The sequence below is a fragment of the Camelus bactrianus genome, chromosome 20 (assembly GCF_048773025.1).
Source record: "Camelus bactrianus isolate YW-2024 breed Bactrian camel chromosome 20, ASM4877302v1, whole genome shotgun sequence".
Taxonomy (NCBI): domain Eukaryota; kingdom Metazoa; phylum Chordata; class Mammalia; order Artiodactyla; family Camelidae; genus Camelus; species Camelus bactrianus.
This window is the reverse complement of record NC_133558.1, coordinates 32,854,582-32,926,670: the sequence shown is the minus strand read 5'-3', so window position 1 is coordinate 32,926,670 and position 72,089 is coordinate 32,854,582. Positions and strand designations below refer to the sequence as shown.

Here is a 72,089-nt window from a genome sequence, read left to right as displayed (position 1 = left end):
ATTCAGGGTGAAGATTCGGGTCAGTTGCTCATTAATCCAATCTGGCTTTCGCTTCTAGGCTACTATTATTAACTCCCTGATTCAGATGTTATTCAAATGAGTCTCTCTATTAAAAGAAGCGAACTGATGCAGGCAAAACATATTGTTAGTAAATCTTCCCCAGTTTGGCAACACATTAATGATAGATCTGGCATCCTCAGTGTCAAAAACTCTATCGGCATCTGTTACAACAGAACCAAGATAAAATGAGCGAAATGAAAACAAATGGAGGCAGGCAGGGGAAAGTGTTATCACATGTTTGAAATGCTCTACAGATTCTTTGTCCCCAAAGACTCTCTCACTTTCCATCAAACTGATCCAAAATTTGGTACCTCATCCTGCAGGTAACTTTCCTGCAGAAACACTGGGTAAATGTGATTGTGTGGAAAGACTGGGGGCAGACAGGTGCTGCCAGTGCAAAGTATTTGGAGATGTCTTTGATGGATTCCTCCTTCTTCTGTGACTATCTTGCCTCTGTTTGTGTCTCTTCCACTAGACACACCACGTCCTCCTCTACCGCTCGACGTGCAGGGGGACGAGCACGGTGCCTGAGCCAGCACTAAAGAGGAGAGCATCTCTACTTCTCCCTACTAAAGTTCACCCGCCCGGGATCTCACTCTAGAGGAACCTTATTCTATAAGGCACTGCACTTATCAGGCATTCTGACCTGACTAAAGTCATTCTTCATCAACAGTTTCTCCCACAAGACACATTAACAGTAACATAGATTAGAGGTAAAGAGCACAGCCTCCGGAGCTAGGCTGTCTGGGTTCAAATCCCACCACCAGCTGTGGGACCTGGAGCGAGTTTCCTGACCTGCCTTTCCTCAGTTTTCTCATCTGTAAAATGGGTAATAAAAATAGTTATCTACCTCACAGGCTTTGAAGGGACTGAACAAATTAAAGTATGCAAGTTGTTTATGGCAGTGTCTAGTACATAGTGAGCACCATTTGATTATTAACTGTTAATCGTTATATTGATTAATAACATGTCAAGGAAATCTTATTTTAAATAGGATTCTTGGGAAAACCAACAATCTAAATCCAAAGAAAGACTTTCTGATTGGGAAAATAACTGTCTATGAGGCAGTTAGGGGTTTTTTTTAAATGCAGACAAACATTTTAAGAACTCTCAAAATATGTCCGTCCCCTAATGTATGATAAAGACTAGGTTCCAGATGATTGAGCCCAGTAAGGACACAGATTTAGTAAAGGATGGTGATAGAGGGTGTGGGTGAAGAGACAGCAGGTGCAGCACAAGGGGCCAGGTCACCGATCACAGAACATCTAGTGAGAGTACATGGCCCAAGGGCTCTTACTAACCAGACCTCTCTATCCTCAGATTCTCAAATCTATCTGTCTTTCTAGGTCTGTCTTCAGCCTCTGTGTAGTATATCCAGGTGCCTCCAAAACACCTCCACTTCTGTGTCCCAGTGGAAAATCATGCAACCTATGGCTAAAAGGATCCTTTCTCCTGAATCTCCAGCTCTGTGATGGGCACACCACCCAGTCAGCTACCCAAGCCAAAATCCTAGCAGCATCAGAATGCCTCTCTCTCCACCTGTGCTCTTGTCTAATCTTAGACCCACTACCTTAATTCAGAGCACCATTTCTCTCACTGAAATGGCAGCGGTCACATAACTGGTTATCTTCTGCTCGACAGCATCCTCATTACCCATTCTTACCACGTAGTCCTAACTCTCTCTGGAAGTGCAAACCATCATGCGAATCCCCCTCTTGGAACTCTTCAGTGGCTCCCAATGGCCCATGAGTTCAAGGTGAAATTTCAAAACATCGCTCCCAGGCTTCTGCCTGACTCTGCAAGGGCCCAACTCTTCCGTCTCCACTCCCTTGCGATCCCTTATTCACACAGGAGGCCTTGCAGCCTTCTCATCAACGTACCGCAGCCTCTCGGCTCTGTAAATTCACCTCTGCTGTTCCTTCTGCTCGAGAAACCTTCTTTTCTCCGGCAGCATTCCTGCATACTTGGATCAAGTAATTCAGGAAAATACTTCACCTTTTAAATACAATTTAATCATACAGATTTATATACATATAAAACGCCTTAGGGTTTGCACTGTTTCACGATTCTCACTCTTAAATTCAAATTAAAACTTCAAAGGGTCTCACAGAATGACGGAATTACAGTAACTTAAGTTCTGTTTCTTCATCTTTACAATGACTGTACTAACATTGTTTTTATTTTTTTAAAATCCGCTGCTTATGCCCAGAAACAGTTTGCACCACTGGAGTTGGAGACAATGACTGTGTTTGAAATCAAAGGGGTTTTTGCTTGGGGTAGCAAATGAGTGAAGAAGAGGCAACAAAGATTGTTGATACAGCTTTCCAGGCCTCCCTCACATTCCCTGTCTCTTGTGATAACAGATGCCCTCCCCCGTCCCTGAGTAGGGAGGATGCCTTCCCACAGGAGCTGTCTTCCTGATTCCAAGGGAACAAAGGTGGATCAGAGTGTTCCTGTACAGACAGTTTCTCAAGTAACTTTAAATCAAAACAATCAAATGCTACTACCTTGGCACATTTATCCCCAGTTTCACAGATGGGAAATGGAGTCTCAGAGTTACTAGGAACCTTGCTAATGTATAAAGCCAGCAGGTGGCAGAGCCAAGACTGAACCGAGCAGTCTATCATCAGAGCCTGTGTTCTTGACTGAATACAGCACTGAGAAACGCCCTCCCTCTTTTATACTGAATAACTTGGATTTAAGGACCTATGATTTGTTTACAAACTCTGTAAGTCAACTACATTTCAATTAAAACACACACACACACACACACACACACACACACACACACACACACACACACACACAAGTAAATTCCCATGGATCTGTCTCATAGTCTTTCCATGGTCCACCATGTACACATTCTCCATTGATCACTAGAGGGCAACCGTCAGGTTTTTAGGGTGGATTAATTCCAACCAGAAATGCTGACTGACTCTATGAAAAGTCAAGTCAGGCAACCACTTTCAGTGTAAAATCAATCTAATTCATCGTGAATTCAACAAATAACTTTTCTGTGTCACATTGGAGATTAAAACAGAGGTACTCTACCAGGAGTTTACAATATATTTGGGGAGAGCTATGCATGTGTAATCAGTCTAAATAGTGTAAAAAAGTATAAAAAACAAGATTTATAAGCTTCGAAGAAACTACTGTCAGCCAAAGAAATAATATTGCATGTTTACAGAGGGCACTTTTACAATTTCACGATCTTTGTTTCTCCTGGATTCTCACACCTTTATATGGGAGGTGTAATTCTCTCTGCCTTGTGGATGAGGGATCTGGTATTTGGAGGGGAAGTGACCTGCCCCAGTCACTGGGGGGCTGTTAGCACTGGCGAAATGTTCACTTACATCTGCACACCTCTTCCAAACCATCGGTCATCTTACCCTCACAGAAACTTAATGTGTAGCTGACATAAATTGACCATTCCCACCACCTCAGTGTTTTGGGTAATTTTTCTTTCCTCCAATTCTTTCTGTCTGTCTAGATTTAGTTGGTGTATTTTTGTTGCTGTTTGCAAACTCAATGCCTAAAATGGCTGAAGAAATCAAACGTGTGTATGTTTTTTTTTAATTTCATTTAAGGAAAAAAAAACGGAGTTCTATGCCTCAGACCTTGTTTGCCAAGTTTCAACAAGGAGAGAATTTTTATGGTCAAATTATAAAAGCCTGGAAATAGGACTTTGTAATGGAAATGCTGATACAACCCTAACGATAGTATTGCAATTGTATCACTGTAAGAAAATTGGTTTAGATAATATACCCTTCTGGAATGAATGCCACTCTAAATGATTGTGCATCTCCATAAATCTAAGCTAACTCAGTAATTCAAAATTACTAAGATTTAAGTTTAGTACCAATAAGCAATAAACTTATGGCTACTGCTGTAATAACTGTTGGTCGCTACACTCTTACTTCCCAGCAGGTGGTCTGCTCCACGCCGGCTGCAGGCTGAATGAAAGCCGGCAACACTTGGAAACTAATTCCTGGAGTTGATGGAAGAATCCAGAGCCATTTCAACTGGAGAAATAGGGTTGTGTTTTGTGCACTTTTTTTTTTTTTAAATGAAATGCTCTGAGATACTTGACCTTTCTGCCAAATGAAGGGCAAACACGGCTTTGCTCTCATTTCAGGTCACAATTATATGTTTCTAGGTATTTAAAACTCTCTTCAGCAGATTGTTTTTGGTTCATACACCGTTATTAACACAATACCCCTATGAAAAAGGGGAAACAATTTACTTGTCATTGAGTGGATTTCTTTGAGTCAAAACAATTGAGAGGGCTTCGCTTAGTCCATCAGGGTTTGAGTGGACAATTAGTCCAACAAATCATGCTCCCTTACTCCTAATCGCTTCATAAGACCATCCTATACTTTGTGTAAAATGTATGCTCCGGTCTCACCACTTACAATGTTCATTTGTAAATGATGAGCCAGACATTTGGAGAAGACTTCCTTTCCAGTTTCTTAAGTATGGGAAATAAGAAATCGTTTCATGCAACCATTGATGAAATTCGATCCTTCTGATTTCAGAATCTCACACTTTTTCTTGAATATTGATGAAGTGTTTTTCTGAATTGTTATAAAATATACTGACAAATCTTTGTTAACGTCAGCAGTTTAGGTAACTTACAGTTTGGCCTAGGTTTTTATGATCTGAATCTCAAAGCTCTACCCCCCCCCTTTTTTTAATACTTCTTTACTTTGAACAGAACCTTACATAGAATAGTCACTGAATAAATTATTTTCTCTTTTTCTTACTTTGAAGAAAATAGGGTATGCTGAAAGGAGAAAGTGGTATTAAAGATACAAGAAAGAGAGAGGAGATGACTGTTGAAGCCAGAATCTGATGGCAAATATTGAAGATAGTAAAAAACTTAGGTTAAGACACTCAAAAACAATAATATTGAATATGAAGTAAAAATAAATGATTTAAGCATCATGGATTCCCATCCAACAATAAGTATGATATGAAATGGTTTTACAAAAACCTGAGTTGAAAAAGATGTTTTCTTTAGCTTGGACTTTTCACTTCAAAAATAAACTATTATATATTTTAATCAATTTGAATATAAAAATATCCAATAAATTATATAATGCCTATATTATTAGACAGGGAAGCATATTTTATTTCATTTTAAAAAATTTATTGAAGTATCGTTGACTTATTTTTTTTTAATTTTATTTATTGGAATATGGTAGACTTTGCATATTTATCTTTTAATTTGTTACATGTGTTTTTAGTAAAATAATCATAGTGAAGTCTAACAAGTGGAAACTTACAGACTTTTGGGGCCGCATGTGGTTATAAACCACTTTTCAGAAAGTTTCCAAACTGCTGAGCTTTGAGAGTTCGATGATTTGCTTGTTATTGTCTTATGAAGTCACACATCCACTCACATTACCCTGAGATGTACAGAAATAATACTCTCCTTATATTTCACATCATAAATCTCATGACGGTCATTCCACTGGACGACAGGGAACCCCATTCGCTATCAATCCATTTGGGTCACTTGACCCCAGACAGTAATTTAGGATGTCCCTCTACATAAATGAGCAGTATTTCAGAGTAACACTCATCTCCCCTGCTCACTCCAAGATCGCATCCGAGTGTATGGATGACCTTGTGTGTTAGGGAAGGGTTGGTCTTGGGACTCACAGTCCTATCCTCCCATCCCTCTGGTCTCCAGAGCAATGTCCTCTGCCCACCTCGCCCATGTGCTGCCCTGGATTTTCCATCTTAATTTTACTACTGTTCAACTTGTGGTTTATTCTTTCTCAGCTCATCTGGGGTCCAGCAGTTCTCCCCACTTACCAGGACCCATCTGAGGTCTCACTGGCATTGCAGACCCTCTGAGAAATAATGGCCACTTCCATTCAGTCAGGCTCTGGCAAGTCCTTGATTTCAAAATCATTTTGCTCCTAGGAGTACCACCTTTTCTGGCCATATCAGTCAAGACTCTCAGCTAGCTTGTGTGTGTCCCTCCCTGCACTCCCAAGGGCAAATGGAAAAGTCTGAGTCTCAGCACAGCTGAGATGGGCATGGAAGCTGAGATGCTTAGGGAAAGCCATGTCAAGTTCCTCCTTCTCCTAACTAGTGTGTGTGGCTTTTTTTTTTTTTTTTTTTTTTTTTTTTTTTGCTCTGATTATGGTTACCTCCATGTTGGTACAAGAATAGCCTTAGTGGAATCTCCTCCTTAAGTGTTTCAGTGGGGGTAAAACTTCGACGCTGCTGATCATCTCATCGGTTTATCTTGCTTCCGTGTTGGAAGCTCTGAAGAGAAGTCTGTGCTACAGGCATTTCTCCTCTCACTTCCCTTTTGTTCAATTTCTTTCCACACTTCTCCAGAGCTAGAGGGAACTGGCCTGCCTCTTTTTCCTCCTTCCTTGATGGGACACTTCTGTATATGATCTTTTTCTCCTCCCTTAGGTGGAAGACACTGTACTCACTCCCAGGTGTTATAATGGTAAACCGATTGCAAGGAAGGAGAATATGGTTTATTCTTAAGGGAAGAGAATAAAAGTTATGTCCTTTATTTCTTTATTTTCAGCCTCTCTTCTGTAACTCCCTGCAGTGTCAAAGTGCCTAGTGCTTATATCCCACAGGCAGACGTAGATATGATCATAGTGATCATAGCTCAAGTACTGAAATGCTTTTTTGACTTCTTGGCAAATAGCCATGGTTCTAATTCTCCAAGTGCCCTCACTGCCACCTGGGCTACTCTCATCCTTCTCCTGGGGCATCCAGACTTCCCCGGGGGTCAGTCATATAAGGGGCAATGTCCGGCATATCAGGGAGCCTCCAGGACCCTCTCCAACATCACAGCCGATGTCCTGTCTGCCAGTCACTGCCTGTTCCATACATATTGTAAAATATGGGGACTGTTGCCCTCGAACGTTCTTGTGTGCAGTTATTTCACGGCTTCGGATCTACTGTGAGCGTAAGAGCCAGACAATCCGGACACTCCACACACTCACTGGAATCCACTTTTCCTACCAGGGCCTGATTAAGTGCAGTCTGAACTCCCCCTCCGTGTCGGGGAGATTCCGGAGCCCCTCTCCTGACGTATGAGGCTTTCTACAGTTGGCATTACCTGCTCCTCCCTGCCTTTGCTCTCCTTGGTCTGCACCTCTGCCTTTAATTGAGGGTGAAATCTGACTTCCTTCTTTGGTTACTCCAAAATCTCCATTTCAATTTAAATACTGCTTAGGTGCTGTAAATGAGAAATTACGGAGTCCTGGGGAGGGTTCACTCTGGGGCGTGTGCAGCCTCCTACATGTATCCTGGCTTCCCACACCTCAGTTCCCAGGGCAACAAATGATTTCTGCTTTCTTGTGCAGATGCTTCCATTTACATTTGTGCTTAGAAAATTCATTTCTGCCCAACATAAACTTTTCAAGAAGGTGTTCAATATAACAGGATGTTTTTCCGGAGAGTTATTATACCACCTGCTAATACAGTATTAGCATATTTTACACAACACATTGTAACGCAAATGTGTCAGAATTGTATACAAGTCATATATATTAGGTTTCTATAATTCACATATGTTTTTGGATGTCACCAGAGTTCATTCTCTTCATCTGTTAGCCATTTTGAATTATCACAATTTATTCATCCTTCCCCATGAAATGCATTTCCAATGATATGTGACTACAAGTGATATTGTTGTGATTATTCTTATATCTAACTCCTGAAAGATAAACTATATTTTAATATGTTATATCTAGCTAGACCTGAGAGGAAAGACTGCACCACTAGAGGATCCTGGGTTCTTAGACAGATGGTTTGTTGGAATGAGATTTTGAGTTTTCTCCTTTGGGGAGGGAGGGAGGTTGCTTGACATGTGGGAGAAACACTTGAATGGATATTTGGTGACCAGAAAAGTTAACTGTGCTTGAGACTGCTTAGCTGTTCCCAGACCCATCTTCTCTTCCTTCTGAGATCACAAGTCGCATTTTCCAGTCTACCTTAGAGTTAAGAGTGCTCACCTGACTGAGTTCTGGTAAAAGGAAGTAGTATGGACCAGTTTGAGAACTGGTTCACAAAACTACCCCGTACCAGAATCTATTTCTCTTCCCTTTCCTCAGTCACCTTGAAACCCACGTGTTGAAAGTGACAGAATCATAAGATGGAACAGGACCTGGATCCTTGATCAATGCTTTGAAGAGAGAACCCTACAGACCCATGTTACTTATTTTGACATTAAATGGGAAAGAATGAAACTTCTATCACGTTTGAGGCATTCTCCATGTCTGGGTTCCTCTGTTACAGCATTTGGCATAACTTATATGATGTGCCTTCTCTGAATCTGTTTCCCTTCTCTTTACATGAAAATAGCAGTAACTGCCTCACAAAGTCACGAGACACAGACCACATGGGAGGTGTCTGGTGTAATACTCAGCATGGTGAAGCACAGTAAACGCTTTTTCTTTTTCTTTTAGGAATTTTTTGAGCCTGGAAGAAGCATGAGACTTCTTTCTAGCTAATTCCTCCACTTTTGAGGAGAATGTTGAGATGTATAAAGGATTAATATATATTTTAATATCTTTGTGTTCTGGGGACCCCGTTTTTCAATAGGAATGTGAATGTTAATTTGTGCTACAACTAAAAAGGAAATATAATTTTCACTAAGGCTTTTCATTATCCCCCTGAAAGCACTCTATATTAAGTGAAAAAATATAAGGTTTGGATGAGCACCTGCCTTTCACAAGTATGGAAAAGTCATTTCTTGAACCCCAAGTGACACAATTAATGGAAGGAGAAAAGACTGTGGCCACGTTACAGCTCTTCTTCTCTGAACACTCTGGGGCGTCACACAGGTGGACAGCTCCACTGCACGTGCCTTTGTGACCAGGAGCTAAGAGGAGTTACATCAGTGATTGAAGGAACACAGAGGATTCTCAGATCAATACGAACTGCACACAAAAATGTTCCAACACTGCTCTGTTCTGCAGCCAATTTCTTTTCACACTTAGCATAAATATTAATGAATTTTGTAAGGCAGGAAATGTTTAATGACCAAGAGTTTCAAGCCAAGTCAAATTTTTTATCTTCCTCCACATTTTTGTGACTTGATTGCTTTGATTTTCCTTTTTGTCTCCCTTTATCTCACACAAACACAGAACTGTCACTATTCCCACTATGTAATAAAATTTTATCACTAATCTGATGACTGCCACTACTTAGAATATCAGCAGAGTGTCGGTCTGGATCAAAGGGAATGTGGCATTTCAGTGAACAGTTCATTGTGAAATGGCCATGTGGTTTGAGTTGAAATGTTACAGGTTGTTCAGTAAGAACTTTCCCTCCTTAGTTAATTTTGTTATCTGTGTTTACAGAGTGTTCCTGGGGGTTCAGACTTCGAGATTTCACCTTACAGTGGCATGAACATAGTTTCCAGTTTGGAGATCACAGAAAAGCATTATTACTTTAAGGTCCCCTAAATTATACCTCTATCTGCTACATCGATTCTAGGCAGTTTCCTTCACTTTGAATTTATTTCCCGTCTGGTTGTGTGGTTACTTTTCCCCTGACTTATCTTACTATTGCAAAATCTCCCTTTCTTTTCTCCAAATGACACTATATCTGTTCAAGCATTTATCCAAAAAATGAGTTTTTTCTCCTCCATTTGCAAGTTCTCTGAAATTATACAGAAGTCATGAGTATCTTCTTATCATCTGAAACCTATTCCTGCTATCACTGAATACACACATTGTATTCTTTATTTTCTATTTCCTTGAAAACACTCTTTTCTGTCCCAGTCTCAAAATCTGGGCCATATTTATTTTTCTACTTTTTTTCTGCCGTCAACCTAAGAGGCTAGCAGACCTTGGCTCTATCATCTGTTCCCTGAGAAGGTCTTTGAGAAAGGCATTCTTGGGTTGTCAAATTGGGAAGAGACTGGGAGAATATTTACTTCTCAAAGAGAAAGAATTTGTAATTGCAAGTTTTCTCAAGTAAATGCTTTAGAAAGGGGGAGGTCAGGAAGTAACCTATCTACAGTTTAGCCAAGATGAGGGAAACACTGTTATTCTGATCAAGTGTCTCTCTGTTCGCTGCGCCAAAAGTAAATCTGATACGGTATGTTTTTTTGTCTCTTGGGGGTCTAAATAATGTCCTCAGATAAGGAGTGTTTGTAGTCTCTGAACTGTCTGCCGAGTCACCAGCATAGAAAGGATCCTTATTCCATCGTGTCCTCTCTGCAGCCTGATGGTGCTCATTTGTGAAACTGTTCACTATGAAATCCTTTCCTAATTCATAAATGTCTTTGGTAAAAACAGATTTTTAAGGGGAACTGTAGAGGGGATGGTCCCCCAAAGGGCCTGTCATCTAGTAGCTTTCTTTCTTTCTTTTCTTTTTTGGTTGGGGAGGTGATTAGGTTTATTTATTTATCCTTGGAGGAGGTACTGGGGATTGAACTCAGGACCTCATACATGCTAAGCATGTGCTCTACCACTTGAGCTATACCTCCCCTAGTTCTCAAAATGAGTTTTCTGTAGGAGCCAAGATTATTTCAAAACTGTTTCCAGACCACTGCAGGGATGGGAAGATTTCAAGATCTATTTTTCCTTCTCCTCCTGAAGCCTGACTTTTAGAAATCAAGATTATATACACCATTCCATTTCAAAAAAAATCTATGATTTTCAATGAGTGCACTTTCTCTCTCTCTCACACACACACACACACACTCTCACACACTCTCTCACTCACTCACACATACTCTCACACTCAGGAGGCGCGTGAGCTTTCATCACGGTCTATAATGGTTCACATCTCTACCATTTCCTTTCATATTCTTTCATTCGTCTGTTTTACACTGGTTTGTTGAGAGTTATTATTTTGCAAATTCTTGATGCTCTGAGAAACACGGGGAAGCAGAGATTGGGTATTTGAAGTTTTCACACTCCAGAAAAAGATAAAAACAAGAATTAACATCACCAGAGTGTAGTTTAGTATGTAACAAAACAAGATTAAACTAACCGTATTTTGAACCTTTTAAGAAAAGAGCAATTATGATGTACAAATTGCTACCTTATAAGGATGAAGTGAAGTCTGTTTTCATTCTTTAAGGCAAAAAGATTGAAAAAATAATAGACTCAATATGTTCTGATCTTTACTTTGTTGTCTGTAAACACAGCTTCTTCGATCCTTGCCATCATTTTTTAACAAGCTTTTGAGCAAGTTGAACAAGTTTACTGAAATGTAAACTCAAAATCAGAAGTGGATACCAGACTCTTGGAATTGTGGGGGACTAAAAAAGAGTCACAGCTGACAGCTGCAAGGAAAAGGCTGTGAAAGGAAAGGTTGATGAGGACAGTTTACTCTTTTTATTTCTGCTACCAATTATAAATCCACGTGCAGTGGCCAGAAATACTTTTTCTTGGATGGCATCTCGATTTTGGATAGAGGTAATGGAGTAGGTTGGGCCCCAGAGTTCGACAAGACACAGTTTGTTGAAATTTGAGATCTTCCATGTCTCTCCTTATAGCTATCGTTTCAGAGTTGATTTCTCAGTTTGGATTTGCTATTCTCTTCTTTCCCATAAAATATTTGGAAAAATTGAAAATTCATTTTTATGGTGATTAAAAATGACAAAGCAGTTTAGGACTAAGGGCAACTCACTTGAGGGAGACTACTCCTGAAGAGGACATCCTCAGGGTCCAAAGGGAAGCTGTTCTCTTTGTTTCTTGACTAGTAGAGAGCAAACATATTTTGTGGCATTTTTATATCCAAGGTGGTATGGTTTTTGATAAATCTAAATATTGTGGACCCCAAGCCACTAATCGTAGTAATAATTTGCTTCTCTATAATTTAATAAGGAGAAATAGGAAGCGAAGAGAAAATGAAGCACAATAAAATAACTTTCTTAATGTGCTCAGTGTCCTAGTTTTTGCCTTAATTCCCACCATTTAGGCTTTTCTTATTAGATCCATAAAATCCCTGGTCCAGAAACACTGTGAAATGCAATCTTCAACGTTGACCTTTGTGCTCCAGGAGGGAAAATACACTCAGAAGACATGTAAGAACTATTTTCCTGTAACTGTTATGGCATTTTCCCTATTGCATTGATGTATATTTCTTTGCATATATTTTCTAAAATAACTTGAGTTTCTCACGGCAGTAACACGGTCTTTTCATCTGTTTCTTAAAATATCTGGAATGACTATGAGCTGATCATAGAATGGTGCCAATGAATCCAAACATTCCTAAAGTATCCAGTTGTCTAGGATTTAACATTCTTTACATTTGTAAAACAAACAAACAAAAAATTCAGTGATACATAGTCTCATATTCAAACAACAAATGTTGAAAGGGATAGTTTAATTCTGCAGATTCTACACAATGTGTTTAATGTGTTGGACAGCCAGAGTGAAAGGCTTAAATGATGCTTCCCTGTTCAAAACAAGGAGTGGTTTCCATGATCTCCATGGGATTAGATCTGGGTTACAAACTATCCTAAGTGAATCAGCAGTTATGTTTTTAATTTGCTGGGTTTTTTTTTTTTTCCCTCCAGATTTACTAAAAGAAATACCCAAAATAAAATTCTAATTGGCTTCGATCCTTGGAGGAAGGTAAGAATGTTACATATTTTGTCATATCTTTGGAAAGGAATAGAATAGAAAATCAATGAGAGACCTTTCTTTTCTGCTCTTTTCTTCTGTTTATTCACGGGAGTTCTGATAACAGACAAGGTACCCAATCAACTATTTTAATAGGATTTGAATTTCCATTTCAGTGACTCAGCTAGTGTTTACCCTCATCCCTAACACTCAAGCACCCTACCTTCTTCACAGTTATACCATAGTAACTAGAGTAGTAACAGGCACTTAGGTGTGTGATTAATTTCTGCTGAATTAAACTTACACAGATTTAAGTTTAAATGATCTTATTCTATATCAGATGTTGGCGAAATTCTCAATCTTGGGCTTTCTAAGAAGTTCCTAGCTTTCAAAAGAAGTTATTCATTTTTAATTCATATTCCATGGAGTGAAGACATCAGTTTTAGAAGGAAACAATTCTGCAATATATCTCATTATTACTTTGTTCTGGAAGCTTGGCCAAGATTCTCAATATCTATACTCGATTTAATAGCAAAAACCTCTGTTGCTATGGAACAAGGATGACTAATGCTGACCAGGACCCTTTCATACACTGATTCTTAGTGTCCTCTTTGGGTGTAGAAAGAGATGCTCCTAATGTTTGCTTATGAGATCTAGGGAGCAATTTCAGCTGCTTTTCTCCAATATCTACTATAATAGACCATGGAAAACTTGTGGATGAATTCAGAGATGACTCTAAGCTACACAGAAGAGAGAAACAGAGAGAGAGAGAGAGAGAGAGAGAGAGAGAAATGCAATCTGACTTTTTAACCCGGGATGTATATACATTGAAATATATGAATCCTACTTGAGGAGAATGGCTTTTCTTTCCTTCAAGGCACAAATAAGCTAGATAAGGTAATTTCTGAGCATGTTATTATACTGTCATTATTACTGTTTGTATATATTTTAAATAATATGATATGGATCATGAAAGCACCTGACCGCTCTGGAACTCAATACTTTTATGTGTAAGAAACTAAATATTCTCATTGGTAATTTCAGTCTAAAGTTTTGTTTTGAATTTGCCATTACATTGAGACGCATTTTTCACATTGCACACATTAAAACAGTATATGTGATTATATAAAACACATACTTCTGGAATATCATGCAATTACTGCAGTATTATTTTCAAACTTGGTCACTTAGCAATTTATCCCATAATCCTATAACTGTTAAAAGTTTTTGTTTTTTTTTTTAAGAAACTGACCTCGGGAGGAACCCTTAGATGGCATTTTTGTGTGACAAGGCATTAGCTTTTACTAGTAACGATATCTTTGAACATGGTACTATTCAACCAAGCATAGAAATGTTCTTACTCTTAATAAGCCTCAGTAATCAAGGAATCTTTTCTTCCTTATTTCAACAACACAAGTTAAGACAGAAGATCTGTGGACTGTTTTCTCCTAAGATATCATCTGCAATGAAGATCCTTCTCTTTTTCTCTATTTTGTTCTTTGGTGTCTTCGTTCCACCAGGTAACATGAATATTATTGCCAGAGGGGTAAGCACTAAATGAGCAGAGTGTCAGGATTTTTTTAAGTGACTATCATTCACATTCTAGAATCATTATATTATATTAGCAGGACCACACTATATTTATTTACAGTCCCTAGATAAGAAAATATTTGAGTAATTTTTTAATGACATACTCTAGTAAGGGCTGGAATTCACTAAGTTTGTCTGTTGTTGGAAGAAAATAGTGCTATCATGATTGCCTCGATCTCTGAAAAGTATGCTTATTTAAGACTCAAATTCTGCTAAATTTAATATACTAACATATCTGAAAGAAATTGAAGTGGAATGAATTAATGTTTGGAAATCATTCATCCCACATTTATAGTATTGATAGCAGAGGTTAAGTGAGGTTAAATGGCATGCTACGAGTTTTATTATATTCATAAATGAGACTAGTGCACGTCTACTCATTTCCAGTTGAAATCTTTATGTTGCTGCTTTCCCTGAATCACCAAGATATCTGTCATTCCTGAAACTGGAGAAGATCACCCAAAAATAAATCTAAATAAAAAATAAATCCTGTTCTCTCACTGCTACTCTGCTCTGACACTCACACATAAATAACTTCTTAGCTTACAATCTTACCAAAAGCAGACAAGTAAACAGACTTTAATTGATAATGTAACCCATGTACTCAAGGATTGCAGTTAATTTCAGTAAGTTTAATTTTTCCTTCATCAACTTCATAAAAATTCATTGGAATATGCTTACTAAAATCCCTCTACTTCTAGAAATGTTTCAAGATATTATGCAGAATTATATAAATTTCAGTAAACACTGATGCTTTTTCTTCCTAGTAATAATGATTTTCAATACCTAGCATCTGTTCTGCCTTTTACCCACATTAACTTATTACTCTTTATGATAGCCAGGTGAGGTAATCTTAGGAATGGCCCAATCATTTACTTATTCAACCCAATTTCAAAGGAATGTGCATCATTAGTTTATCATTTTCTAAAACCTTTTCTAGTATATAGGACCATGAAGTAAAGGTAGGTAGATCAGTGTCTTCATTTTGGAAGACATTTTTGTCTTAAACTTCTGAAATAATTTTTTCTTTTATAGAGGGCTCTGACCAGCCTGTTGGCAATTCTATGTCATTATCGAAAATCAAATGTCGACGGAAGTTAGAGAAACTATACTCAGAGACACGTGATTCTTCCGCAAGATTTGAAAACATACAGTATGGCACAGAGAAAGACAACACAGGTAAAAATAAAACAAATGGCATTATATCTTGCCCATTTTAATTACTATCTGTCAAATGAAATGAAGGAAATGTTCTAAGTATGGTCTCCAGCCCAGTCCCCATTTACGTAGCTCTTCTTGTCTTTTACTTTCTAGGCATTTCTTTACACTAACAATGAAATATCAGAAAAGGAAAATAAAGAATCCCTTTTAAAATTGCATCCAAAAAATAAAATAAAATACTTACAAGTAAATCTGACCAAGGAAGTGAAAGACATATGTGAAGAACTACAAAACATTGACTAAAGAAATTAAAGATGACTTAAATAAATGGAAAGATATCTCATGTTCTTGGATTGGAAGAATTAATACTGTTAAAATGGCCATACTACCCAAAGCAATCTACATATTTAATGTGATCCCTGTCAAATTACCCAGGGCACTTTTCATAGAATTAAAACAAATAATCCTAAAATTTATATAGAATCACAAAAGATCCAGAATTGTCAAAGCATTACTGAAGAAAAACAGTGAAGCTGGAAGAATAACCCTCCCAGACCAGACAATAATACAGAGCTACAGTAATCAAAACAGCATGGTATTGGTACAAAAACAGACATATGGATCAATGGAATAGAAGAGACAGCCCAGAAATAAACCCACAAACTTTCAGTAAATGAATCTTTGACAAAGGAGGCAAGAACATACAATGGAGTAAAGAGTCTCTTCAGCAAATGGTGTGGGGAAAACTGGACAGCTGCATGTAAATCAGTGAAGTTAGAATACTCCCTCACATCATACACAAAAATAAACTCAAAGTGGCTTAAACACTTAAGGACAAGACACTACAAACCTCTTAGAAGAAAACACAGGCAAAACATTATCCAACATAAATCTTAGCAATGTTCTCCTAGGGCAATCTACCTGAGCAATAGAAATAAAAGCAAAAATAAATAAATGGGAACTAATTAAACTTATAAGCTTTTGCACAGCAAAAGAAACTATAAGCAAATCAAAAAGACAACCCAAGGTATGGGAGAAAATATTTGCAAAAGGTGAGACTGACCAGGGCTTAATCTCCAGATTATATAGACAGCTCATACAACTTAAAAAAAAAAAAAAAAAACCAACCCAGTCAAAAAATGGGCAGAAGACCCAAACAAGCAATTCTCCAATAAAGACATACAAATGGACAATAGTCACATGAAAAAAATGCTCAGTATCGCTAATTATTAGAGAAATGCAAATTAAAACTACAGTGAGGTATCACCTCACACCAGTCAGAATGGCCATCATTAAAAAGTCCACAAATGATAAATGCTAGAGAGGGTGTGGAGATAAGGAAACCCTCCACACTATTGGTGGGAATATAGTTTGGTGCAGCCGTTATGGAAAACAGTATGTAGATTCTGCAAAAAACTAAAAATAGAGTTACCATGTGATCCAGCAATCCCACTCCTGGCATATATCCAGAGGGAACCTTAATTCAAAAAGACGCATGCACCCCAATGTTCACAGAAGCACTATTTACAATAGCCAAGACATGGAAACAACCTAAATGTCCATCAACAGATGACTGGATAAGAAGCTGTGGTATATTTATACAATGGAATACTATTCAGCCATAAAAAGTAATACAATAATGCCATTTGCAGCAACATGGACGGACCCAGAGAATGTCATTCTAAGTGAAGTAAGCCAGAAAGAGAAAGAAAAATACCATACGATATCACTTAATGCCAGAATTCACATCACTCCCCAAATCCAGAGGATGATAAAAGGATATTCAGTGTAGTGTAGCCTCAAAATCTTCTTTACTTAAAATACTTGCAAAATAGATTAATAATATTCCTACTTTATTTAAAATGACATGTATGTTTAAGTCTCTACAAAATATTTTACCAAAAAAAGATGGACAAGGGTTTGATTAATTAAGGAGTTAAAAGGTCTTTGAGAATGAGAGCATGTTTACAGACATCTGTGGCAGTGGTTCACTCATTCTGTCCCACCTTCTAAATATGTCCAATAGGACCTGATTATATTTGCCCAGGGTGGTAGATACGTATTTCCTAAGACAGTATCTTTCATGATCTTTATAAAAGTTTTAAATGTTAAGAAGATCTTTATTGCATTGAACCCAGACCTAGCTTTGCATTGATCTGCACCATTTATTTGTCGTTTTGTTCTTTCGGGACACATTAAATAAATGAAAACCTTCTGGATATCCACGTCCTTACCTCATTCCCCATGATTTTTGAAGTTACAAAATCAGATAAATAATAGTGCAAAATGAGATTGGGCAAAAAAATTTTTAAGTTTCTATAGCTTCAGAAACCTTAGTGTAAAAGAGAAAAAAAGGAAAGTAGCACTGAAAAATTAAGAGCATCGCTGAAGCGTTTATTATACTCATCCCTCTGTTCATTTCTATCCATTATATTTATCTCCCAAAGTGTGTTTTTAACCGGAACTTCTCTTGCAGTTGAGGGTGGGGTGCAGATCCAAGAAGAACTGAGATACTTAATAAGAATAAAGCAGTATTTTTCAGTATTTTAGAACTGCTGAAGTCAGGTTACAATGAACAATGAAATCTTATGGAAGAGGAAAGCAGTCACCATATAACAGAAATAAGCATGAATAACATATGAAGAAGATGGAGCTTGGACCACTCATATTCCATGGCTCTAGAGGATGAGCAAGACAGACAGAGGAGGTAGTAATACATCGCAAGCTCTCCAGGTACCTCTCGTGGAGTCATTGCCTAATCACCTGAAAGGCGTGGAGGTGGGACATGTACCTCAGGAACTGGATGCTTGCTGATTTTATTGATTTGCTCTGATACAGTCAGAGAGGAAAGATTCCAATGAAAAAATGAGATGCTCCCTTTCCTTCGTCTCCCCTCTGTGGTCTGTGCCTCTGTGTTTGTCTTTTAAATCTAGGCATTTCTTACCGGGATTATTAATTCCATCCATTCTCACTTTCTTTCAGACAAAAGTAAAAGGCACTATGTCCCCCTTAATTGGAGTCTCGCATGTACAATGCTTGGCGGTCAATGCAAAACTACATGCGGTGATAAAGAATTTAGGATGATAGACTGTAAAAGACCGACGACTATTTGCTGCATGAGAGAGTGTGACCCTAGGACGTATTGAAGAGTCCCATTCGCAGAAAGAATACTGGCATGAAGCGCCTTCTCATTACTTCATTACTTAGATTACTTCATCCACAGCCTAGTATTTCCGTTCATATATGTCTCTAATAAATAAAGAATTAAATAAACTATATTTCAGCCTGAATCATTCATGAACATTGTGTCTGCTTGGAAGAAAGAGTTAGAATACGGAGGAGAGCTTTGAACTTGGGAATAGCAGCAGATGGGAGAGAAGTCCCTGATGGAACTACTGTGTTCAATGAGGTTCTGGGGACAATTCTATGTTTAGTGTGAAAAGCACGTTGTAAATGATTGGTGATGTAAAGCAAGCATTCTTTGAGAAGAGTCAAGAGTGGCAAGAGAGGTTATAAGAGACGGAAGGTATGTGTTATCCCTGAACTAGTGAAAATGGTTACAAGAGTTTTCAAGTATTATGGAGTCCTTGTAACTTTTTCATCTTAGTTACACTTTTCCTCTGTTTATTGATAAAATTCTTACAGTAAAAATAATTCAAGAGCATAGCCAGCCTTTTGAGAAGAAATAAGGCGTTAAGGATAATCACTGTTAGGCAAGTAGATTAATCTCTCTTGATCTCACTTTCCTCGCCTATATCATGAAAGGATTTGATGAGAATCTCCAATAAGCTCCACGTTCTTTACTAGTTGATGGCACAGATTTTATGACTTTGTGATTCATTCTTCCGAGTTTTATACAGTGAATGAATCCGGTTTCCTAGAGTAGTAATGTGGAGACTTTTAGCAGTGTTAGCATACCAGGACCTTATTAGAAATGTATTTGTCGGCTCCATTCTAGACCTACTAAACCAGAAGTGCTGAGGTGGGGTCTTGCAATCTGCTCTTAGCAAGCCATCTAGGGGATTGTGCTGTAGCTAAAGTTTAACAATGATTATCCTAGAAACTCTCTTGACTTTGTGGTAGGAGAGGATCAATTAACTGTTCTGGGTACTGTGTAAAACCTGCAGCTCTCCCTCACATTATCTGAAATAATAGTCTTGGGCAGCACGCAAATTGGATCAGAAATCACTTCTGGTTCCATAAACAGAATTAAAAACATTGGTCCTAGAATTGTGAAATCAGATGGTACAAGAAATTCATAAGTCATATTTAAAAACCTATTGTGTAATTCCCCATACTCATTAGTGACTCCAGAATGATCATGTTCATTTAACTAATTACACATTATGTGAACTGAAATAAATCATTCAAACCCCCCTCCCTAGTTCTTTGTAAGCAGAAGAAATATCAATGGAAACTTCTAGCTGTAAAATCCTATGATTCCAATATTCAATAACTTAACACTAAGAGCATCAGAATATTTAGTACTATACGTAACATGTAATAGAGGGTTTGTATTACTGCAACATTTTCACCCTGATGTTTTAGCAATCCAGACACATATCCCTTTAAAGTCCCTTAAAGATTGTGTTTTTCTGAGAGTCTATTTAAGGTGACACAAGCAGGTCTTACTTTTATGAAAAAAATATAATAATAATTTTTGTGACCCTGTTCTTTGAACATAGCACTATTCAACCAAGCATACAAATGTTCTTGCCATTGATAAGCCTCAGTAGTTAAAACTACTTCCCAGGAGAATCTATAAATAAAAGGGTTCTCTGTTTCCTTATTTGAAAACAGCTGACTTGAAAAAGAAGATCTGTTGGCCCTTTTTTATTCCCCCTAAGGAAACTCTCTACCATGAAGATCCATCTCTTTTTCTTTATTCTGCTCTTTTGGGTCACAATTTTACAAGGTAACATGAAAATGTTTATGGGTATACTTGTGTTAATGAATTTGACGAGGCATCCATTTTTCCTTGTTAAAAGTATTGTATTAACATAGGTATTAAACGGTTTTTATGCTAAATGCAATGTGGTACTCTAGAGTGAACCCTGAAACAGAAAAAAAAAACAATAGTGGGAAAACTCATGAAATGTGAATAAAGTCTGCAGTTTAGTTAACAGTACTATAGCAATATTAATTTTTTAGTCTTGATAAATGTACCATGGTTAAGTGAGATGTTACCATAAGGGGAAGCTGGCCTCTATGATCTTTGCAACTCTTCCGTAACTCTAAGATGATTTCAAAATGAAAAGTGTAAAACACCTGCAAGATCTCATCTTGCCTCATCATCTTCATCCTGAAACAGTTAGTCAGAATCGATGCTTGCTGGAAAAAAATATTCTTTAGCATCATCAATGGGTACGTGGTAGACAGTTCAGTGTTAGAGCTCTATTTATCTTTTTCTTCTTTTTAACCTCCGCCAGGATACTACTTCCAGTCTAGGAAGACTTTCCTAATATTCTGTCCTTGGTACTACAGGCAAACCATGTCCCTTGTTGGCCTTTCTTTAAATATTTCTGGTTGCTACCCTCCTGTCTCTGAGTGCTACAGATCACGTGAATGTTGAGGGTACTCGTACATGGGTGGTATTTTTCATGAGATTTTCTTCCCCTTTGAGGATTATCTTTTCACACCCGGTGTGTAACCAGATTCCCTTCTTCTGAACTAATATGTAAGTATGAATTGTACAGAAATGAAAGAGTAAGGTTTGGAGATGGAGAGACCATTGAGTCTCCTCCCTTCTTCTTAAAAAGCTTATGGTAGAAGAGTGAGTTCAGTCTGTCCAGTTTATAATAACGGCCCTGAAATTATGCTCAATTCACTAACTCTCAGAAAAATGTTCTTTTGTAGAACTTGGCCGACATCTTTAGGATAAATGGAAATCACAATAGAACCAAGGAGAATGAATTAACTTATTCTTTCACTGTGAATATTATAAAGTCCATCAAGACAATCTAACACTTTTCACATAATAAACTGAGAAATTATCACTTAAAGGTTGCAAGTGGAATAAATTCTTCTATATAGGGGCCAAACATCAATGAAGTAACAAAGTAATACAGTTCATTGTTAATTTAACTAAGAAAGTAACTTCCTCTCCCTCCATTAAAAAATTGTTACAAAAGGGTCTCTGGATTTTTTCCAGCTCTAGGAAGGGCTGAAAGGAAATTCTACACAGATTCATACAGCTTATAACATGTGATAAGTCTTTTTAAATTTCTTTTTTTTTTTTAATTTCAACAATAGCCAACATGACTAGATCACTATGCTGTGTTTTTATGTTGTGTTAGCTTATTTTTTTCCCTTATAACAGTGCCCCTGGTAATGACTAATGCTATTTATGCATTTATGAATGAATTTATAATTATGTGTTCTGAGACTCAGAAATTATAAATCTCTTGGAGGATACAGTGGCATAGATTAAAACACTGATGTAATTAACTTTGTATATTTTCTCTTATCTTTTCAAAGTGAGGCCATTGTTCTTGTTAACCACATGTGTACCAAACTTTTAGAGAACTTCTACCGTTAGTGATAAAAAAAAAAAAAGTAAAAGAAATCTGTCAAGATATAGATTTTCTTCACAAAATCAGAAGAGGTGTCTATGGAATAGAGACACTTAGACAATAATACAGTATTAAGAATGCTGTCTTTCATCTTACAGCTCACCAACATATGGTGGTTGAACTAAACTGGATAAAATTAAATGTCTTATATACAACTCATAGAGTCCCTCAGTTGTTTTTTTATATTTCCCTTCAGATGGTGGAAGTTCTGACTCAAAATTGAGGTACAAAAACTCATCCTTTTCCGCTCAGACTGTTACAACAGATGAAAAGATGTCTAGATTAAAGGTCCTTACATTTTCTATGCAGGCAAATTTCCACTGAAGTCACTTCGTTTTCCCTCCTCATTTTCTCAAGTTACATAAAGGCACTGAATGTCTAGAAATGAAGTCTTGTTTCATTCTCATCTACTGTCTTACTCTATCTGCCAAACTGAAAACTGCATTATTGCCAATAATCACTTTTCTTTAAGCCTGACATGGACTGTGGATAGGAGAGTATAGTTCTGCGTTCAGAAGGTAGTCATGACTTCCCCCACCCCAGGTTTCCAAGAAAGTTAAAGACAGTCTAAGGCATAAAATAGCAAGTAAGTGAAAATAAAAGGAAATTATTTTTTTAAATAATTTTTTAAAGATACTTGAGGAGCTATTGTGCCCATTTTTAGGTTATATATTAAGTAGAGTTTTATATATGGGTTTAAAGAAATCCCCGAACATGTGAAAATATTATAGGCATAATGTGAATGATATTATCAAGCGCTTTGTGAGAGCGACGGAGACGTTATTTTCTTGAAAGTGATCAACAGAGACTTCAGAGAGAAGACAGTATCTGAACAATGTATCTGCAGGCAGAGGCAATACATGTTTGGCTCATCACAGCACAGAGGTTTTCAGTGAGGGCAAGGAGATATGATGTGATGTCTGGAGACCTTATAGGTTGTCACAGCGGGCACTACTGGCATCTAATGGGTAGAGCCCTGGGATGTTGCTGAACACTCTTCACTAAATAGCATAACATCCCACAAAAGAACTGTCCAACCCAAAAGGTCAACAGTGCCTGGGGTGAGGAAGCCTGCCCTGGGGCGGTCATGGAGTTTGACAAGAAGTGCACCGAAGAGTTGAATGAGTGGATGGGTGCTTGCAAAGATGAGTGTCAGTGGTCCAAAGACACGAGGGGAAGACTCCTATTTAGAGGTCAGAATGAGGAGAAAGAAGACAGTAATATTTTTAGAAAAGTGAAATTAGACAAAGAAGGGATAGAAAAGGGTGAGGTCAGTTTAGGGTGGAATATTGGACAACAGTGTCAAATGTGACAGAACTCTTGTCTGAAATGAGTATAATTCAGGTTTCTATCACTGGCAAATCATACACAGGCTTGATAATAGTAATTTCCCCAGAAACTGCAGAGTAAATAATGATATTTAGAAGTTTACATTTAAACTGCTCAGAGTAACCACGCATATTTTTGGCTGTATCTCGTATCATATTCAGCATTGCTTGAGTTTTAGTGAGAAGACAGCTAATTTTAATAGAAGAACTAAGTTTCATATCAGCTGTTTGTACCAACAATATGGAAGATGTCATTCTGAGTCTAGAGACCCATGACTAAGTACCATCACTTACCACCAACTGGAAATGTAGACAGAATATCCAGGCAGAAAGGCCTGGTCTATAGAGGAACTATTTGATACCAAACCTTAATTAACAGTAGAAACTAGTGGTAGGATTCATTTGCTTTCATACCATGAATATATAAAAAATATTTGAGTCTGCCCTGTGGTCAGCCATTGGCAAAATTCAGAGTCCTCCCACACCAGTTCTCTTTAATCTCACAGCATCTTAAGGTAAGTACTTATCAAAAGGGATGTGTATATTTAAAAAGACCCCCAAAACAAAAAGGGCTTCTCAAAGTACATAGGTCAACGCATCAAGTGAAATACGCAATTAAAAGAGATTTGGCTTAGAATGGATCTTACAGTCTATCAGTCCAACATCTCCCAGTTCCCCAGGGATCTCCAACTACCCTAAATGATCAGCTTTAGTGAGAGGCAGTCTCCAAACTACAAGACAAAACATGGAGCTGGGAGCACTGGTAATTTTAGAAATCATGCAATGGTCCAAAATGGCCCGATCTTGTAGTCATTCCCCTTAAAAAAAAAAAAAAAATCAATGCTGTCATCAGATACACAACTAAGTTAATTCATTTCTTGGGGGAAATAAATCTCAAAATATACAGGGGAGTTGGAAGAATTCAGACAAATTGCCTAACAGTGCCTCTCCTGACATTAAAGAAAAGTAAAATCAAGCTGCAGTAGAAATCTCTTGAAGGAGAACTCACTAAGCACAACATTCAATCTAAGTAATGTTTGTGAGAGCAGGAGGTGAATTACGTGGACTTCTTTTAGTGTTGACTTTGGAAATGACCTCCCAGTTGCTCTCCAGTCACTTGTAAGGAAGGAAGCTGGCACACTTCACTTAGGTCCCAGACACTTTCTAATTTCCAGGATTTACTTTGCATCAAAGGACAGTGCATTCACTTACACTTTGCTCAGGAAGATTTCCCCATCATAAATTAGAAGGGGACTTTTTCTTTTGCCCTACTACACGATCTTTTGCTTCTCTCCTTTTAAAATATGGGCATGTCGTAGCTAGAGTGCTAATTTCAGCCATTCTTTCCTTCTTACAGCCAGAAGGAGATATCCTCACTATGGTAGCTTGGATTTGAGGAGAGAGTGCAGAAAGGGCAATGGTCGATGTAAACTTCAGTGCCGTGAAAGTGAAATTAGGATTGCTTACTGCATGAGACCTTCAACTCACTGCTGCTTGCAGAAGTAACGGTGGCAGAAGACAAGAGAGACACATGCTCCGAGAAGAGGGACCAGTGTTACTCAGTATTCCTTCACGTCCTTTCAGCACAGCCTTCCAGGCCTGTGTGTCACTGTCACACACAAAGAATGGAATAAAATGTAGCAGTGAACCATTCAGAGGTGGTTCTATGTCATACACACATCTGGTGCCTTTACCTTGCATTTTCTCTGGACCTCTTGGTACCAGAAGGAAGCACATTTTTATTTTACGCAAGTTCTTCAAGAACTGTTCCCGTTTCTATGGGCCCTGTGCTCGCTGACATAAGAAACCCAGGTCACAGGTACTGACCAATCTGACTTCTGAGATCAGATCAAGCCTCCAGGAGCAACGTGCTGTTACTTTCTTATTAAACACTGTGTACAGATTATCCCATAGGAAAAAAATATAAACCCACTGGACCCGTGAGACTAGACACTGAGAGCGCAGATCCTTCTCGTGAAAGCACCAGGCTGGAGTGAGAGAAGGACATGGTGTAAGAACGGAGGAACAGAGGAAACTCACAATCAGCTCCAGTTTCTCTCTGCATTTCGTATGTGGTGGAGAAAAACATGTGTCAGGAAATTGAAGAGGGAGTGAAAGGGGAAGGAAATAATTTCATAGAGAAGAGACTACCTTTATTTTGACCTAGGAAGCCAGCAACTAGGACTGGCAGCAGAACTCAGCTCCTCGGTCCTGAGAGATGACCGTGGCTGGGGGGTCACACACACGGCAGAGGGAAGAGGAGGGGTCTCTCCCCCCTTCAGCTCCTCTCCGCCTGCCTCCTCTGAAGGCCACTGTAGTTCCCCCCAACAATGCTCTCATCAGCACTCCTGGATCATGCATTTTCTACTCAAAAATGCAAACTCTGCTTCTTTTATGAGTTCAAGAATACAGTTTCCTCATTTGCATTCATTCAGAATTCTTTTTAAAAAAAGTATCATCAATACCACAACATAGTAATCAAACAATTAGGAAATTCTCTTCCTCCCAAAATAAAATGAAGTCATTTTTTGGTCATTTAACTGAAGGAAAAGGGGATTTATTGAGTGGATACCTGTGGGCCAGACTCGGACTCAGAAAGATACAAGGATTTCCAGGCCCCTGCTACATCCTTGACATTTTTATTCTGGTGTCTCACCCCATGTTCCAAATGCAGATGAGACCCCAGCAAAATGTATGAGGAAATAAATTTTCCCTATTAAGATAAAGCTTCTGGATATATTTCCATCACAAGGGATGGTTTCAGTTTTAGTTTTATCTTAATAGTAGCATACGAGTTCCCATTATGAAACAATTATTTCCTAGGCATATATTGGAGCCTTGCATGCATGACCTTTCACATTTGAAAAACTTAAAATAGACTTTGATGGTCCAGCATGTTGCCTTACAGTGTAAATGCCTTCAAAAGTATGTTGACAATATTCATGTAAACAGTTTCTCAACCTCAGCATTACTGATACTTCAGTCCAGGCAGTTCTCTGTTGTAACAGCTCTCCTGTGCACTGTATCTTTAGCAGCAAGATGCTTCTTCCCCATTCCTAGCCTTTACCCACCAGGTGCTAATAGCACCCTTTCCACCAATTGTGAAAACCGAAAATGTCTACCTACATTGCTCAGTATCCCCATGGGGCTCCACTCTCTACTAAACATTTAATGCACAACCAAACTGTGTTTCCATGTGCATATCTAAAGTGGTTTAGTTTTTAATAAATTACTCTATCAGTAAGTATTTTTGTGCCTATTGTGTTACAATATCCAGCTGTGTTGGGTAGGAGGTAACAAAGAATCAGAAGAAATCATAACTGTCACATAAGGGTTTATATTTTGGCTACAAGAATAAGCTACCATAACAAATGTTTAAGAACATATATATATATAATTAAGTGCTACATTATGTTACGTAGAGCGTTGAAAGGAATGTTTGCTCCAGTATATTAAAAAAATTCAATTAACAGTGAAACGTGGAAGGGAGAAGTACTGAACTAATGATACTGTGAAGCAGCAATGAGTAGGTTTAAAAAATTGAGAAAATGAAAATTACAAGTTTTTAAAGACCTATAAACACCATCTTAATGAAAGCTTGGGAAAGTCAACCTGATCTTAATAAAGTAAGAAAAAAAAGACAGGAGAGCAGAAGCTTAACACTGATGTGAGCTGCAAGATGAGGACGTAACACATTTCGTGCAAGTGACATGTTTGTATCTGGGTCTCTTTCTGAAACAGCCGACAATTTGTGCTATAAGACATCCTGACATCCCAGGCGCTCCACCTCCCCAACACATGGTCTCACGACTAGACCAGGTTTCTTTCCCTTTGGTACAAAGCCACCCGCCCCCCGTAGGAAAAGTCAGGCTGATGACTTCAGATGTCTTTCTTGATTGCAGCCAGAAGTGAGCTTGAACCAAAGTACAGATTTGAGAGATGCCAAGCAGTGAAAGGAACATGCAAAACATTCTGTGACGATGTTGAGTATGACTACGGATACTGCATTAGATGGAGAAACAGGTGCTGCATATAAATTCCGGATATCAGAAGCACCGCTGGGGATCCCGGCGCAGAAGAGAGATGCATCTGACTGGCCCAAGAGTAGGTAACAGGAAAATGCCCCAATGTTTAATGGAAACACGTACTTTTAAATCTTAAATGCTACTGTTTACATCAATAAAAACAATTTACTGTCTCTAGTCTGTCTATTCTTTGCTCACTCGATTTGTATTTCAGATGGATGAACATATCGGTGAAGCAAAGGAACAAACTCGCATTGTGCTTATAATCTCATTTGGGCCACATACATTCTACTTCTCTGTGCCCACAAGCAAATTACGGGGAAAGTGGAAGGATTCTTAAGAAATGATGGAAAGTAACACAAAAGCAGGAAAGGTTTCTCAAAACAGAAAGGCACATTAGCATTCGATCTCTTTCCCTCGTGTGTAAGATGAGGCTGAGGAAGCCTTCCTACTTGAGGTGAACACAAATTTATTTATGTGGTTCATTTATAACAAGTTCTCTGGTGCCATGCCATGTTATACTCCCCCTTGGGGGGGATTTTTCCCATAATTCTCATCTCAGGATTTAACTAGGGGTCAACATTTTCTTATAAATCTTTCTTTCTTACTACAGGAACATTAAAAGTTTGACTCCTCACCATGGTGATTCAACCAAATAACCCTCCTCACCCCCCAACTCTCTGACAGGTTAGAGTCAAAAAAAGAGAGAGAGAGAGAGAAACAAGAACACAAACAAAAAGCCAAGCTTAGAGATAATGTGACAGAGAGATGTAATTCAGAACCTTTATTGCTACAAACAGTCAGCGGTTTTAGATACGTGCAATTTTAACTTGTTAATTACATACTTATATTCACTAGAATGAGGTAGCTTTACATACTAGGCCAAAGAAGAAATCAAAAGCCAGAGTGATAAAAGCAAGCAGGGAGGCAGCCCAGCGTGGGGTGGAGGTAGCGAAGCTACAACAAACCCAGCAAGTCTTGAGGTTTTATACCTGGGCTGTGAGAGTCATAGTCTTAATTCTACGCTAGGCAGATAACTGGAATGAACACTGTTTATGAGAATGACATGAAACACTGCCGTCACATGAAGGACGTATAGGAAATTAAGAGTGTATTAATTTCTATATAATTACTAAATCACTGTATGTAAAACAGACATCACCAAGGACCTACCGTATAACACAGGGAGCTATATTCAATTTCTTGTAATGAGCCATAACAGAAAAGAAACTGAAAAATAAATATGTATGTATGTATATGTATAACTGAATCATTTTGCTGTACACCTGAAACTAACATTGTAAACTGACCACACTTCAATAAAAAGTAAGAAGTAAAAAACGAGTATATTGGGGGGGAGGTTATAGCTCAAGCAGTAGAGTGCATGCTTAGCATGCAGAGGTCCTGGGTTCAATCCCCAGTACTTCCTCCAAATATAAATAAATAAACCCAATTATCTACCCCCCAAAAAGAAAAAAGAGAAAAAAAATCATTAAAAAATGAGTGTACTGGTATCTCATTTGGGGACCCTGAAAAAGTGAGTCACTAAATCGGTCAGAAAAGAGGAGAGCAGACTTCAGCTGAAGCAGCAATAGAAGCTTGGGGGGGAATTCACCCTCATCTCCCCACCCACCGTAGGAAGATGAGAAGAGCAGTATCATTAAAACAGCAATGAAAATCAGAGCCATGAACAAACCGCAGAGCTGTAAGTAAACTCAGAAGGTGGTGAAGACAGACCAGCCACTTCAAAGGAGAACATATTAACCATCAAGCAGAACACAGAAGCCACAGCAGGACCCTGCAGGGAACACGAGAGACCTGGAGGCTGCAAGTTTCAAAGTAGAATGTCCGTAGCTAAGAGACAAATTGTTCAAGAACTTTTGCCCACATGGTTTTATTACGTTTCCACAGAAAACCATAGGAGCTGGGGAGTTAGTTTAAAAACAAGGGTAATAAAGTTCTCTAAATGAAAACTGGAGATTTGGAGATCAAAAATTTAAAGCCATTACCCAGTAGACTGCCCAGGCATCATTAACAAACTTAACATCCTTGGAAACTACTAAGCCTCGGATGACAGCATGCATGTTTTCTTTCTTTCTTTTTTTTTTTTTTTTTTTGGAGGTAAATTGGTGATGTTTTTCAACTATAGTCCTGCTTACTAAGCCACAGACTCAATGATCTTCTAAGACGTAGAACTAAACTATGAGCCACACAAGTCAACCATAAATGCAGATGTCTCTCATCTCCAACTGTAGTGAGTTTCATGTATATAACATCATCATTGTTTCTTGCTTTAAGAAACTTCACCAGCCATAGGAATTTGTTATTTGTAATGTTTTCCTTCTTTCTGGCACATGTTCCTTCAATAAAAGTCACGCATTTATTGGAATTTTTTCTTGAAAACTAGAGAAGGGCATTCTCAAAGTTCTGCCCAGATTACTATGTATGAGTCAAGTAAATACAGAGCTAGCCACGGGGTGCTGATAAATAGTTTAGGATTAATTCAGTAAGACATGGTTAAACTGGCGACTAAGAACATTAACTCTGACAGGGTGAGTGCCTCTTTAAAGGATGTGCTCCGGGCGTTGATACTCAAAGTGTGCTCTACAGACCAAGAGCATTTACATCACAGGAGAGCTAGTGAGCAACGGAGCATCTCTGTCCTGTTGAACCAGAATCTGCATTTTAACCAGCACCCAGGGATTCACATGCAACTTAGAGTTCAACTGTTTTAACAACGCATCAGAGCCATATCCATCTACAAATCAATCTCTTATCTTCCTTCTCCCCTCCCTCTTCATTTCTTTTCTTCTCCCCGTTTCCCTTCTAAAGTGCTTATTCTCATCTCTAAATTAACCTGAAATGTCCCCTGTGGGAGTTTCTGGTTTTGTCTGTGTGTTAGACCCTGTTGGGGGATGTGAATGTCTCCTAAAGTACACATGTATTGTGAGATAACAGGGAAAGACCCTGCCATGAACTCCCACATGGGTCAGTAGGTCATATTATTGGATTGTTCCTTAACGAAGTACAAAATCTAACTCAAGGCTGACTGGAAGTGGGGTAGGCGAGGCAGATACATATCAATGATCTAACAATAGGTCAGACTCAGGGACAGGCTCTCCTTACTTGTGGTGGACCTGAGTGGTAGCAGTTTAAGCAGGTTCAAGGAGAGGAGAACTGAATGAAACCACGGGGAGAGTCAAGACCCAGGGGAACAATGGACTGGCAGCTCAGAGAGACACCTTGTCTAAGCTACCATCTTCTCCCTTATCAACCACTGCAGTGTTCTCCAAGAACACCTCCCTCCCTGACTCTGCTAGTACTCCCTTCCAAAGGTTTCCCACCATATGCCAGCATGAATTCATAAACTCTTAAACGCCTTCCAACAAACATATAAGAAAATCCACCACTTCCCCATGGCCTGAGAAGCCCAGGAGAGATGGAGATGCTGCCGCTCCCTGACCACCCCCGCCCCCACCACTTGTCCACTGCTCGCCAAGTATCAGCCTCTCACCTGCTATTTGCTCCTCACACACATTACACTCTCAGGAATATTTAACTTTGGCTCACGCAGCATGAGCCACCCTTTGTGGGCCACCCCCTCTCAGGATGGTGCAAGTCATCTTCGGGATCACGTAACACAATACTTCTCTTGAGAGGCGCTCCCCTTCCTAACACTCGATGGAATTTTACAAAGAGCAATTCAAACCTGAGAAGTGAGCTCCCAGCGTGGCGGTGACCGTGCACACCTTGCCTACTGCTCACTCCTAGAGTCTTGAGTTGTACCAACCCCCAGGGGGAGCTCAGTAATTTTTAAAGTGAGGAATGAGTGATTTCTTTGTCAGAGTCACACATGATCTCATCTGCTCTACAGCACAACTCAGTAAGTCTGATATTAAAATCACAGTTTTATTAATAAAGTGACCTCAAAACGGTCACTCAGTAAGAGCAAGCCTAAGGGTCAACTCCAGGGTTTTCTAATGTCAAAGAACAGGTCCATTCTGTATCCTGAAATCAGTCACCTGGTCAGGGGGGCCCCGGTGGAGGCGATCTGTTAAGGGTATGAATGCTCAGAAGTTGGGAACTGTATCAAATGGACTTTGGAAACACGTTATAAACCTTGTCTCTTCATTCCTGAGACTCCGAGGAAAACTTTCAAAGCGACAGAAGCGTGCACTTGACAGCTCTCTGCACTCTTTAGTCTGGTTTCAGTTTCTAAAATACATTCCTACTTGTGTTATCTCACACGAGAAGCATTTTTTTTTTCAAATGTATTACGATTTTTGGTAATTTTTAACAAAACAGAGACTCTGCAGTAAGCTCTTTGCCTGATGGAGAAGTGGGGAAAAGAAGTGGGCTTCCCTTGTGACGTCACTAAGGGACTTACTTCAGTAAGGATGATGGGAACTAGAAATAGTCTCAGGTTTTATTTAATTTTTTCAGTTGTTTTCTTCCCACTCTTTTTTCTTTCCATTTCTAAGTACACTATGTGTATCTATCTATATGCATATATACTCACACACAAATATATATATTTGTAAAATATTTTTTCCTCCACAGGTGGATGAAATTCCCAGCAGAACACCAGCGTATGAATCCTGGAGCACAGGAAAATGTAGGGGATAGGAAACTAAAGGGAAAAAACATGAGTTTAGGTCAGATTAAGTGCTCATCTTGCACCATTTAATCTCCACATCATCTATGCAAGGTGACTGACTGTGTTCCCACCACTCCCAGGAAAGGTTGAGACTCGGGAGGGAAAAGCGCTTCGCCCGAGGTCAACACAGCCAGAAGGAAGTAGAGCGGCACCCATGGTCAGTTCAGTCTGTCCACACTGCTCCACCCACTGCCTTAGTACAGGGCTCGGACATACCCGCCCGGGGTGCTGCTGCTCTCCTGGGCCTCCTGGGGAGAAGACTGTGCTTCATCCTGCATTTCAGGCATCCCTGAATCAGAGCAAGAGAAGTGAGGAATCTGATTGTACAAATGGAAGAAATGATATAGATGAATTCATGCCTGACAAACACAGAGAGGGTGACTAAATCAGTGGCATCAGACCTGGATAAGCATCGGAAAAATTTAGTGGGCATTTATTTAAAACTGCAATTTTCTGAACCCTACCCCTGAATCACAGAGTGAGACAATTCACAGGTGGCTCCCAGGAGAATTTTTTTTTTTAATCATCCCAATTGATTCCAGAAATTATGACGTTCAGAGAACCACTGATTCAGCTAATCCTTCTGCTGTTTCTGAGCATGAATTTGCCTTTTGCTTTTAGAGCCGGTCAGTCGTTCACCACTTACCAAAGCTTAAACAGCTTTTAGTGCTCTGTTAGCAACAGGAAGCAATTAGAGGAACTCATTACTGCCTTTCAGAAATTTGTACATTCACAAGTTCACTGACTCAGGTGTAGTGGATGAGAACATGGGTTCAAGAATCAGACCGCTCTGCGGTGTAACGTCAGCAATGGTAATTACTAGCACAGTGACTTTGCACAAGTTATTAAAGGATCTGCGAATCCTCATTTACCTCAGTAGGAAATGGTGACGGTAAAACACTGCCCAACGATGATGGTAGCATCGACTTCAGAAGCTTGTTTCTATGTTTAATTGAGCTAATGCATGTAACATGTTGAGGTAGTAATTGATATTTAGTAAATACTCAATAAATACTCACAATTACTTACAGGGCATCTAGTAAGAACCAAGCCTTTTGCTAAAAATAAAAAAATAATAGAAAGTGGAGTTGTAAAGAACATCGATCGGACAATCTATATACTTTTTCAGGACACATCCTCATCACTCTCCTTTACACAAGCCATGTTTAGGGTGGTGAATCGTAATTACTCGGTCGAGCTTAGGAAGACAGAGCATTAGCTCCCCCAATCATCTTCCACAACCAAGAAAAGGGAGAGAAACGGATCACAACTCTTTTATGAATTGGTCTCTGTTCTCTTACAATGAGAAACTGAATTATGAATCTGACACTCATTTTCTCAGAAGTGCCACTTCCTAAAATGTTCTGGGTGGATAAATGACACATCCCACAACTGCTACTGTAACTTTACCCCAACCCCCATTTGGCAAGTCTGTATTAAATACCGATTCTGTCTTAGGCTTCTCTGCAAAACTGTCAAAAATCCCTCCCTCATGGAATTTGCATTGTAATGAGACGGGGCAGTGAATAATAATAACAGTGGTAATAATAATACCAAACCGAATGAATAAATAATTTCAGACAGACAAAAGCCAATCATGAATCAAACTAATTGCAGATAAAGACAACTAAAGAACACCAAAAATAAGTTTCCACGAAGCAAGGCTTACTATTAGAAAAGTTACCTAAAAAGCCTTCCAATTCTTCTCTGATAAGATGGCACGTCCGTTGCAGAGAGCGAATGAGAAAACAATTAACTGCGATTCTGGGTGAAAGAACGAGGGGACTACAACCTGAAAGAATGCTTGTTAACGAGGCCTAAATATCACATCTCTCTCCCTCTCTCTTTCACACACACACACACACACACACACACACACACACACAGCCAAAATCCTTCTGAAGAAATGGGAAGACTGGGTGAGGGGTAAAGCAACACATGTTCAGTGAGAAAATGAGTCCTCATCTGAGCAAAATTCACACTGACACACAGAAATGGATCATATGCAAAATACGCATGAATGATTAATGACAACTGTGAATTTATAATCTATAACTAAAAATCCACTTAGACATAAGGAGAGGAGGCAAATAAAACCTTGTGCCACAATCAATACCCTGTTTTCAAAATTAAAATGCAATGCTTTGATAACCACATTAACTTCCTTAGCTTAAAAGAGCTCACCAGTCCATAATACCAAAAAGTAATCAATGCATTTTGATAGTTACAGAATTCCATCCTTCTCTGAACCACCAACTTAAGTGATGGTCAAGCCAACAAAGATACCAGGAGGAGGCATCCATAACAACATATATTTTTCATTAAATAAGTACTGCTTAAACATTTACTAAACAATGGTTACTGGAGAGAGTTTCAGATTAAAATTTATCTAGCACTGTATAAAAAGGTAATACAGTAATGGGTCCTGCGAACTTAACTATGGCTTTCTTTTATATTTCTCTCACTATTCATTAATCTATGGATTTCAACACTTCTCTCCTTTACCTTTCCTTCCTCTTTCCTATCACCCACCCTTCATTGACACCCCATGACTGTAGCCCTGAGCTTAAGGACAATTTGGAAAGTGTGAGTGTAGATATCTTTCTACCCACTGGCAGATGTAATTGTTGGAAATGAATAACTTAGATAAATCCTATGATCATCTAACTTCATAAGAAGAAAGTTAAAAGTCTTCTTCATCTAAAAATCCAAAATCCTGATTCAAATAAGTAGAAACAGGAAGCCTTACTCATCTTAATATTTGGTTCATACACTTCAGGTCAGACCCCCCACTCTTTAAAAAAATTCTTCTTTTTTTTTAACATTTTTTATTGATTTATAATCATTTTACAATGTTGTGTCAAATTCCAGTGTTCAGCACAATTTTTCAGTCATTCATGGACATATACACACTCATTGTCACATTTTTTTCTCTGTGAGTTATCATAACATTTTGTGTATATTTCCCTGTGCTATACAGTGTAATCTTGTTTATCTATTCTACAGTTTTGAAATCCCAGTCTATCCCTTCCCACCCTCCACCCCCCTGGCAACCACAAGTCTGTATTCTCTGTCTATGAGTCTATTTCTGTCCTGTATTTACGCTTTGTTTTTGTTTGTTTGTGGGAATGCAGTTTGGTGCAGCCACTATGGAAAACAGTGTGGAGATTCCTCAAAAGACTAGGAATAGACTTACCATATGACCCAGGAAGCCCACTCCTGGGCTTGTATCCAGAAGGAACCCTACTTCAGGATGACACCTGCACCCCAATATTCATAGCAGCACTATTTACAATAGCCAAAACATGGAAACAGCCTAGATGTCCATCAACAGGTGACTGGATAAAGAAGAGGTGGTATATTTATACAACGGAATACTACTCAGCCATAAAAACAGACAACATAATGCCATTTGCAGCAACATGGATGCTCCTGGAGAATGTCATTCTAAGTGAAGTAAGCCAGAAAGAGAAAGAAAAATACCATATGAGATCGCTCATTTATGGAATCTAAAAAACAAAAACAAAAACAAACAAACAAACAAAAAAATTCTTCTCTTATCTTCTTTTTTTTTCCTTAATCACTACTTGCAATCTCATTCTTGTCCCTTTTTCCACCTTTTTTTCCCCTGCCTTTCCCTCTAAACAAAAGTTTTAAATAAGAATTTAGAATCTGGATCCCTCCCAAATGAAGCCCTAAGATACCCATTTTAAGTAATAAATCAGGAAATTCACTTCTCTCCCATGTATCCAGTTCGGTTCTACTTGAGTTACTTTGTTGGGAGAATTGAGGTGAGAGCGACTCAAATCCTTATCTTTCTTCTGTGTGATTCAGGTGTCGCTGGTCCTAACCTCATATTAAAGCAAAGAGAGAAAAGGCCATGCAATTGATGAGTTTAGCTGATGTTCCCATTTGAGAGGACTGGCTTATTTTGTACAGGTGAAATGGATACAGCTGCACTGAAGCAAAAACGCTCCATTTGGCCCTTGGTCCTCTTCTCATCCATGCCATCGCCATGCTGCCTGGCCTTTTCATCTTCTCTTGTGTTTTTCGTACTTGCCATTTTGCTCTGCTAACATACAGTAGGTCTTGTCAAATCTCCAGCTGTTTAAAGGGCTCTTTTTGGTACTTTAGAAAGATGATATTGAGAAAATAGATTTTTCATGATTTGGCTATAAATATACAGGCAACTTTCAGATAAGGAATGGAGCACAGAATAACAAGAAGACTAGATTACTGCTTTTAAAATTCAGATTATAGAATATGCCGATAACTTATTTTTCCGCAATGACCCAGGAAGTTGGACCATAAATCATTCAGTTGTAAGCATACATCCTTTTGGCTTTCACACCCAGCCACATGGTTTATATTTAAATATAATAGATAATATTTTCACATATGTTATCAATGTAATGTTTACCATAAATGTTTAAGTACTGGTCCTACCAATCCTGCCTTCAAATAGAGAATCTTGAGGCTCAGCAGGTGAACATTTATCCCAAATATAAAGCTAGTAAACAGAAGAGCCAGATCTTAGGGTTAGTTTTCTTTATTTAAATTAAGTGCCCTTTCAATGTTTAATACATTGCTTTCCCCTGCGCATGAATGTCATCCTATGACTGAGTCATTACATCGTGTACAAAGAATTACACAGATTATCCTTAAAGTATCACTGATCACTTTTAATGTGACAGTACTAAAACTGTGTTCTAGAAAGATTTTCTGTTTGTAGAAAAACTGAATTCCAGAAAGAGTATCGAGCTCAGGCCACATGTACAGAGAATAGCTCCACATGACAAACAGTTGCTATTGAGTTATGACAATGAAGGTGGAGGTTCAAAGTGTGGACTCCTTCTGGCATCACATTACTGACGAGTCCATCTCCACTCTACCAATCCCTGCATGTGTGGTTTGAGGCGATTACGTAATCCCTCTGTGCCACCATTTCCTCAGCTGGAAAGAAGTTTCTATGTCATAAAAACTGTTGCAAGGATTCAGCTAATTAATCCCTATGAAGTGCCTAGAACCCTGCCTGGCACACAACAGATACTCGAAGAAGCACGTGTCTGAAAATGTTGATGATGCTGAATCTCTGCCTTCAATTCAAGAATGAAGAGGACTTGAACCCCATTATTTGCCCGTATAACTGACAAGCATATCATACTTGGCTCAAGGTCCTAACAGAACGAAGTCCTCTACCCTGCTCGTGGCTGTTTCACAACACTCACACAGATATCTGCTCAATCTTGAAAGGCAGCAGCATTCATCAGCATAGTAATTGCCCTAAGAAGGCTATAAAAACAAGAGCTCATTTTCCTTTTGTTAAAGAATAGCACAACTCTGTCATTTTGAGCTCTGCCTCGATTTCACTCAAGGAACTCTGTCGGCAATGAAGATATTTTGTATTTTCCTTACATTTTTCTTCACTGTGTCTTGTGGTCCATCAGGTAATATTTGATAACATGGAAAAGGAGGGAATTTTTTTTATATAAAAATGCTTTACTCTGGGAAATAAAACAGAAATTATTGTTAACTCCGTATGAACTCATAATGCAAGTCACTAAGTACTGTGTATGGAAGGAATTGATAATTGATAGTATAATAGGAAATAATTACCATCATGGTAGAATTAAACCTGTTATTTTGTTTGATAAGATTATGGCCCCTTACATGCTTCCCACTGCCTTCTTTTTTTAAATGTAATTTAATGAACTGATGCTACAGCTGGTGTCAAAATTAAGCTTCCTACAACTGGCCTGGTAATTTGTGGTAAGGGAGAGGGATGCTGGAGTGGATGGCTATTTAGAATTACAAAATATGTATGATTTCTGTAGAAATACATACAAAATATGTAGATTATTTTTTCCATGTCCTTTTCTCTGCTCTTGAGGAAGCATGCACAGGTCAGATATTTAAGAATATTCTACTTAGGACAATGACAAAAAGAGGTAGTGGCAAAAGAAATACCATTGGATAAATAAATACTTATATTGTACCTATTTATAGGGAATAAAATCTTAAGTCTTTAATACAATAGCCTGGTCATGATTTCAGACACAAAGTGGTTTAACTTTATACTTGTTTTTTTTTTTTTTTTTTAGAAATTCAGTTTTATTCGGGCAGCTACTGTTTTGAAATGTATTCACACTTTTTTGGTGGGGAGGGGGTAATTAGGTTTATTTATGTATGTATGTATTTATTCATTCATTTTTGGAGGCAGTACTGGGGATTGAATGTAGGACACTGGGGATTGAACCCAGGACCCTGTGCGTGCTAAGCATGTGCTCTACCACTTGAACTATTCGCCTCCCACCCCCAACTCTCTACTTTAAACTTTATTTACTTATCTACCTGCCTACCTATTTATCCATCTACCTACATAAAGGGATTAAACCTGGATTCATGCTCACAGCCACTTTTTCCTAGTTTTACAGAGGAAGACAAGAGAAAAAACAAGAGAAATTGAAGAAAGAAGAGGACAATGTTACCTTGTCCGTGGTACTTGCAAGGCCTCATGCAACATCTGGGAATATGTATTTAATTACTGTGGCGTGGAGCCCTGCTGCGTCGTTCGGGAATACATAAAGCCAATGAGAAGCACTTCAACCACTTCGACCACGTTAACTCATGCAAGTGTAAATAACAATTCTACTGTACTACCTAATGCAACTGTAAATTATAACATACTACATAACACTACAGGTGTAAACAACAATTCCACTAAATAACACTACCTTGTAACAATATTACTACTAATAAAGGAATTTCTACTTTCTATACATCTATTTCCACATGTCCTCTACCCTTCTGGATAATGCAACTACATCATGGCAGCTGGTGAGTTCAATGCTAGCTTGTGCAAGAGAAATAAAGAAGAGTGGTGGCCTCTTCATTAAACTAGCTGAAGTTCTCCTCCATCTGCATGGCAAACACCCTTCATCCTTAATACTTCCATTTCTCTCTGGCCTATTTATTTGCCCTGTACAGTTGCCTAGTTATTTTCATTTGATCTTTCAGGTATCAACCATCAATCATGGTTTTGCTTCCTTTCCACAGTTTCAGCAAAAATGGACTTGGGCCTTGGACACAAAAATTGACTGTGGTGATGGTTACACAACTCTGTGAATGTGCCGAACACCACTGTACAAATTAAGTGGATAAACTGGTACATGAATTAAATCTCAATAACTGTATTATGGAAAAAAAAAAGAATAAAGGCAAACTTTCTGTCAGAAACTATACAAGCCAGAAGGCAATATATCAACAATTTCAAATACTGAGAAAAAAAAAGTCTATCTACAACTCTACTCAATAAAAAAAAAGTATCAAAAATGAAAGTGAAATAAAGACATCTTCATGCAAGCAAAACCTGAAATAATGCTTTTCCAGCAGATCTTTCTTTGACAAATATACAAAATCCTTCCAGCAGAAAGAAAAGTATACAAGATAAAAAATTGGACTTGCAGACAGGAATAAATTGAATTGGAATTTGTAACTCTATAGGTAAATGTAAATATCATTTCCCTCAATTTGTATTCTCTATAAAAGATAATTTATTACTTAAAGCAAAAGTAATAACAATATTGTGCAGTTTATAGCACTGTAGAAAGGAATGAATGACAGTAATAACCCAAGTTAAGGGAAAGGAAAACAGAAGCAGAGAATTTTAAGGCTCTTATATTACACATGATAGTTAAAGACCTATATTATAAACCCTAAGGAAAGGACAAAAATATATATGTAGCCAATGAAGTAGATAAAGTGTAATCATAAAAAATACAGGGATAGGAGGGACAGAAAAGTGAACAAAGAGAGAAGAAATAGAAAACAAATACAAGATGGCAGATATTAAAAGAATGGTAGGATAATATAATAAACAAATTATACCCATATTTTGATAATTGTCATGAAAAGAAAATCATCAAAGGATGTAAACTACCAAAATTCACTCAAATTTTTACAACTTGAATAATTCTATATCTACCTTACAAATAATACATAATCACAAATCTTCCTACATAGAAAAATGCCAGGGACAGATGGCTTCATTGTTGAAATCTTCAAAATACTTAACAATGAAATCTTACCCACTATACACAAATACTTCTGTACAAAGGAAGATTTCCCACATTGGGAGGCCAGCGCCATCCCATACCAAAACTCAAAAAAGAAACTGCAAGGAAACTATAGACTAGTATTTCTCATGAACACAGATGCAGAAATTATGAATAAAGTATTATCATATAAAATGCAAATTTAGCTTCACATTCAGAAATCAATCAGCATAATTCCTCATATTATAAAAGAAAAAAGCAAAAGCATGATGACTTCAATAGATGCAAACAGATCTTTAAGATCAGTATAGTGCCCATTCATGATAAAAAATTTGGCAACCAGAAAATGAAGAAACCTTTTCAACATGAAAAAAGGCATTTATGAAACACCTAGCACTAACGTCATTATTATGGTCAAAGACTGAACTGAATGCATTTCCTCTATGATCAACCTACTGACTGAGAAAAGATGTTGCAAATGATGTATCTGATAAGGGTTTAATATCCACAATATGCAAAGAACCCATACGAGTTAATATCCTAAAAACAAGTAATCTGAATAAGAAATGGATAGAGAACCTGCAGAGATATTTCTCCAAAGAACACATAGAGACGGTCAGCAGTCATGAAGAGATGCTTAGTATCATTAATTATCAGGGAATGCAAACTAAAGGCACAATAGGATATCACCTCACACCTGTTAGAATGACTGTTTTCAAAAAGACAACAAATAACACGTGTTGGTGAGGTTGTGGAGAAAAAGAAGCCCTTGGGTACTGCTGTTGGGAAGGTAATCTGGTGTAGCCACTATAGTAATATGTGTGGAGTTTCCTCAAAAAATTAAAAAAAGAATTACTATGCACTCCAGCAATCTCACACCTCAGTATCTATTTGAAGAAAACTAAAACAGTAATTCGAAGAGACACATGCACCCCTTGTTCATCGCAGTACTATGTACAAATAGTCAAACAATGGAAGAAATCTAAGTGTCCATGAAATATGTATGTGTGTGTGTGTGTGTGTGTGTATGTAAAATGGAACATTACTCAGCCATAAAGAGAACTAAATCTTTTCATTTGCAAAAACATGAATGAATCTAGAGGGTATTATCTGAAGTGAAGTCAGACAGAGAAAGACAAATACATGTGATTTTACTTATATGAGAAACCTAAAAAGCAAAACAAATGAACAAAAAGAAATAAAGCAGAAACAGACTCACAGATGCAGAGAACAAACTGGTGGTTGCCAGAGGATGGGTGGCAGAACGAAAGGGATTAAGAAGTACAAACTTCTAGTCATCGGATAAGTAAGTCATGGGGGTGTATGTACAGCAGAGTGAATATTGTCAACAATATTACCATAACTCTGTGCAGTGACAGGTGGTTACGAGACTTATTCATAGTGTATATAAATGTCAAACACTATGTTGTATACCTGAAACGAACATTGCTTGTCAACTATACTTCAATTTAAAAAATGAAAAAAAGAGAAAGAAAAGAAGGAAATAATAATAAAATAATAATAGTAAAATAATAGTAACAATCTACTTGAGTCTGAAACCAAGGACATTTGTTTTTGATTAGCACAAGTGTTGTCATATTGTACAGATTTTAAAACAGCAATATCATTCATAATGCTTATATTACAAACTTTGAATTCAAGTATGAGTGTCTCGAGTCTGGCTATACACAGAGTTCCAGTATTATTCTGGACCATATAAAAGAAATGTGTAACGGCAGTGAATGAGATGTAGAAGGAATGATGGTGTGATTGGTAAAGGGGCTAGTATATTTATTTCAAATAAAGAAGGGTTAATGTTGGAACTAAACGTGATGAGGAAAAGATAAAGTATTTAAATGTCTAAAGATAATCTACAGAGGTTTTTAAAAATTAATATAACTTTCATATATCTGTGGAAAACAACAACATAGGAGAAACTGTAAGTGGCCTAAATACTCATTTTTTTTTTTTTAGTGGAAACCAAAAGATACACTCTGTGGTTGTCAAGCAAGGATAAATGCTTATGTTAATAGTAACCAGAAGACATGAAACTAGGGAAATTGAGGTAGGAAATTATTTATATTCATTGCAAGTTCTTTTCTCAGTATTTACTGTGTGCATATATTACTATGATAAAAAAAACTTGAAAATAAGTGGACACTAGTTGGGCTTTTCTAGGAAAAAAGAACAGCTCCATAAATATTCAAGTCATATCTGAGAAAAATGTAATAAAAATCAGAGATGTACTATCTGGACTTTGGTAAATGAATAATTTGGGGAAAGTAAGACAAAACTGGATATGAGACAGAATTTTGGATACATGAACACATTGATGAATCTGTATACCACATTAGTGACTGGAATATATTTTGAAAAGTAATCAGAATTTTCACTGACATAGTAATGTTCAGTTGTCTTACATCTAAAATGGAAAACGTCTCTCCTAAGCTCACTCCACCCATGTTCCTTTGTGTTGATGTTTAATCACCATTGATACATGGATGTCATGTTTACAACTATCTTCTAAATAGAGATTCCTCCCTAAAGATCAATTAATTTCAAGCGTTTTCAATTTGGGTAATCCTGCCCACAACCCTAGTCAATGGAGCAGAGATAAGTACACAAAATTGAAACAATTTCCGGATAGAGTCTTTCTTCCATTAGAAAACTATATAAATAGGAAATGTCTCTTGGCTTTTTGGAAAGTTTTCTAGTTGTTACCAAATCTTTCAGCAGCTTCTTTCTACAGAATGAAGATCTTTTATTATCTCCTTCATTTTCTGTGTTATGTGACCTTCATTCTACCAGGTAATAGATGCTTCTGGTGTGTTTGTATGTATCATATAGCTTCTAGCTAAAAATAGAAATCTTCAGTTATGAGTTAGAAAATGCAAGTTCTTAACACGATCTTTTCAATGAAAAAAGTCTGTTGATTATGTTGAATCTTAGTTTTCTCATGTAGAATAGAGTTATACTAACCTACTTATGTTGAAAATTAAAATGCAGACAAAATTAGTCAAGGAAGGTGAGATTCTTTGTCTTTTGGGGGTCTTGATTTTTTAGATATTCAAATTACTAAGAAAATCATAATCTATTAAAATGATTTATTCCTATATAAGTGAAGACTTCATAATGAATTGGACCCCAGAGAAGATGAATGGACTAAGAACAACAGTATATATCTCTTAGGATAGCAGCAACAGAATCCATAAAATGATCCAGGTTGTAGTCTCAGAATGTGCTGGGCAATGAAGTTCAGTAGCCATAAAAAGGCAAGTAAAGAAATAGTACCTCAAAACTGTTGAATTAAAGTTAATGCATCAGAGTAAAGGAATATAGCAATGGTTTATCAGTCAATTAAAAATAATCAACATATGTAATACAGTGAAGCCGTTGGTGGTAATTACATGCTATTCTTAGGAGGTGTAGCCACTGAGGTAATCTAGGCTCTCTAACAAGGAAGATGCAAATTTATGTCCAAAAGTGTTCAGATTTGGCCCCAGCGGGCTGGAAGTTCAAAAGGTGCAACAAGTATTAGAAACAGAACTGAGTTCAACCTTAGAAAATCTAGATTGTATTACTAGCCCCCTACTCGACAGCTTGTGAACCTTGCCACCCAGAGAATTTAAGTGGTTTGTCAACATCCTTAACAAAAAGCAAACACAGCAGAGTCAATAATAATTGTAAAAAGCGAAATATCTGATATAAAAGTTTGTGCCTGTTAATTACATGCACCTCCGTTAAGATTTACTGGAATAATAGACTGAAAAGTAGCTCTACACACTGAAAATCAGTTTACCAATTCAGGTGCGATGATGATTATTATTATTATCATCATTATTGTTGTTGTTGTTGTCGTCGTCGTTGTTGTTGTTGTTGTTGTTACAGTTATTATTAATCATGAAAGGGGCCTGAGTAAGTGAGGACCTCAAATATGATTAAGGGATACACTGAGGCACACGGTGCTAGTATGTCAATCAATAATCATCTAAGATTGAGTGCCTAGTGATCTACTGAACGAAACGCTAGACTCTGAGGAGACAGAAATAAAAGACACTCATTCTTTAGGCGTACTTACAAGCTGGTTGAGTAAACTCAGATAAATCAATGGATTCGCTTGATGTAGAAGGTATATGTAAGTATGCTTCAAAGACTAGGACTGGTGCAATTATGGCAATAGTGGAGGTTTGGGAGAACATCCTGAATTCTCTGATGAAGAGTTTTGAATTGGGAGTAAGACACTTGTGTTTAGACTTGGAAGGTGAGCGAGAGGAAAGAAGTAAATACCAGGGTCTAGGACGTGTCAAACTCTGTTCCATAACTTTCCACACAGATGTCTAATCTGACCTTCCAGGTAACATTATGAGATGACTTTCACTGCCTCTTTTAACACAAGAGGAAAATGACATAAAAGGAGGTAACACTTCAAGTTCACACCTACATAAACATCTGTGCTAAGTGAAACACAAACCCAGTCTTTTCAGATCCCAGCATATCTGTTCTTTATAGTTCATCATGCCTCCTAGAATGGAAGGCACTGAGGTTAAATAAAAGGCTGAAGAGATAATATGGTCAAAAGCAGTGAGGTCACATGGGAAGACACGTATACAAGGGTCTGTGCCATCAAACTCTACCATCTACTGGGCATTGCAGAAAACTAAAGAAACCTATAAAGACACTTGGTCTGTGAATGTGACCACAATCTTTCCTTTCCCCTTTGATCATTCTAACAGTACTAAGTTACAATGCCAGCTGGAATGGACAGAGTGCTCTATATTTGGCCTTTGATCAAGAAGGGGGAAAAAAAAAGACAGGAAAGGTAGGTAGTACAGGATGTCCAAGTGGCTGGCTTAGAAGGAGTTCATGGAGGAATACACATCAGTTGCACAACGGTGTGGTCTGGCTACTAGCAAAACCTTGAGGTCACAAAAGAAGTAATGAAAACTGTCCAATCTAAGTGTATACTCTGTGAAGATGTAAGATGAGTGTTCGGTCCAAACAGAGTGGTATCATGCTGGAGAGACCAGTTTAAAATGATAAGAGACCAACCCTGATGATGATTAAAACATGAAGACATGGACAGTATTTTAGGGGATGTGTGGGCATAAAATAATCCACAGAAACAGTGAAGACAGCATAGCATAGCAGTTTAAAGAATGAGCATCCCATTAAATAGATCAGGGTTTATAGTAAGGACCTGAGGCTCCACTGTAGCTGTGGGAAAAGCTTTAGATCTCCTAACTGTACAATGGATGGTAGTATCATTAATTTTACGAGGTTTTGCAAAGATTAAAGGAAACAAAATAAGCAAAGTATCAGTATCACACTGAAGGCTGCATTGCAATATTTCAAGAAATGAAAGAATAGGACTTGAAGTAGAAAGGAAAAAGAAGAGACGTAGCAGAAGAGAAGGAACACAAAGTAGTGCTATGATCAGATGTAGTCAGTTCTTACGACACGGGCCATGGGTCTCAAATGGCAGAAACATGGTGGCTTTGGCAGATTTATGATATATCACATGGTGAATGGGAGGCTGAGTCTAAAATAGTGAAGGAGAGACATTCAATTGTGTTGAAAAGTTGGTGACGAGACAGTATCAGTCTAGGTTCTTTAAATTTTATTAAGTTTACAAGCTGATCAGTCACCAAGGCAATTTGGCTACTTGAGAAACATGATAAAATGTTGGAGAAAAGTAAAACCCATAATAATAAATAGCCTTTCAAAGTGGCCAGGATTTTATTAATTAGCTAAATAACTTCCCAACCAATGCAGAAGGATGCTCTATGAAAAATGAACACCACACTAGTACTTCTCTTGTGGAGATGATTAGTTTATATTAATCAGTTGCATTAGTTAAGGTAATTTATAAGTTAGTCTTCATTCTTTATTATACTTTTTTCAATTTGTAAATTGTTTAAATATTCTTGAGTAAGCTAAGGAACAAATGACATACATTAATATTTTAGAACCTGTTATGACTTTTGCATTAAGTTACATTACATTACTTTTATATTAAATCTCTTCAATTGTAAAGATCCAGGTTCAGCCATAAGATAAGAGTAAGAATAATCCTTGCCAAACTGACGTTTCAGTAATAGAAAAGAAAACAAAAATTTAATTCTAAAATCTGAATAAGAGATGGGGACAGAAAGTGACATAAAATTCACAGTTATCATCCAACTTTGAGTTAATGCATATAAAAGCAAAGAGAATTGATAAAGAATTACAAAGAGAGGGGCCAGAATTATTTTATTTAAATTTGCCTGAGGTAAAATTTTTTTCTACATTCTGGTTGCAGCCTGGAAAACCATTTACTAAGCATGTGTAAAAAGAACAATATCAAGAATTTATTACTAATGATTCTTTACACCTGTAAACATTCATTTTAATTTGTCATTAACCAAACACTCAACTTCCCATTTTTATGGGTTCATGTTTCTCTGTAGTCATAAAATAAGGCTCCTATTGACAGCCAGGTCTACCCCAAGTGGTATCTAACTTGAGGCAATACTCAGGCAATACCTGTTGAATGCTTTTCATGTGTCAGTTTCCAAATTTTTCAATGTAGAATTCATAGATTAAATTTTAAAGTGTGAATTCTGGGTTTGGAACAATTTAAGATTAAATCCTGGATTACACATGTATTAGTTTTGCATTCTTGGGCAAATCATTTGGTCACTCAAAGCCTCGGGTGTTTTTTTATCTGAACAGTATCTACCTCAAAGTTTTGTAATAGTTAAGTGAGATAATGCATGCAAAATATTTAAAACAATACCTGACACACAGGTTTGCAATGAATAAAAACTATTTTCATTATTAGTAGTTTTTGGACCTAAACATACCATGCTGTCTTTCAATTCTAGAATGAGAATGATATTACTGTGTATACTTGTTCTTTTTACACTCTTCCTACTCATTTGGATAACTCTTACTCATTTTTTAAGGTTTATATTTTCATATCACTTTCCACAATAATAAACACTCATCTGTTCACACATCTGACCCAAAATACGTCTTTTATCATGATACTTGAGTATTTTTTTTCACATTCTTCTCAAGCTCACATGGAGCATTCACCAAGATAGAACACAACTAGGCCATAGAAAAGATCTTAACATATTTTAAATAATAAAAACTATTCAACACATGCTATCAGAATACAACAGAATTAAATCAGAAATCAGTAGCAGAAAAGTAACAGAAAAATCCAAAAAAACATGGAGATTAAACAGTACATTTCTCAATAACACATGGGTCAAAGAAGAAATATCAAGAGAAATTTAAAAATATTTTAAACTAAAGAAACTGAAAACACAACTTATCAAATTTGTGATATGCAGCAAAAGCAGTGCTTGGAGGGAAATTAATAGCACTGAATAATGTATTAGAAAAGAAAGATCTAAAATTAACAATCTAACTTCTCTCCTTAGAGAACTAGAAAAAGAAGAACAAATTAAATCCAAAATGGGTAGAAGAAAATAAATGGTAAGAATTAGAACAGAAATCAATAAAACTGGAAGTGGGAAATCAAGAGAGAAAATTAACACAACCTAAAGCTAGTTCTTTGAAAAGATTAATAAAATTGATAAACTTCTAGCCAGAGTAATTAGGCAAAAAAAAAGAGCAAACATAAATTACTGGTATCAGAATTGAAAGAGGAGACATCACTATAGAGCCCATGGAAATTTAAAGGATAATAAAAGATTACTATTAACAACTGTAAGTCAAAATTTAATAAACTAGATGAAATGAACCAATTCCTCAAAAGGCACAATATGAAAAAAACTCACATAAGAGGAAACAGGTGATGATAACAGGCCTATATGTTAACAAATTGAATCAATAACCTAAACGTTCCAGAACAGAAAACACTAGCCTAGATGAGTTTGCTGGTGAATTCTGCCGAACAACTAAGGATGAAATATACCAACTCTCTACCATCTGTTTATAGCATAGAAGCAGAGGGAATACTTCCTAACTCATTCAGTAGCAGGAGGATAGCTAGCATCATGTTACTACCAAAACCAAAGACGTTATAAGGACAAAAAAAGACTACAGACCAATTTCTCTCATGAATGTAGATGTAAAATTTCTTAGAAAAAATTAGCCAACAGAAATACAATGTATAAACAGAATCATACACCACAACCAAGTGGGATTTTTCCCAGGTATGTAAGGTTGGTTCAGCATTCAAAAATCAATGAATGTAAACCATTATTACAACAACAGACTAAAAAAGAAAAATCACATATGACCATACCATTAAATGTAAAAAAGTATTTGACAAAATTCAACTTACATTCATGATAAAAAAAAAACTCTCAGTAAACTAGAAATATAGGGAACTTTTTCTCAACTTTAGATAAAGATTGTCTACAAAGAAACTACAGCTAACAACATACTTAACAGTGAGAAACTCAAAGCTTTCCCGGTAAGATCAGCTACAAGACAAGAATGTTCCCTCTCACCACTGCTTTTCAACCTCATTCTGGAAATCCTTGCTAATACAATAAAACGAACAAAAAAAGGAAATAAAAGGGAAGAGAGACATAAACTTGTTTTTGTTCACAGATGACATGATTATCTATGTAGAAAATCTGAAAGAAGTGGTAAGACTCCTGAAATTAATAAGTGATTACAGCAAGGTTGGAGGATGCAAGGTAAATAAACAAAAATCAATTGCTTTCCAATAATAATTAAGTGGAACTTGAAATTAAAAACACAATACCATTTACATGAGTAGCCCCCAAAATGAAATACTTATGTATAAACCTAACAAAACCTGTACAATATCTATATGAGGATAATTACAAAACTATGATGACTGAAATTAAAGAACTAAATAAATGGAGAAAAATCCATGTTCATGGATAGGAAGACTTAATATTTTCAAGATCTACAGATTCAACACAACCTCAATAAATTATTTGGTGAGTCCTGACAAACTTACTCTGGTGTCTATATGAGGAGGCAAAAGTCCTAGAATAACCAACACAGTATGAAAGGAGAAAAGCAAATTGCAGAACCAACATACCCAACTTCAAGACTTATAATAAAGCTACAATAATCAAGTCTGTGTGGTATTGGTGAAAAAAATGACAAATAGATCAATGGAGCAGAATAGAGAGCCCAGAAATAGACCCCATAAATATATTTAACTGATGTCTAATAAAGAAGCAAAAGCAATACAACAGAGCAAAGAGAGTGTCTTCAACAAATGATGTTGGAACAACTGGACATCCACATGCAAAAAAAAAAAAAAAAAAAAGAATCTAGACACAGATCCTACACCCTTCACAAAAATGTACTAAAAATGGATCATAGACATAAATTTAAAAGACAGACCTATAAAACTAAAAGTTAACAAAGGAGAAAACTTAGATGTCCTTGGGTATGGCAATGACTTTCTAGATACGACACCAAAGGCACAATCCACGAAAGAAAGAATTGATAAGCTAGGCTTCATTAAAATGTAAAATGTCTTTTCTGCAGAAGGCAATGACAAGGTAATGACAAGGCACAGACTGGGAGAAATATTTGCAGTAGACATATCTGGTAAAGGACAATTATCTCAAATATACAAAGAAGTCTTAAAACACAACAATATGAAAGAAACCCAAACAAAAAAAAGGACCAAAGACCTTAGCCTCACCAAAGAAGATATACATTGCAAGTAAGCATATGAAAGGATGCTTCACATCATACATCATCAGATAGATGAAAATTAAAACAATAGATACCACTCCCTGCCTATTAGAATGGCCAAAATCCAGAACACTGACAACACCAAATCCTGGTGAGGATGTGGAGCAACAAGAACTTTCATACATTGCTGGTAGGATTGCAATAAGTACAGTTCACATTGGAAGACAGTTTAGCAAGTTTTTACAAAAATACACTTTCTGTTACCTTATAATCCAGCAATCTTGTTCCTTGGGATTAAAACAAAAGAGCTGAAAACTTATGTCCTCACAAAAATTTGCACATGTATGTCTATAGCAGCTTTATTCATAATTTTCAAAACTTGGATGCATCCAAGATGGGTCCTTCAGTGGGTGAATGAATAAATAAACTGTGGTATATCCAGACAATGAAATATTGTTCAATGTTAAAAAGAAATGAGCTATTAAGCCATGAAAAGACATGTGGGAAATTTAAGTGCATATTACTAAATAAAAGAAGCTAATCTGAAATGGAATTTGTATGATTCCAACTATATGACCTTATAGAAGGACGAAATTATGAAGACAATAAAAAGGTCAAGGTTGTCAGAGGGGCAAAGGAAGAGATAAACAGGCAGAGCCCATAAAATTTTTGGTGCAATAAAAATACTCTAATATAATAATGGATACATGTCATTGTACATTTGCCCAAACCCACAGAATGTACAGCACCATGAGTGAACCCTAATGTAAACTATGGATTATGATGTAGTTCAACGTGGGTTCATTGTTGTTGAAAAAAAAAAAAAGTACTATCTGGTAATAAAATGTGTTGATAATGAGGAAGGCTATGCATATCTGGGGCCAGGGGATGTATGGGAAATCCCTGCACCTTTCTCTCAATTTTGCTGTAAACCTAAAACTGCTCTAAAAAATAGTCTTTACATAATGAAAAATTGAAAAATAAAAAGAGCTCTAATGAACTCATTAACAACAAAAAATATGCCAATAACATAAGCAAAGTATATGAACAATAAAATAAAGAAAAAAAAAAAGAAAAACCATTCAAAACAAATAACCAAAGGCATTAAAAATTAAAATTGCAATGAATAGCATTTTATTTGAGGGTAAAATGTACATACATTGCTAGCGGCAGTATAAAAACTAAGAATTCTAGAATCTAACAATTTCACAACTATCCTAAATATGTATCATGTAAATACTAAAATATGTAATACAAATTTGCTTATCGTAACCTTAAAATGGTAAAATTTTAAATATGATATAGATGAGAGATTGATAAATTGTCATATATTATTTCAAGGGATTATTATGTAACTCCCCAAATCTCGACTCTTGTTGAAGAGAGTAATACATGATATACGTCATAAAATTTAATTATATATTAATTAAAGACATATTTCAATTTTATATATTTATAGTGGGGATATGTAATATTTTAGTGCCTTCTTATTTTTTTGGTATTTTACAAATTTGTTACAATGTACAGATAGTAGTTTTTGTAATCATAAATAATATGTTCTTAAATGAAAGATCAGTAATTTCAATTACTCTTCTTCTACTGTAGCCACATGTACCTTGGTGGATCCTGATCGATGCTCAAAATTGTATGGTCATTGTAGGAAACGCTGTCTTAAAAGTGAAAAGCATATTGATATATGTTTCTCACCAAGTAAGATTTGCTGCGTTGCAAGGATGTTTGAAGACGATTTCTCTTGAAAAGGAAGATGCACCTCTGACCAAAGAAGTCATGTGTGCACCAGTGTAGAGAGGTGTAGGATGCAATTAGAACCTCCCTAATAAAAAATTACATACGCTTAATATCGGTATCTTCCTTTGTAGATATTAATTATGTATTCGATGGAATGAGGTGGGCTCTTTCTTGTTTTCTCTAAGCTGGAGGTTTGATGGAGGCATATCTGGTACTAATTTTTTTCTCGTGGATACCATGTTTGCTTCAATTGAGGACCACTTTTGAGAGCTGTGGGTCACCTAAACTTACACATTTGAACATTTCCCAGCCAAACCATGACCATGCTAGAAATCTTATCTATAAAAATGAATACTCATAGGTTTATCAATTATCTAAATATTATCCTCATGTTACTGACATTAAGAGACAGGAAGCCTAAGTCCAAGATGAACGCATGAGTTACAGTAGAACATGGAGATGCTCACTGGCCTTTCCTCTCTTCTCCTAAGGTTATTCTCATTCAAAATGGCATATTATTTTAATACTGTCTAATGCCAATACACTGGATCCTTGAACAACAGATTTGAATTGTGGAGGTTCACTTACTCGCCAACATTTTTCAGCAGTAGATATTATAGTACTACACCATCCGAGTTGGTTGAATTCAGGGATGCAGATACCAAGGAACCGACATACAGAGGAACTGTGTACACAAAGGGCCACCGATAAATTACAGAAAGATTTTCTGCTGTGTGGAGGATGGGAACCCTTAACCACCTCGTTGTTCAAGCGTCAACTGTATTGTTAAACTGGGGTTAAATACACTCCGAACTTGGGCTAGAGCTTAGAATCATAAAATATTAGCTCTGTGTTTCCTTACTTCTGTCTGGATGGGATGGGGAAATGCATAAATATCTGTTATTTTAGCCTCCATACAGGTACTAAACAACACAAACTGTCTCTGTAATATTAAAAGCTGGGGAAAAAACACAAAGACTAGAATTATTTTTTTAGCCAAAAACAAAGGATAATTCAAGATTTACAATGAAACTTGAAGAAAGGGATTTTGGAGGATGGTGGTAGCAATGCAGTTGTTTAAAACAGAGCAAATATAATGGTAAAACCAAAACTCAAAAAAATTTATAACCAACTAGGTGACAAAATATCTCCACATACCTTATTACACAAATGGGTGGGGAAAAAAAAAAAACAAACACCAATGGGAATGCTGTCATTCCAATTTCTCATTATATTGCTTTGGGTCTCTGTGTTCCTACAATTTCATGCATGATTTTATGCACACGATCTGTAGAAGGAACATGAAATTTTGGAATTCCTGGGTCAAAGTACATTTTTGATGTTTATACACAGCCAGGATGTCCTGCCTGTCTTCCCACAAAAAGCCCACAACTCATGACTGCTCTTTAAAGAACAACAACAAAAACACAACATGTAATTATGAAGAATATCATTGTATTCATTCACACTTTCCAAATACCCACTGAGTTAAATATTTTGGGTAAGTTTATTGGGCTTCTGTATGTCTTCTCTTGTCGCTTGCTTTTTTATAAACATCTCTTAATTTTCTTTAGGACGATTGTATTTTTAAAATAATTTTGCACTCATTCTTTATCTACAATACAAACATGTTATATGTTGCAAGTATCTTATCCAAGGTTTGCTTGATTTCCATTCTTAAAGAAATTATAAATTTCTGTATAGTTTAAATCGTAGTATCTTTTGTATAGCTTCTAAGGCTTTTTTTCTTGCTTAGAAAGGCCTCCCTGTGACGAGATTCTAAAATGTTTCCATATATATATTTTTGACATATTTTGTATGCATACAAACACACATACATACACACATTCACATTTGATTACTGTAATTCAAAGCATATCATTTTATTTAGTGTATGTTAGGAGACATGGATTTTTGCACTTTTTTCCCTGACAGTTAGCTAATCCCAACATCATTTGTAACTATGCCATATTTTCAACACAGATTTGAGACGCTGTATTCATGAAAAGCTAAACTTACAAACATTTAAGTGGGCCTACATCTTTGAGAAATACCACCTTATTTTATTGCTCTAACTTTATGGCGTGTTATGATATGTAATAATGGACCTTCTTTGTGCTGATTTTTTAGGTTACTTGGTCTTTAGATGCTGCATTTGATCCCATCTGCCCCACTCTCAGAAATCAATGTTACAACTCAGATATCAGACACACTCTCACTTTCTTGGGTTCTTAAAGAAATTTTTTCTTTTGAAGAACAAAGGGACTTTGCTATTGTACTTTTTATTCAGAACATGTGACAGCCTGGTAATTAAACGATCAGATGAGTGCAATGCTTTGCCTTACGAATATCAGCCTACATGATGTATGGTACAATGACTTAAAATATTTAACGAGCTCAACCAAGTTATTCCAGAAATTAAAAAATTATTTTTTGAAAACCGTATTAGCAGAATTAGGAACCTCAATGACTTCATAATAATAATATCACATCCATAATTTTCTAGTATTTTACATTTATAGACATTTTTATCTATATCATGTCACAACCAATGAAGGAAATCAGAGCAAATTAACGTTTTCACTGGTGAGATTTAGATAAGTTAATCACAACCCTAATTACACAGTGTATATAAGGTGGTCAAGAAATGAGACTCTGGTATCCAACATCCTGGCTCAATTTCCTTCACTACTATTTATTAATTGTATCAAACTGGACAAATGATTTAATCTCCTATGTCTCCATTTCCACATCGGTAAGTAGAAAATAATTTTACCTACCTTACAGGATGTTGTAAGGATTAAATGAGTTACTATATACACACTGTTCAAAACAGTGCCTACACAGTAAATGATAGACTAGAGTTAGCTCTTACTATTCAACAATACTTCTCTACAATGAACCACAGTAACCACCTTTTCCAATAATCCTGTTACTCCTAACGTCTTAAAAAAGGAACACTCAAAGCAAAGCAAAGCAAAATTTGACTTGGATCTTTGGCTAAACATCCCCCTTACACAATCTTAACTAAAATAGCTCCTTACAGACACCATTCAAATAATTCATTCTCTAATGACTTAGTATATATTGATGGTGGCATCAATTTAGCATCCTGCAAACACATTACATACATTATTATTTCGCTTGTATGTGTGTGGGAGTGCATGTATTCATTGTAAAATTGTCTTATGCCTATAGTGTCTCTAAGATCCACACTGCATAAGAGAGAGAGCAAAGAATTACTTATTTCTGTAATGATGAAGAAGGTTTTAATAATGACTATCGATCACAGGGGAAAAGTGGTTCTAGTGGCAAAAAGTAATAAATTAGTAGACAAGAATTTCTGCTACTTTTAAAATTCAGTAGTTTATTTTGCGTAGCTTTTTAAGAAATAGAAAAAGAAAAGCAAAGATAAAATTCTCGTATTTACATGCGTCAGACTTCCTGTAGGAAATCCCCAGTGATACGGAATTACTTAGGCAACTAGCTGTTAAAAGCCATAATCATCTGCTGGCGATATCATGAGCCCTTTACATTTCGAAGATAAAAGAAAAACAATGTCCAGCACTTTTGCCCCAGGCACTGCTAAATAGGAGTGTTACTTCTGATAAACATGAATGACTACATTCATATCACCGAAGGGAGAGACATATAAAAAGATACACTCTCCCCTTTCTTCTTCCTGAAAGACTCCAGAGCTGCCGATTTGACTGACTTTCTTCAATCATGAAGACTCCTGTCCTTCTCTTTGTTTTATTGTTCTTTCTGGCCCCATTGCCACCAGGTAAAATGGAAATGTTAATTGAGCGGTCGCAATCTTTACGGAGGGACAGGTCTTGCTGATGTCAGCTGGAGATAGAAGAGTGACTAAATTATCAAGGGAGTGGTTTGGGATGGCACCCGGAGTAAATCATTAAGAAAGGACTTACGATCTTACTGAAAAGTAAGGCTTCTGGTGAGTCCTCGCTATGGGAGACAGTTTAAGGACTTGATCAAATGCCTTGTTCTCCATATAGGCTGGCTATCCGGAAAGACAAGTTAGACAGCATATTAAAGAATAATCATCTGGAAACCTTGGGAAATTATGGGACACTGTGTGTAACACAGTAACCATGGATTTTCCACGAACTTAACACTGAATGATAGATCTGGCTGTATAACATTGCATGATTTACTTCAAGAACTCTCATTTTTTTTAAAAAAAAATGGTGTTTTCAACTGATTTAGAGTCTAAAAACATTTTAAAAGCTCTTTTACTGCAGGTGTGATTACATGGCAATGAATACTAATTAGGTAAGGAAATGATCATGGCCGTTAAGAGCTACCGATAGCTGTGTTCAGATTTGGTTTCTGCCACCTATTGGCTCTATAAACCTATCAGGGTGTTGTAATTCTTTCAGCATCAATTTCCACATCTATGCATTAAGTATAGGAAGGCTACTTCATAATATTATCATAAGGATTACTGATATGTAAATATGCAAAGTGCCTAATATGGACTACCATATATTATGTCTTTCTTAAATACTATACCTACTTTTAAATTGTGTTGGAACATCCGAGAAAGAAAGTAACATCCTGGTGTCTCATTTTGGAGGAAGAGACTCTGCCTTGATAACCACTGTAGGAGACAATGGAGGAGATATTTACCCTGTTGGGTTTCATGTGCTTGGGTTGTGCACCCTCCTTGGTACTTCCCACTCTTAGGTTGGATTAGCAACCAAGGGATGTCTCTTGCATTTGTAAGCTGGTGAGATAATGTCTTTTCCCTCTGGCATCAAAGGCAATAAATAATATCTCTCTAGATATTACAAATAAGGAGACATCATTAATTGGAAATATTCTATTAGAGGTCATTGGAAATGATGTTTTGACATATTTCAGGCTACTTGAGACAGAAAAAGTATTTTTCTCGTATATGCAAGAACACTAAAAACACATGCCCCAAGAAAATAACTCCACTCACCTTAAAAACAAATACAACAAACAAATAAAACTCCAGGGACTTCTGATTTAGGAGTGGCCTAGAGCTTCCAAAGTTTACTAATGGAACTCAAATTCCATTCCTTAACAGCACAGATAACACCAAGTGCTCTAACAGTAAGTCCAGCATGGAGTAAATAAAACCTCAAACACCTAGAAGTATTTTGGGTAAAAGATTCAAATGGTCTGAATTATTGTACAGTTATAATAAATTTTCTCAGATGAAAATTATGAGGATTATTATTCTATTACATCTTTCTAAGCTCAGGACAAATTGAACTAAACCAGGATTCTTTTTCCATTAACCCCGAACAAAGGTTTCCTGCAAATGGAGAAGACTAGTGTATAGGATGACCACATTTGGGTAATAAAATATTAATTTCAGTTGTGTTATCATGATTTACATGTGTCCCTCCTGCCACTTACTTTTGAAAAACATATGTGAGAACCTTCATGAAACCTCAGAGACTTGTATACGTGCATCTGAAAGTTGAAAAATTTGCAATTCCTTCTTAGGCATAAATATGCATTTTTATATGATGCAATAGCTGTTATCTAGGGAAAAGATATTTGTTATTTTTGTTCTAGTGGAAATATGCTAATTTAGAATTGCCACTTAAATAATGCTATTCTTTTCCTTATACTGGTGCTTGACAGCTGTCATCTTCTGTTATTTGTAAATTCCAATTAAGTCGACATACATGCTTCGCACCCCTCATGTAGGACGGTGTAATTTGAGGATGAATTTTTAAGCTGGTGAGATAATGTCTTTTCCCTCTGGCATCAAAGGCAATAAATAACAGCTCTCTAGATATTACAAATAAGGAGACATCATTAATTCATACAATGGAACAGTGATATCACATGGCCTAAAATATATGGCAAAAAAAAATCAGTGTAATATGGGTTTGACTTTTTTCCTTGAAGGCCTAGTTATCCAAATAACAGAGATTTTAGGCTAACATACGTTTACGGAAATCAGAAGGCATCAATAATATTGGCTTCCATCAACTCCATCATAGTTGGGTCCTAAGATTCTAGGGAAAGAGGGAAGAACACTGTTCGTACACCTTCTTTGCTGATGTCTGTTCATCCATGATTATGTTTAATGCTTTCATTTTGTGAGTCTCCCTCTCTTAGTGACCCATTTAAAAATGCAAGCATTTCTTGAAGCAGTGAAACATCAAGTCTTCTATCCATGATACGAAGGAGTTTGTGAGTTGATACATGTAACAATGGAGGCTTGAGTATGTTATAAAGGAGACTGAGAAAAGAAAAGATGAAATGCTAAATAGTTTCACCCTTCTTCACTGTGTCAAAGACTGGTCACGAATGGCATCACTAGCATAGCAACTCTTCTTCCCTGAGCACCTCAGACCTCTGTGTGTGTGTGCAGAGAATCCCTCTTAACCCAGTGTCTGCTAGGGTTCTAGTCATTCTTCCCATCAGAGAGAGTCCTAAAGACAAAAGCGAGAGAGCAATCTAAACCACATGAATGGGTTTTCCCATTTTTGAATCCCAAAGCCAAAAAATGTAGGTGTTTACTTTCTTTTGAATTAGAGGAAAAAACTAGCAGGTGGGTAGGTACCCTCAGGAATATATGATGTCTGTTCCAAAGCGACTCTGGATCTAACAATAACTATCTGTAAATTTCCATGGAAAACTAAGCTTCAGCCACTAGTGGGCAGCCAAAAATTGGAGAGAGAACAGATAATGAAACAGAAAATATCACAAAACTGTCTTCGCCAGAAAAATAGTAAAAGAAATGACTTTTAAATCCCTACAGTAGGGGGTAGGGGGACTTAGCATGTGCAGATGCTGTAATAATTTTCATGTCGACAATGGATTTATTCCAAGTTCAGGGCATGAATAATGATTAAATGACTTATGTGCTTTTTTCCTTCCTTTTAACAGTGAAATGTGCCATGAAAGACATCTATAGTTGCTTTATCAAGAAAGGCAATTGTAGATACGAATGCTATGATTCTGAAACACAGATTGGTTTCTGCACAAAACTACAGGCCGATTGTTGTATACAGAAGTCTGAAATAAAAAGACAGCATTCCTGAAACACAAAGTTCAGCGAGTTTAAGGATCAGTAATAAATGAGCCTGAATGACTAAGCACTCCTGCACAGTACGTGTTGCCTTCTTGATTATATCGCCTCATTTGAGGAACTAGATTCTCTTCTAAGGATCTGACAACAGTGAGAGATATCCAATATTGGGTGGTTCTGTGAAAACATTTCATCATTTTGGATATCAGTTCCCTATTAACTGGTAGAAGGATGCTAATTGACACCAGAAAATTTGTCATTGTCAGGTCCCTTCAATGCAAAGGTGTCCAAACTGATAGGGACACTTCTCCAAATGAGGGAGATGTTGAAAGAGACCAAAGAAATGAAACGCATAGGCTCATCATCAGGTCGTGGATCAAGGGACCTGATTCACTGCAAGCAGTTAGTCCAAGAGTCAGTTCAACCCTTCAGTTTTATATATTTGTTCTCCTAAACTAGGAATTTTAACAAGAGGCCATATCTGAAACCAAGGCACAGATATATGACAGTGGAAACAGACAACAGGGGAAGTCTGATGAAACCTGGGAGAGTCCCATAGCTAAGACCTAGAGAACAGAGGACAAAGAATTCAGTGTGATCACTACAAAAAAAATTCTTGGTTTGCTAAAATATTAGGAATTTTATTAATCATTATCCTTATATATTTTTTACTAATGTATGGCTTTGAGATCCAGAAATGTTTTGATTGCCACAACATGTCTATAAAACAATGCAATGTCCATGAAACATATACAGTAAATAGGTAGAGACATATATTTGAGGGCATAAATTACCAGGGGTCTTAATTCTTCAAAGCAAACAGTGTGTAAATGTTCTTAAATTAACCTGACGTGTTAAATAATGCTTAGAGGGTTTGTGAGGCCATACAGCTAATCAAGCAGTTATACACAACTAAAAATTAAGCTCTGTTGTACAATGAACATAAGAACTTCAAAAACAGGTACATACATCCTTCCTGACTAGAAAAAAATACTTTCAGAATTATCTCTTTATGTGTTTTTCTCAGCACTGAACTGCAAGCTTCTTTGGGATAGAAAGCATGTCTGAATCACGCTACTATTTCTCCATATTTGGCTATTATATGGTCACTGAATACATTTTAAAAACCCATTGCAATATTCATCCTAAGACTATAATCTAAAACAGAAGCATTGTGTACACCTGTATCTTTGCTCTATAAAATTTCTCTATGTGGGATGCTCCTAATAAGAATGTTTGGCTATACATTTATGGAACCTGTTGGAAAGTTGGCTCTTCACGGGTCTGGTACAGACATGTGTCAGATGTATCACCCTTTCCCTATCTGGATTGTGGAAGAGAATTGTAGAAGGAACGGTGACATCTCTAGAATACAGTTTTCATTAAGTCAATAAATTTCAGCCATTTTGGTAGAAAAGACACCATTTTTAACCTATTATTTCCATATCCCTTCTAAAGGAATTCTGTGACACAACCCTAGGCTCCCAATACCACCAGCATGGGTCAAACAGAAAGAAGTTGTACTTCCCAGTTTTCTCACACCCAGCATCACTCACGGGCTGTGGCTGAGTCCACAGAGAGTCATTAGAGTCTCCTCTCTAGACAAAAATTGTGAAAAATCATAGTAACACAATCAAAATACTATCATTTTACCTTATTACAATGTGCCTTCTCATCGGGATTCCAAGAATCCCACTACCTCCTCTGTAGGACTTCCAACTTTCTCATCTACTCACTTTTCATTATAATTAAGGTATGGATTCAGTAGAAATAATTAAAACTCAATTAAATTATTGGTATGTTTGTGGGCATATTACCATGAATTCCTGGACATCACTAGCTCACTGTCACAGCCAAGACCACAGAAGTATGCAGGAGTCTCGGAATGATATGAGGTTTACCCACAGAACCAGAACCCTCTTATTCTTCTTCCACGTTAGGCTGTCAGTTTTCCTCTTTACATCTCTGCTGCTTGTGGCCTCCAAGAAAGCTGCCCACCAGGCATAGCCATCTCCTGCTAGAATCTTCCTTGCGCCCTCAGGGGAACTGAACCCGCCGTCTGTCCTGCAGGGAAGTAATTCGAATCTCACCCTCTCTTGCTCACCCTTGCGCTTTCCTCCCCATACCCTTTCTTGTGTGATGGTCTGAAGCCGTGCTGATACAGGCCCCAGGTAACATGCTTACCCAAAGCATTGTCCAATATGCCCTAGAAGACTACAGGCTCTGACCTTCTTCCTTTTCCTTTTATTCTCTCAAGTCACGCACGACTGTTTGGAGCTAGAGTTATGGGATACTTTACAGTAGAGGAGCACTTCACTCTGCTGTTACATGTTCCTATTGCTCTGTTATCTGAAAAAGGCCAGACCTGTCTTTGTTATCCCAGGTTCCTCATCTCTAAAATGAGTGGGTTGATGGGATAAATTCTAGTATTTACCCAACCTAAAATTCAATGACATTATAGAATAGATTTGTCCATCTCCCCATGTAGGGGCAAGAGTTGAATGTAGAGGTATGGATGTGCAGGGGTTCAAACTGAAGTGGGAAGCCCATCCTTTTCCAAAACAAAGTAGGATAACCACAGAAGAGTGGGTGGGGGCAGTGTGGTAGAGAGTAGTGGCTGGTTGGAGGTTCTAATGAACCCAAGAATAAGAAGGGTTTAATGAGAGAGTATAAGGGTAAACATGACAGTGAATTTGAACAATACTCTAGCTAGGAGTGAATGAATGAACACTTACCATATGCTAAGAGCTATGAGCATATCTCACTAAGTCCCCACTATGAAGTTGGTTCTATTATTATCTTTCACAAATATGGAAACTAGAATTTAAAGAGATTAGTAATTTTACCAAATTATACAGCTAACAAATGACAAAGCTTGGGCTGAAATCTATGTGCAATGAGAAGTAAAAAAAAAAAAATCAAGATGTTTGGAGTATAGAAATGTGTAGAGAGAGAAAAAGAGAAAAGAAAGGAAAAAAGAAGAGAAATAAGGTAAACCCTTTTGAGTTAACTGTAAGTATATATCTCTGTATACTCATAATACCCAATAAAGTATGCTATAGATTAGGCACTCAAAAAATAGTTGTTGACTAGCTGTTTCTAACACACACACACACACACACACACACACACACACACACACAGATCAGGAAGAAGAGCAAATGCTATTTAAATTTATTCATAACTAGCAGCTCTAATATTAACCATAGAATTTATTTTAGAGATCCAAGTGTTCCAGTGTGTTTAGTTCAGTGGTTGTACAAATTGCATCTTTCAAGAAGTTCTTTGGGCTTTGGCATATAAACAGACTAATCAGGCACAAATAGTTCTTTGTGCTGGGTAATGGTCCAAGTTTCATGCTCATTCATTTTGGAAATAGTATTTAAGATTAAAAGATACCATTCTCTGTTTTCAGTCCATTCTCCATTTGACGCTTGAATTCTTTCTAACATGTTCCCACCAAGTAGTTACCCAACTTGAATAAAAGGAAATTTGCAACTTCCAGGAGTAACTGATTCCCCTTTTAGATAGCTGATCTAACAGGCTGAAAAATCATCTTCCTCACGATCAGCCTCGATCCCTTTCCCTGAAATATTCACATCTTGGTTCTATACTTTGAGATTTTGTTTAACAAGTCTGATCACCTTCTCATGTCCAACTTTTAAATATCCAAAGATACCCTGACAGTCTCTCTTTGTAATTTATGTTTCTTTTGCTAAACCTTCTGTTTTCCTTTTCATATAATGGGGTTTCACATCCTCATACGATTCAGGCACTGCTGCCTATAAACTGCTCCAGGACTTCCACTCTATTCCATTTTCTTTCCTAGAATCAAATGCAAGATTCCATGCAGTGTTTGACTAGTGATGAGACACTCCCCTGTTTGGAATTATTTTTATCTATGCATACAGTCTAATGTAATCATTCACAATCAAAAGTATATCTCTAAGGATAACTAACCCTCACCAAGTTAACAAAGCTAACATTTTCCTTCTCGTTTTTATTCCTGACACGTTTTGATATACAGAGCACAGAGTCTCCTAAGGCAAAAAAAAGCAAACATAAACAAATGGGATCTAATTAAATAAAAGCTTTTGCACAGCAAAGAAAACCACTGACAAAATTAAGAGACAACCTGTAGAATGGAAAAAATATCTGTAAATGATGTGACTGACAAGAGGTTAACATCCAAACTATACAAATAGTTCATAAAACTTAATATCAATAAAACCAAACAACTCAATAAAAAAATGGGCAGAAGACTCAAATAGGCATTCTTCCAAAGAAGAAATACAGATGGCTAAGAGGCACATGAAAAGATATTCAACATCACTAATTATCAGAGAAATGAAAATAAAACAGCAATGAGATATTACCTCATACCTGTCCAAATGGCCATCATCAAAAAGCCTCCAGATAACAAACACTGGAGAGGGTGTGGAAAAAAGGGGACCAGCGTACCCTGTTGGTGGAAATGTAAATTGGTGCAGCCACTATGGAAAACAGTATGGGGGTTCCTTAAATACTAAAAATAGTACTACCATATGATTTCAGCAATTTCCCTCCTGGGTATATATCCAGAAAAAAACACTCATTTAAAGTGTGAATTAGTGAATATGCACCCCAATGTTCATAGCAGCACTACTTACAACAGTTAAGACATGGAAGCAACTCAAGTGCTCCTCAACAGATGATTAGAGGGAGAGCATATATATACACACACACACAATAGAGTATTACTCAGCCCTAGAAAAGAATGAAATCCTGTCATTTGCAGCAACATGAATGGGCTTAGGGAATATTATGCTTATTGAAATAAGTCAGACAGAGAAATGTAAACACTGTACATGTGGAATCTAAAAAAAAACAAAAATAAATGTATTTGCAAAACAGAAACAGACTCGCAGATATAGAAAACATATTTGTGGTTACCAAAGGAAAGAGGGAAGTGGGAAGGGACAAATTAGGGGTATAGGATTAACAGATACAAACTACTATACATGAAATAATTAAGTAACAGTGATATATAAGGAACTATAGCCATTAACCTATAATAAAGTGTAATCTGTAAAAATATTGAATCACTATGCTCTACACCTGAAACTAACACAATATTATAAATCAACTACACTTCAATAAAAAATAAAATAACATTTTAAAAAAGAGTGAATGGCAAATTGATAGTTTGAAGATTTACATGTAGGCAAATGTCTTTTAAAATCACTCTTGATTTACCGCTTGGGTGGATATAGAATTCTTACTAAGAAATTATTTTCAATCTTTTCCAATATCCTTCCAAGTTCTAAATACTCTAGTCCTCTGTGATTTTGTTTGACTGGAAAGGTCTAAGATCTTCCGTATGTGAGCATACTGAATTATATAATTACTGAGAATATGATTCTTCCATTCTTAAAAGTTAAATCTAATTGAGTCTGGAGGACTTTTAAAAACTGATACCAATGGAAAATACATCAGTTATGATGTACATGATTTATCTGATGTAATTCCACATAAGTCTTTCTACTTTTTATTTTGAAGAAAAATAACCCTGCAGAAAATTGTAAGGAGAGTATAATAAATTCCTAGATGCCTTCCCTTAAATGCACTAATAGTAAACGCTTTGCTACATATACTTATCGTTCTTTCACTTTCTCTTAACAGACACACAGTGTATATTATTTATTGACTGAACCATATGGGAGTAAGTTGCAGATCTAGTTACCTTTCACCTCTGAATTTTTCAGTGTATATCTTCATAGAACAAAGACATTGTCTTACATAGTCACAGTGCGCTTATAAAATTCAAGAAATACAAAACTGATGCATCACTGTTGTCTAATATAAAGTCCATACAATATTTTACCAAACTGCCTCAATAACGTATTTATAGCAATTTACCCCAACAAAGATCCAACAGGAGACCATGCAAGTTAGTTTTCATATCTCTTAGGCTCCTTCAGTCTGACACCGTTCCTAAGCCATTCGTTTTCTTTCCTGACACTGATCCTTTTAAAGACTACTTCAAAATTATTTGGGAAAAGTTACTTTATAGTATATTCCTCGATTTCTGTTGTTTCTCCCTGATGAGTATCTGATACTTGAGTATTTAATCTGGGGCAAGAATACTGCATAAATTGTCCTTCTTAAAGCAACTCATCAAGAGGCACATAATGTCAGTTTTCCCCACCATCGATGACGTTAACTTTAATCACTTGGTTAAGGTGATGATGTCCTACAGATTTCTTCTGGATAAAAGAACTATTTTTAAAACATAGGATTTTGGGGGGAAACTCAAGATAAATGAGAAAAAGGGACAGGAAAAGTGTTGTCAGAAACCTAGTGTTCAGTATATTTCTTGACTGTGAATTCTCATCCTAAATATCAAAGGCTTATGCCTGGAGTGGAAATAAGATAAGGGAAACCCGTAATCGCAAATCTAGTGGTTTATGTGCCAAAAATCTCAATTTGGGGATTTCTTAAAGAAGTTTGCTCCCTGTGTTTTTCAAAGTTATACATTACAGCTTGTTTAGGCAAAGGGCCTTCCTATCAGTATGGTTTCTTCTATTTGTTGCTTAAAAAACAGGTATGACTTTTTCCTCTATAGCCCCCAGTGACAACACTGTGACTGACAGCTACTCTTAAAAGATGAGCACATATTTCTTCCTTAAGAGTCTCTTTCCAAGGAACTGCCACATAATTTTAATACAATTTAATCAGAAAGGGGCTATCTGGGTTGACTTCATTATACATTCACACATTCAATCACACCAACATCACTTTTCAAATACCATCTCTTACAAATGGATGCTGTTAACTTTCTCAACAGTAAAGGCCCGGCATGTGATTTCCACCCATCAGTGGAGAATTAATAAATCACCCAACATATTACAGTTTCACGCCAAGTTAGCACCTTCATCAGGGAATGAAATTAGCAGAGCAAATCCTGGCTAATTGTGAAAGATGCTAATTACCCGCTCGCCCAGTAAAATAAGGCATGAGTGATGTGTGGCGAGCCCTGCACAGAGTCATGAACACTTGGAAATGCAACACTTAAATAAAGCCTAAAACTGCTTGTGCAGAGAGAAATGGAGACCAGACAGAGAGTAACATGTACAGTCGCTAAAGTGAAAAAGGATTTGCAGGGATTTTTAAGATCTCATTTCAGAACTGTAGCAAGATGAGTGGAGACTTGGACGATTCCAGGGAATTATTATGCAGTCTTTACTTCTAGGTCTCTAATGTCAACCCCCACCTGATCACTACTGGGAGCAAGTCCTCACTGGTTCATAGCTGTTCACAGCCAGGATATGGGACAGCTGTGAAAGAAGTGACCCCAGATCAGCTACTCCTGGGTGAGGGGTCCCCATGACAGACTGGCAGGAATTGGCTCCCCCACTGCTGGTCTCTGCAGAGGCCAGGAGCTGAGCAGGTCACAGGATGTGAATCCTGAGCAGGCACTTCAGAGGCTGCCGGCTCCTGCTTGGCTGAGATGGCGGAGGTGAGCTGGGAGGATTTAGCCCCCTCACTGTCAATCTGCAACCCCTTCTGTGCATGGGAGACTCTTTCCCCAAAGTTGTCCTTTTTTCACTTTTCACCAGCACAAGGATCACATTAAGAAGGGAAATATGATTAGACTCAAGGTTAGATGTTTATGTCTCCAAACCAAAACTAACGTCTCTGTCCTCTGGTCACCACATCAAGACCAGAATTGAAATACATTTCAGTACAGATTAAAAAAAAAAAAAAGAAGGGACATATCTTCCTTCCTAACAGTGCTGTTTAAGTGTGTGATGAAAAAAAAAAAAAAAAACTGCTACATGTACTGCCTTTTTCTACCCTTTCCATCTCCTCTGAAGATCTGAGCAATCACTTAAGACTTCAATACAGCTAAATCCAAATAAACTAACCAATATTTCTATTTTTTAGTGGTCTGTTTTGTTCCCCACACTAAATTTGCTTATGAAAGGCAATTAACACTTTACATTTAATTAAAATGTCCCTGACTATTGATTTGTGCAAGCCACTAAAACAATTATACCATTTACAATTGCAAAGGTAGCCCAGAGAAAGATGTTGTATTGTGGTTAATTTGTGTAAGGATGCAAAGGTGATAAATTATTAACTCCCCAAAGAGGCAGTATGGAAATTCCCCAAAAGATGAGCTTTGCGACACAATTTAAAACATCAACATGATGAAAAAAGAAAAGAAGGAAGGAAGGAAAGAAGGAATTGAAAAGAAGTTAAAATTCCCCAAATTTTCCAAATCATCTATTTTAACAAAACAAAACAAAAACAGAGTGAATTAATAATTCAAATGTGTTTGTACTACTGTTTATAGGAATTCTATATAATCTATTTAACTACAAAAAATAAAATAGAAACATTCTTTCATTTTTAGATTTTTCTTTTTACTCATTATAAATAACAAATTCATGGTAAGATAAAGGAAACTGCTCACTTCACCCAAGATGACAATTCCCAGCATGGTTTACATGTTCTAGTATATTCTATATTGAGATCAATTGCTTCAATACAGATTTCAAACCTGAACATCTCCCCGGCAGAGAAAGGACATCACAAAGACACTCTAGATAAAAAGCATTATGCACAGGAGATAACCTTATCCATTATTTTGTATAAAAAAATAATAATTTAAACCATTTAAGAATACAGAAATAAAGGTTGCAACTTTCTATTTTGCCTGTTTTTCTCTGTCAACACCTGTTCCCCTTAAAATAAAAAATAAAATCTTAACATGATCATTCCTTTCAAATAAAGGAAAAGGTTTCTCTACCTCCCTCAACATTCAAAAACACACCCTACCTAAACTACACTCCAGGAAAACTGAACTTTCTCCCTAAAGTGTTCTTTCTTTTACAAACTGTGTTATACTATCAGTATTGTCCACACTAGAAATAACCTCTCCCCATAGTTTCTACTTATTGAAATTCTCCTGCTCCTTTTAATCTACACCATGAAAGATATTCTGATTCTTCTCCTACTTTTTATTAATGCAGTTCTGATTTGCCCTGAACTCGAAGAGAATTTGTCACTTTTACATTTTAAATCAGATTTTAGTTGTTCCTGTGTGTCTTCACCTCTTTCTAAGAAATCTTAATGTGGAAGCGTAAATCCTGTCAAGATTTACCACAATACCTCACAAACAGTGGGTACCCCAAAGCTGTAGAATAAACATTTCCCTGTCTTCTTTGAATGAGTTGAGATGAATCCCATCTCAAAGACTTTAGGTCTTCTCACAGATACTACGACGGACCTTGACTGTATAAAGAAACCAAGCCACGACAACAAAATTTAGAAAGTAAGGGCTAGAGAATCATGGATTTCCGAACAAGAAGGTGGTGAGAAAGTAGTCCAGTTTCATTCTTCTGCACAGAGCCATTCGGTTTTACCAACATCAGTGTCTTACATCTTTCCGAGTGCAGGTCTTTTACTTCCTTAGATTTATTCCTAGGTATTTTATTCTTTTTAATGCAATTGTAAATGCAATTGTTTTCTTACTTTCTCTTTATGATACTTAATAATTAATGTATAGAGATGCAACAGGTTTCTGTATGTTTCTTTTGTATCCTGCAACTTTGCTGAATTTATTTATTCTAATAGTTTTTGGTGGTTTCTTAGAATGTCCTGTGTATTGTATCATTTCATCTGCAAACAGTGACAGTTTTACTCCTTCCTTTCCAATCTGGATGCCTTTTATTTCTTTTACGTATCTGATGGCTGTGGCTAACACTTGAATAAAACTGGCAAGAATGGGCACCTTTGTGTCCTCAGGCAAGGAAAACAAAAGCAAAAATAAACAAATGGGACTACATTTAACTAAAAAGCTTTTGCACAGCAAAGGAAACTATCAACAAAATGAAAAGGCTGCCTACTGAATGGGAGAAGATATTTGTGAACAATATGTCGGTTAAGAAGTTAATATCCAAATCAAAAAAAAAAAACTCATATAACTCAACATCAAAAAAAAAATCCAATTTAAAAATGGGCAGAGGAACAGAATAGACATTTTTAGAAAGAAGACACAAAGCTAGCCAACACACACATGAAAAGATGCTCAACATCATAATCATTCAGAAAATGCAAATCAGAACCACAATGAGAGATTACCTCACACCTGTCAGAATGGCTATTATCAAAAAGATAGGAAGTAACAAATGTTGGTGAGGATGCTGAGAAAAGGGAACCTTCATGCACTGTTGGTGGGAATGCAAAGTGGTGCAGCCACTATGGGATACAGTATGGAGGCTCCTCGAAAAATTAAAAATAGAACTACCCACTATCCAGAAATTTCACTTCTGGGTATTTATCCAAAGAAAACAAAAAGACTAGTTAGAAAAGATATATGCACCCCTATGTTCATTGCAACATTATTCACAGTAGCCAAGATATGGAAGCAACCTAAGTATCCATCAGCAGATGAAGGGATAAAGAAGATACCCATTGGAATGGATGGAATATTACTGAGCCATAAAAAAGAATTAAATTATGTCATTTGCTACAACATGGATGGACCTAGAGGGTATTATACTAAGTAAGTCAGACAGAGCAAGACAGATACCATATTATTTCACTTATATGTGGAATCTAAAAAACAAATGAACAAACATAACAAAACAAAAACAGTGTCATGGATACAGAGAACAAACTGTTCTCTGGTGGTTGCCAGAGGGAAGGAGGGTGTTAGAGCAGTGGGTGAAATACATGAAGTAAATTAAGAGGTACAAACTTCCACTCACAAAATAAATGAGTAGAGGGATGAAGTGTACAGTATGCAGAATATAGTCAATAATCATGTAAATTTTTTGTATGATGACAGGTGGCAACTAGACTTACAGTGAACATTTTGTATCACTATGTTGTACACAAGAAATGAATGTAGTGTTTTAGATACTTCAAAAAAGAAACAAGCAAACAAACAAACTCACAGAAAAAGAGATCAGGACTGTGGTTACCAGAGATGGGGGAGGGAGGTTGGATGAGAATAGTCAAAATGTACAAACTTCCAGTTATAAGATAAATAAGTACAAGGGATGTAATTACAACATGATTAATGTAATTAACACTGCTGTATGTTATATATGAAAGCTGTTAGGAAAGCAAATCCTAAACATTATCAAAAAAAAAAAAAAAAGATACAGGTAACAAGCCACTAACTCCTTAGCCAAACTTGTGTAAAAGTAGAAATATGTAAATACTAGTTCTCAGAAACTTTAATAAACCATTTCTCCCCACTTCCTTTCATTCTTTTATGCTTTATTTTAGGTGTTTTTAGCTATCTAAGTACTAATTTCATAGATGAGCTCTAGAAAAATAATGACTTTTGAATAATGGCTTACTCTTACCGTGTATCATAAAGACTGATAACATTTAGACTTCTCGATGCTTCGAGAAGCATCGCAGTCCCTTCAAGGTACAGGAAGAGAAACCAATACATGCATCTTCTGTATACAGTTGACCCTTGAATAACGTGGGTTCATACTTCTTGGATCCTCTTACACGCAGGTATTTTTCAACAGTAAACACTGCATGTGCAGCAACAGGGATGGACCCAGAGTTATCATATTAAGTGAAAATTTAAACTCCCCCTGGGGTCTTCAACCATCAGATCAACTGCAATTTAATGGATCATGATGTTGACCTTTTCTGACTCTCATGACTTCAATAAACTACAGCTTGGACTCTGTCAACCTTTGCCCCAATTCTATGCTGAATTCTCTTCTGCTCAAACCCCTTCATGAATACGCATATACAACCCAAGCCCCTTCATGAATATGCATGTACCCTTAGCTGAAAAATTCCCCAATTTTGCTATTTGAGAAGACACAGCATTGTAAAAATACCTGGGGTTCTCCTTACTTACTACAAGTAATAAATCGTTCCTTTTCCTTAAAAAACAAAAAACAAAATAGTAAACACTCCAGTACATACAACCTATAGTTGGTGTGAATCCTCTGATGCAGAGGAGCTGCTGACACAGAGGACCAACTGTACGTTATCAACGGATTGGGGGAAGGTGTAGCTCAGTGGTAGAGCACATGCTTTGCATGCACGAGGTCCTGGGTTCAATCCCCGGTACCTCCATTAAAAATAATAAATAATAAAATTATAAATAAGTTATCAACGGATTAACCCCAGCCTTGTTCAAGGATCTTTCCACTCCAGTTATGCCCAGAAATGCAAGAAGCAAAGACTATGTAAGGCCACTTCTTGCTAAAATAAGAAATAATTATGTCAACAATCTAAATGTTTAGTATCTAAATGGACTAAGACTCTGGGTCAGGCAAAGCTAAAACTGCTGGTGCACAGGCCACCCTGAGCAGCAATTCTCGAGGGCTTGACACCAGTAACTATGTACGGGGACGTCTGCGAGGCTTTCTCCAGCACTAGCACACCTTCCTTACACCTCCTCATGTACCTCATGTACCCCATGTCGCCTCCTGAGCACAGGCCAGGGAACACTCTTTCCTTCCTCATTCTGAATGCTCCTCCTATTCTTCTACGGGTACTTAGATGCTCCCATAGAGAAGTCATGAATAGCTGTCTCAAGATGAACACAATGGCTATTTATCTGAATATTATCTTATTTGTGTACTTAAAAAGGCATCTAAAGCCAAAGTCAAATACTTCAAATTTTCAAATTAAAAAAAAAAACCAAACTCCAATTATTGAAAATGGAATCTGCTCTGTACACAGTATCTTGCCTAGCTGGAAGCCAACCATTTTTCTTGTTCTAAATTATGTATCACTGTGAGTAGTAAAGCATTTTGATATCAGAATCCACTAACACTTCTCATATGTATCTATGGGGTTTTTTTTTTTTCATTCCTAAAGGTGTATCTATTTGAATTGGGAATATAATTGCTAATTGCTGCAATAAAGTGTGGCCTTTGGGTCTTAACACTGATACATACACCTCGCATCTATTTAGCAAGCTAACCTTCAGTTTCTCTCTGCATCTTAATTTAACATTTCACTGAAAATAAACATATGAACCCAAAACATTGACTTGGTAGTAAAACATATTGTTGAGTAAACTAATTTCTATTGTTAAGTTCATTTCATTACCAGAAAACTTTAGTTATATCCTATAATATATATAAAGCAGAGATACACGCAAATAAATATAGCAAATATTTGAGTATTTACACGTGTTAGAACACGCCCTAGGGATTTAATATGCATTTTCTTATCTGCATCACAGAAATCTATGAGTTAGGCTATCCCAGTTTATAGGTAAGGAAGCTGGAGAGAGGCTAAGGTCAACCACATAGCACCATGAGCAGAGTTGGGATTAGAACCCTAACAGCCTGATTCCAAACCCCACGTCCCAAGTGCTATCATGTATCTCTGGTCATGACGAGCTCAGGTGAGCTCCACATCTTGTAAATGGGTTCTGCCATCAGATAGAGATACTAAGGTTTTGAGAACAGGTGCAAACCTGCATTATGAGAAATCAAGCACTGTCTAAACTTACGCAGGGACTTTCAGAATCAGTGGGGCACAGAGACAGTACACAGTAGGTATAAACAATACAAGATTAGAGAGTCTGTGTGCAAAGTGGGTAGATATTTAGAAAATGCTGAAAGGGTTCTCTGAAGAAAGCTATCAATAGCTTTACT

The 72,089-nt window shown here is 37.0% G+C and overlaps 4 protein-coding genes and 1 non-coding gene across 6 annotated transcripts; all 5 read left to right on the top strand.

Annotated features, from left to right (window-relative positions):
• Nucleotides 1–14,343: 14,343 nt before the first annotated feature.
• LOC105083922 (beta-defensin 112) lies at nucleotides 14,344–18,739 on the top strand. Its single transcript, XM_074347929.1, has 3 exons — nucleotides 14,344–15,416; nucleotides 17,857–17,921; nucleotides 18,314–18,739. Exons 1-3 carry the CDS (start codon nucleotides 15,284–15,286, stop codon nucleotides 18,524–18,526), a joined length of 411 nt encoding a protein of 136 aa, XP_074204030.1. The 5' UTR covers nucleotides 14,344–15,283; the 3' UTR covers nucleotides 18,527–18,739.
• Nucleotides 18,740–20,134: 1,395 nt separating this feature from the next.
• DEFB110 (defensin beta 110) lies at nucleotides 20,135–27,316 on the top strand. 2 transcript variants are annotated; one of them, XM_045509365.2, is made up of 2 exons: nucleotides 20,135–20,295; nucleotides 27,183–27,316. In XM_045509365.2, exons 1-2 carry the CDS (start codon nucleotides 20,241–20,243, stop codon nucleotides 27,314–27,316), a joined length of 189 nt encoding a protein of 62 aa, XP_045365321.1. In that variant the 5' UTR covers nucleotides 20,135–20,240. The 2 variants fall into 2 exon arrangements, with proteins under 2 accessions (XP_045365321.1, XP_010972175.1); XM_010973873.2 differs by lacking the exon at nucleotides 27,183–27,316 and adding an exon at nucleotides 24,638–24,786.
• A 7,711-nt stretch (nucleotides 27,317–35,027) lies between these two features.
• DEFB113 (defensin beta 113) lies at nucleotides 35,028–39,355 on the top strand. The gene is made up of 2 exons (XM_074347943.1): nucleotides 35,028–37,409; nucleotides 38,389–39,355. The coding sequence occupies exons 1-2, from the start codon at nucleotides 37,352–37,354 to the stop codon at nucleotides 38,688–38,690; spliced, it is 360 nt and encodes a 119-aa protein (XP_074204044.1). The 5' UTR covers nucleotides 35,028–37,351; the 3' UTR covers nucleotides 38,691–39,355.
• A 3,411-nt stretch (nucleotides 39,356–42,766) lies between these two features.
• Nucleotides 42,767–52,974, top strand: DEFB114 (defensin beta 114). The gene is made up of 2 exons (XM_045509367.2): nucleotides 42,767–42,824; nucleotides 51,267–52,974. Exons 1-2 carry the CDS (start codon nucleotides 42,767–42,769, stop codon nucleotides 51,416–51,418), a joined length of 210 nt encoding a protein of 69 aa, XP_045365323.1. The 3' UTR covers nucleotides 51,419–52,974.
• Nucleotides 52,975–70,478: 17,504 nt separating this feature from the next.
• Nucleotides 70,479–70,551, top strand: TRNAA-UGC (transfer RNA alanine (anticodon UGC)). The gene has a single exon. It is a non-coding gene; the product is annotated as a tRNA-Ala (tRNA).
• The last annotated feature ends 1,538 nt before the right edge of the window (nucleotides 70,552–72,089 follow it).

Bases quoted from the DNA above. Each gene is read 5' to 3' on its own strand.
- DEFB113 (XM_074347943.1), top strand. From the start codon at position 37,352: ATGAAGATATTTTGTATTTTCCTTACATTTTTCTTCACTGTGTCTTGT. The intron at 37,410-38,388 runs GTAATATTTGAT...ACTTTTTCCTAG, and splicing joins TGTGTCTTGTGGTCCATCAG to TTTTACAGAGGAAGACAAGA.
- DEFB110 (XM_010973873.2), top strand. From the start codon at position 20,241: ATGAAGATCCATCTCTTTTTCTTTATTCTGCTCTTTTGGGTCACAATT. The intron at 20,296-24,637 runs GTAACATGAAAA...TCCTTCTTACAG, and splicing joins TTGGGTCACAATTTTACAAG to CCAGAAGGAGATATCCTCAC.
- LOC105083922 (XM_074347929.1), top strand. From the start codon at position 15,284: ATGTCATTATCGAAAATCAAATGTCGACGGAAGTTAGAGAAACTATAC. The intron at 15,417-17,856 runs GCATTATATCTT...CTTCTCTTGCAG, and splicing joins AGGTAAAAATAAAACAAATG to TTGAGGGTGGGGTGCAGATC. The intron at 17,922-18,313 runs GTATTTTAGAAC...TTTTAAATCTAG, and splicing joins GAATAAAGCAGTATTTTTCA to GCATTTCTTACCGGGATTAT.
- DEFB114 (XM_045509367.2), top strand. From the start codon at position 42,767: ATGAAGATCTTTTATTATCTCCTTCATTTTCTGTGTTATGTGACCTTC. The intron at 42,825-51,266 runs GTAATAGATGCT...CTTCTACTGTAG, and splicing joins TGTGACCTTCATTCTACCAG to CCACATGTACCTTGGTGGAT.